General features: G+C 55.1%; 19 protein-coding genes across 19 annotated transcripts in view; 10 read left to right on the top strand and 9 right to left on the bottom strand.

The window, feature by feature from the left end:
• Nucleotides 1-4,442: 4,442 nt before the first annotated feature.
• On the bottom strand, nt 4,443-7,461 carry IE81DRAFT_366773 (hypothetical protein; the record flags this gene model as incomplete). Its single annotated transcript, XM_025517034.1, has 7 exons — nt 4,443-5,553; nt 5,616-5,683; nt 5,768-6,068; nt 6,156-6,441; nt 6,527-6,676; nt 6,752-6,976; nt 7,041-7,461. The coding sequence occupies 7 exons, from the start codon at nt 7,459-7,461 to the stop codon at nt 4,443-4,445; spliced, it is 2,562 nt and encodes an 853-aa protein (XP_025369341.1).
• Nucleotides 7,462-9,238: 1,777 nt separating this feature from the next.
• Nucleotides 9,239-10,155, top strand: IE81DRAFT_330330 (hypothetical protein; the record flags this gene model as incomplete). Its single annotated transcript, XM_025515185.1, has 3 exons — nt 9,239-9,296; nt 9,373-9,468; nt 9,542-10,155. The coding sequence occupies 3 exons, from the start codon at nt 9,239-9,241 to the stop codon at nt 10,153-10,155; spliced, it is 768 nt and encodes a 255-aa protein (XP_025369342.1).
• Nucleotides 10,156-10,777: 622 nt separating this feature from the next.
• On the bottom strand, nt 10,778-11,320 carry IE81DRAFT_139344 (hypothetical protein). The gene is made up of 2 exons (XM_025510338.1): nt 11,199-11,320; nt 10,778-11,106 (listed from the first exon to the last, which is right to left on the bottom strand). Exons 1-2 carry the CDS (start codon nt 11,206-11,208, stop codon nt 10,865-10,867), a joined length of 252 nt encoding a protein of 83 aa, XP_025369343.1. The 5' UTR covers nt 11,209-11,320; the 3' UTR covers nt 10,778-10,864.
• A 1,098-nt stretch (nt 11,321-12,418) lies between these two features.
• On the top strand, nt 12,419-14,194 carry IE81DRAFT_323672 (hypothetical protein). The gene has a single exon (XM_025514018.1). The coding sequence runs from the start codon at nt 12,761-12,763 to the stop codon at nt 14,021-14,023; it is 1,263 nt and encodes a 420-aa protein (XP_025369344.1). The 5' UTR covers nt 12,419-12,760; the 3' UTR covers nt 14,024-14,194.
• A 690-nt stretch (nt 14,195-14,884) lies between these two features.
• On the top strand, nt 14,885-17,342 carry IE81DRAFT_323674 (WD40 repeat-like protein). Its single transcript, XM_025514019.1, has 5 exons — nt 14,885-15,590; nt 15,733-16,026; nt 16,128-16,213; nt 16,301-16,781; nt 16,885-17,342. Exons 1-5 carry the CDS (start codon nt 14,982-14,984, stop codon nt 16,942-16,944), a joined length of 1,530 nt encoding a protein of 509 aa, XP_025369345.1. The 5' UTR covers nt 14,885-14,981; the 3' UTR covers nt 16,945-17,342.
• IE81DRAFT_323675 (alpha/beta-hydrolase) lies at nt 16,913-18,524 on the bottom strand. The gene is made up of 3 exons (XM_025514020.1): nt 17,716-18,524; nt 17,431-17,634; nt 16,913-17,349 (listed from the first exon to the last, which is right to left on the bottom strand). Exons 1-3 carry the CDS (start codon nt 18,301-18,303, stop codon nt 17,203-17,205), a joined length of 939 nt encoding a protein of 312 aa, XP_025369346.1. The 5' UTR covers nt 18,304-18,524; the 3' UTR covers nt 16,913-17,202.
• A 405-nt stretch (nt 18,525-18,929) lies between these two features.
• Nucleotides 18,930-19,520, top strand: IE81DRAFT_139554 (hypothetical protein). Its single transcript, XM_025510339.1, has one exon. The coding sequence runs from the start codon at nt 19,034-19,036 to the stop codon at nt 19,358-19,360; it is 327 nt and encodes a 108-aa protein (XP_025369347.1). The 5' UTR covers nt 18,930-19,033; the 3' UTR covers nt 19,361-19,520.
• IE81DRAFT_139567 (WD40 repeat-like protein) lies at nt 19,521-22,765 on the top strand. The gene is made up of 7 exons (XM_025510340.1): nt 19,521-19,939; nt 20,073-20,325; nt 20,397-20,533; nt 20,603-20,700; nt 20,785-21,095; nt 21,167-21,771; nt 21,889-22,765. The coding sequence occupies exons 1-7, from the start codon at nt 19,680-19,682 to the stop codon at nt 22,667-22,669; spliced, it is 2,445 nt and encodes an 814-aa protein (XP_025369348.1). The 5' UTR covers nt 19,521-19,679; the 3' UTR covers nt 22,670-22,765.
• A 424-nt stretch (nt 22,766-23,189) lies between these two features.
• Nucleotides 23,190-23,493, bottom strand: IE81DRAFT_290593 (transcription initiation factor; the record flags this gene model as incomplete). Its single annotated transcript, XM_025511860.1, has 2 exons — nt 23,190-23,327; nt 23,413-23,493. Coding segments are annotated over 2 exons (219 nt in total), but the record flags the coding sequence as incomplete, so codon positions are not given.
• A 7,901-nt stretch (nt 23,494-31,394) lies between these two features.
• On the top strand, nt 31,395-33,783 carry IE81DRAFT_347605 (hypothetical protein; the record flags this gene model as incomplete). The annotated part of the gene is made up of 3 exons (XM_025516169.1): nt 31,395-31,508; nt 31,593-32,452; nt 32,511-33,783. The coding sequence occupies 3 exons, from the start codon at nt 31,395-31,397 to the stop codon at nt 33,781-33,783; spliced, it is 2,247 nt and encodes a 748-aa protein (XP_025369350.1).
• A 513-nt stretch (nt 33,784-34,296) lies between these two features.
• On the bottom strand, nt 34,297-36,705 carry IE81DRAFT_341528 (hypothetical protein). The gene is made up of 3 exons (XM_025515658.1): nt 36,306-36,705; nt 35,484-36,219; nt 34,297-35,411 (listed from the first exon to the last, which is right to left on the bottom strand). Exons 1-3 carry the CDS (start codon nt 36,432-36,434, stop codon nt 34,615-34,617), a joined length of 1,662 nt encoding a protein of 553 aa, XP_025369351.1. The 5' UTR covers nt 36,435-36,705; the 3' UTR covers nt 34,297-34,614.
• A 2,723-nt stretch (nt 36,706-39,428) lies between these two features.
• On the top strand, nt 39,429-41,569 carry IE81DRAFT_357444 (hypothetical protein; the record flags this gene model as incomplete). Its single annotated transcript, XM_025516690.1, has 5 exons — nt 39,429-39,548; nt 39,625-39,807; nt 40,122-40,240; nt 40,298-40,940; nt 40,964-41,569. 5 exons carry the CDS (start codon nt 39,429-39,431, stop codon nt 41,567-41,569), a joined length of 1,671 nt encoding a protein of 556 aa, XP_025369352.1.
• A 1,645-nt stretch (nt 41,570-43,214) lies between these two features.
• Nucleotides 43,215-44,509, top strand: IE81DRAFT_290582 (Aldo/keto reductase; the record flags this gene model as incomplete). Its single annotated transcript, XM_025511857.1, has 4 exons — nt 43,215-43,426; nt 43,512-43,623; nt 43,789-43,981; nt 44,064-44,509. The coding sequence occupies 4 exons, from the start codon at nt 43,215-43,217 to the stop codon at nt 44,507-44,509; spliced, it is 963 nt and encodes a 320-aa protein (XP_025369353.1).
• Nucleotides 44,510-44,530: 21 nt separating this feature from the next.
• On the bottom strand, nt 44,531-46,292 carry IE81DRAFT_323682 (quinone oxidoreductase putative). Its single transcript, XM_025514021.1, has 5 exons — nt 45,815-46,292; nt 45,475-45,714; nt 45,326-45,395; nt 45,093-45,255; nt 44,531-45,006 (listed from the first exon to the last, which is right to left on the bottom strand). Exons 1-5 carry the CDS (start codon nt 46,002-46,004, stop codon nt 44,584-44,586), a joined length of 1,086 nt encoding a protein of 361 aa, XP_025369354.1. The 5' UTR covers nt 46,005-46,292; the 3' UTR covers nt 44,531-44,583.
• A 417-nt stretch (nt 46,293-46,709) lies between these two features.
• Nucleotides 46,710-47,588, top strand: IE81DRAFT_347611 (hypothetical protein; the record flags this gene model as incomplete). The annotated part of the gene is made up of 3 exons (XM_025516170.1): nt 46,710-46,717; nt 46,781-47,235; nt 47,329-47,588. The coding sequence occupies 3 exons, from the start codon at nt 46,710-46,712 to the stop codon at nt 47,586-47,588; spliced, it is 723 nt and encodes a 240-aa protein (XP_025369355.1).
• Nucleotides 47,589-47,712: 124 nt separating this feature from the next.
• Nucleotides 47,713-51,654, bottom strand: IE81DRAFT_323684 (hypothetical protein). Its single transcript, XM_025514022.1, has 3 exons — nt 50,280-51,654; nt 48,675-50,111; nt 47,713-48,603 (listed from the first exon to the last, which is right to left on the bottom strand). The coding sequence occupies exons 1-3, from the start codon at nt 51,189-51,191 to the stop codon at nt 47,962-47,964; spliced, it is 2,991 nt and encodes a 996-aa protein (XP_025369356.1). The 5' UTR covers nt 51,192-51,654; the 3' UTR covers nt 47,713-47,961.
• Nucleotides 51,655-52,283: 629 nt separating this feature from the next.
• IE81DRAFT_341531 (hypothetical protein) lies at nt 52,284-56,432 on the bottom strand. The gene is made up of 3 exons (XM_025515659.1): nt 55,770-56,432; nt 54,019-55,687; nt 52,284-53,945 (listed from the first exon to the last, which is right to left on the bottom strand). The coding sequence occupies exons 1-3, from the start codon at nt 56,305-56,307 to the stop codon at nt 52,706-52,708; spliced, it is 3,447 nt and encodes a 1,148-aa protein (XP_025369357.1). The 5' UTR covers nt 56,308-56,432; the 3' UTR covers nt 52,284-52,705.
• Nucleotides 56,433-56,686: 254 nt separating this feature from the next.
• On the top strand, nt 56,687-57,829 carry IE81DRAFT_323685 (hypothetical protein). The gene is made up of 3 exons (XM_025514023.1): nt 56,687-57,093; nt 57,350-57,438; nt 57,559-57,829. The coding sequence occupies exons 1-3, from the start codon at nt 57,002-57,004 to the stop codon at nt 57,594-57,596; spliced, it is 219 nt and encodes a 72-aa protein (XP_025369358.1). The 5' UTR covers nt 56,687-57,001; the 3' UTR covers nt 57,597-57,829.
• A 1,976-nt stretch (nt 57,830-59,805) lies between these two features.
• The window catches only part of IE81DRAFT_347616 (acid protease), a gene marked incomplete at both ends in the record, with an annotated part of 2,147 nt that continues 965 nt past the window's right edge, over nt 59,806-60,987 (bottom strand). Inside the window, 2 exons of the mRNA XM_025516171.1 lie at nt 59,806-60,726; nt 60,796-60,987. The exon at nt 60,796-60,987 is cut by the window's right edge and continues 522 nt beyond it. Coding sequence (XP_025369359.1) covers nt 59,806-60,726; nt 60,796-60,987 — 1,113 coding nt within the window. The remainder of the gene's footprint in view (nt 60,727-60,795) is intronic.

Here is a 60,987-nt window from a genome sequence, read left to right on the forward strand (position 1 = left end):
TCTTTTGTAGCATGTTTTCCCGATCACGCTATATTTCGACAGCACGTGCCTGCTGTCATCTCTCTCGACTAGGATCGAGCCTTTTGTGCAATTCTTTTCGCCACATGTCACTCTCGCCCACGTCAAGATTCACCCCCTGAAGAAGGAGAAATGTCTTACTTTGCGTACTCGACACCAGCCATGAAAAGCACTCGAACTTTCTTCCCCCCCGGCAAATTGTTGCCAGCTCTGCTGTATATAGTCACTCGGCAAGTCCGAGCTCGTGTATATCACAGCAATCTATGTCTCGTCCTAAAAAAAAAAAAAAACGGCGTTTTCATTCGAGCCTATTCTTATCTTTCAGCGTGTAATCTCGAACATGCTCTTTAGTAGCGTGTTTTCCCGATCACACTATATTTTGACAGCACGTGCCTGCTGTCATCTCTCTCGACTAGGATCGAGCCTTTCGTGCAATTCTTTTCGCCACATGTCACTCTCGCCCACGTCAAGATTCACCCCCTGAAGAAGGAGAAATGTCTTACTTTGCGTACTTGACACCAGCCATGAAAAGCACTCGAACTTTCTTCCCCCCTTGCAAACTGTTGCCAGCTCTGCTGTATATAGTCACTCGGCAAGTCCGAGCTTGTGTATATCACAGCAATTGATGTCTTGTCCTAAAAAGAAAACAATTGCTTTGCCTTGTTGCCTGGACTGGATCTCAGTGTTCGGCCTGCGCCATGATAGAGCAGCAGTGTTGCGGTGCGCACTTGTCCCCGAAGGCTTCGTGCGGCTCCCTGTCACTGTGCACTGGGGTTTCATTTCCTGGCCCTCTTTGGTTGCCGGAACAAAGCGAAGCTGGGAGTTTCCTTTTAAATAGATTGGCACAGCGATTCGGACACATCAAGTATTTCATGTTCCGTAGTCACGCTTGCAAACGCACGGTCGATCAGCTCACCAAGCGGTCGGACTACACACCGTTTGTGAAGCTTTGTAATTCATGAACGATTGCTATAAACAAAGAATGTTTTGGGTCGAGCGCCATAAACAAGCTGCGGACTCCCTTCGTCAGTGTCAACCGCCGGCAGCACCTTCATTTCTTATCATGAGCGGTGTTTATCATGAGCGGTGTAAGTCAAACGGAGGTGGTGGTAAGAAGCTGGCGTTTCAAGTGCTAAGTGGATGTTTGCTATAGGAACATATAGGGGCGCGTGCGTGCGTATCATGTGACCATACACTAACCCCCCCTATCCAACAGAACAATGTGGCGAAGAACGGAGAGAATAGAACGTGGCATTATGAAGGGGAGTAACGGACAGGAGCACGACGGGTACGAAGGAGACGGGGCAACGCCGGAACGTGCGTAGCAACAATGTCAGGCTTGGGCTCTTGCGGCATGGGTGCGCGCTTCAAAAGGTCCACATTGAAAACGGGATAACCAAAAACACCGTCCAAAGTATAATTTGGAGGTGAAGCGTGCAGAACGCGATACAGTCCAAGAAAGACAGGGTCCAATTTATGAGCGTTGTGGTTGCGAAGGAGTACCCAGTCCCCCTCCGCAAAAGTTGGAGCGGCGCAACGCTTCTTGTTGGTCGCTGTTGACTGAGAAATGCGAGCATGTAGAACCTGGTCCGTAGCCCAACCGCGCAAGTCTGCAATCCTGTCCGCAAAATCCTGAGGACAAGCACTAGTGCCGGAAGGGGTCGGCAACGGCGCAGGATTAAAGCCATAGAGGTACTCGAAAGGCGACATGCCCGTGGAGCGGGAGGCGGACGCGTTCATTGCAAACTCAACGTGTGGCAAGGCGTTGTACCACCCGGACCGCTCTTGGCGCCTTTTGGCCAAGGTGGAACGCACAATTTGAATCGCGGTTTTGATGGCTCTTTTGGCTTGCGCATCAGTCTCTGGGTGCCAAGCCAAGGACATTTTCAAGTCTGTTGATAGATGGGACATGGCGCGTTGCCGCATGTCAGAGACAAAGCAAGGATTGCGGTCGGAAACAATCGATTTTGGCCATCCAAACAGAGGGTACATGTGTCTGAGGAGCAAGTTGGCGGCACCGCGGCCCGTGATGGCTTGGCGGCACGCGAGCAAACAAACCATCGTAGACGCGCGATCCACTACAACCATGACGAAGTCAAAACCTCCCGCAATGGTTGGAAGAGGCCCAACAAAATCGATCGCGATGTGACGCCACACCCCGGTGGCCACGGTGAGGCTGCAAAGATACCCCTGTGTTGATTGTGTGGACGCCTTGGTAGAGGAGCACGTGGTGCATCGATCGCAAAAGGACACCGTATCACGGACCATGTGCGGCCACCAATAGACGTTGCGCATGAACGCAATGGTATAACGAGCACCTTGGTGACCAACTGCGTCATGCGTTTGCTGGAGGATCGAAGGGATCTGGTCCGCGGGCACTGCGATTTGCTCTGCCGAGTCTTTTGCGAGAACCCAAAGATGATCACCGTGCCATGCGCACAAATTTGGGTACCTATCCGGATTTTGATACACTGGTCCGAGAACTGGGTTGGCCGCGTACGCCTCTGACCAGTCGGGGAAAACCGCAGGAACTTCCGCGACGTGAACTTTGAAGGGGTCTTCCTCCTTCTCGGCGCACGGGTCGACCAGGACGTTGTCCGGGCTACTAAATGCGTCCAGGTATTCCATTAGCAATTTACTGAAGTAGTCCGCGACTTGATTGTCAGCACGATCGACATGCACCCAAGATACGACGTAGAAATTCATAAGGAACTCGTTCCAACAATATGAACGGCCCTTTAGTTCCTTAGACTTCGTAACGATGTCAGACAAAGCCTTATTGTCGGTGACAATGGTGATTGGCAACCCCAGCAACTGATCTCGGTTTGCATCAAGAAGTGTGATGACTGCAAGTAGCTCTTGATCATGAGTTGACCACCCAAAACACCCGCCAACTCCATTGATAGATGCGTCGGTGACAACCCAGATTGGCACATTGAGCTGCGAGTCGATGGGTGCCAACGCAACGCAGTGATTGAGCAAGGCTTTTGTCTGGCAAAAACTTTCCATGCAGAGGGGTGTCATATCAAAACGCCCGTCTGTGCGGTTGAGAATGGCCGTGACAGGCGCCAGCACGGTGGCAATATCAGGGAGATGGGAGGCTACGTAGTTGACCATGCCCACAAAGGATTGAAGCTGTTTGAGCGTCCCAGGTACCGGATGTGCTTGAATGTCGTACGCTTTGCGGGGATCAATGTGGACGCCATTGCGGTCAGCTTGATAGCCGAGAACTGTGAGTTTACGAGCGGCCCACACGGCTTTGCTATGCGAGATGTAGTAACGGTGTGCTTGCAACCTCTCAAATACCCACCGCAGCGTGGCTACGTGATCCTTTGCTTCCGTAATACACCAACTGTTATCAACGTACATGAATACACCCTTGGGCCTACCCTCCATTCCAGCTACGCGGTCCATGTTGCGCTGCTGGGTAGCTGCCGCATTTCTATCGCCTTGTTGCATGATGTGCCAATTGATGACACCAATGGGGGTCATGGTGGACATGTGCTGTACGTGATCTGCTCGTATGCAAGTCTGATGAAAGGCATCAGGGGAGTCAAACTCTGTGCCCACCTGACCACGACCGATTTGTTGCGCCACCTCCTTGCAGATGAGCTTAACGTTAGGTGGAGGATATAGATCCTTGACAGTGACAGAGTCTCGACCGCAGAGATTGGACACAAACCGTGCTTTATCGGGCCTGTCCGGCTTTGGTCTGGCCATGATGCTCGTGGCCATGATGCTCGTGGCCGCCGTAACGCTGCTGGACTGAGTCCATATGCCGGCCTTGAGGTAGCGAGCAGCGAGGTCGTAAAACTGCTCAAGAAAGGCGGCTGGTATATTGTATGACTTGGAGAGCTGTTTCCTGCCCACGTCACGTGACCATACAAGCGGTCGCTGCTGAGTCATGCGATGTCCATCGACATGGATGCTGCCTACAATGTTAGTCGCAAGCTTGCGCTCATCACCCGCCTCGCCAGCGACTTAGTCAATGGCGAATTCGATCCTCCACACGCTCTAAATAAAATATAAATAAAAGCAACCATAGACCCTTCCCACTCATGAGCAGGGCCACAGTGCAAGAAAAGTGGTCATCACGGCATCAAATTACATCGACCGACCGCAACAGAGACTGTCGAAAGCGAGGCTCTCTGTGGCCAGTTTCCCTCTGCGATTTGCACCCAGACAAACTTTGGGCACATTTTGGAACGAGGCGTGCTCAGGACATCAGGCCAAGCACCGCAGAGTGCACAGCATACTGCATGCTCACTCGATGGATCGGCATGATGCTGTATCCAACAGAATGCAATTGATCTCAGAACGTGGGAGGAAGTGCTCTCTCGTGTACGATCGCGACCTTCCACGGGAACGCAACGCCATTTCATTCGTTCGGCTTGTCTCGCAGGAATGCAGAAACAGCAATCATCTCAACTTCGTTGCAGGAGAGTATCCAAGGGAGACAGGGAGAGATCGTAAAGAGGTAGTGGTTGAAAGGCCTCAGGGTAGCGAGCGCACAAGATAGCATCTTCTTGAAGTAGCCTCACTTCTAGCCGCCGGACACTATCCCAACGCTTGAGAACGAGATTGAACAAAAAGTAGTCGAGGTGGATGCAGTGCATAAGCAGGTCGAATCGCTCGCGATTTTCGGGCCCGAGATGCGAGAACTCCAAGCCCGATGATGATGCCGTTTGCGAAGAGGGTGTAGTGGCTCCAGTCACGTTGCCAGAAGCATTCTGGCTACGTGAGTCTGGCACATTATGCCAAATGGCTTGCGTTGTGTTTTCCGATTGCGGTGCAGGCGGTGCAGGAGTGGTGGGCCAAGTCGTGCTCGCAAACGCCGAGTCCCACGGGCCGTGGTACCCACTGCCATTTTCCGGGATTGGATGTTGGCCGAGATCCGGCATCCAATCAGACCCATCACCGCTTCGAGGCGAGTCTGTCCAGATGTCATGCACGCTCTTCTCCTGCAATCCCATCAAATATGGTTTGCAAATGACTCTCTCTAAGTCTTCGAAAGGCACTCGCGAGGTGAAGGCGTGCCGAGCCAGCGGGTACAGCTGGGCGTATGTGCCAATGTCAATCTCCGGGTGGCTGGCCTCGCCCAAAAAGTAAACGACGTGCTGATGATCTGGACGGCTGTCGACACCAATAAAGTCGGGGTAGATGTTGCCGACTGCTCTTAGCCAGGCACATGTGAATCGGGACGCTCGCATGAAACCAGCCATGCCTACCAAACGCGCGTGGAGCGCCTCCAGATGCAGGCCGACGAACTCCACTCGCATTTGGGCAGTCGTTGCTGCGTAATTTGGCAAAATTTGTTCATACCGGGCGAGGCCTCCCTCCACGTTCCCGGTGTTCAAAGCTTGGCTTCCGACATACTCGGCGTCGCGCCTCCCGTGAAGCTGGCCTAGACGATGGGCTACCCCGGCAACACGCTCTTCGTGCCCTGGAAGGCCTTGGAAAGAGTTGAGCCGAACGAGATGAGGCGGCTCCCGGCCATCGTATCTTGAAGGTCGCAGACCTATGCGGTCGCTCAAGCTGCGATAGAGAGAAAATTTTAGAAATTGCAGATTCGGTTCTGTACGTCGTTCCCAGCTCACTGTTCGTCTCTGGTCCGGAGCTGTGCGTCGAATGCGTGTGACAGCCGACTGAGGTCGCCGATGCTTAGCTAGGTGACAACAGCGACGAAAACGACTAGCCAATGGTCAGTCACTTATTGCTGTTCTCTCCGCCGTGTCACTGAGCATCTCACACTTTTGGCGAGTTCTGCTAACGCTTCGATCGAAATTTTTGGTTGCTGCTGGTCTTGCCGCTGGCCGTGAGGTTCGGAGCGGTCTTCCCCAACCCCAGTGCCAGAGTGTTCTCGGTCATTTTGAATTTCGGCACCGCTCAAGCGCTTCCCTTTTTTGTTTCCAGCGCTTCCTGACGCTTCCCTATTCGTGACAGTTTTCGTGCTGAGCCAAGTGAACTCGTTGGTGTCACAGATGCTAGCACGGCCATCCTCGTCACGCAGAATGGAGCCGTCGCGATTGTGGAAGCTCACGCGAAGCCGCCTTTCCGTGCATTTGTAGGAGAGATTTGAGTATAGAAAAGTAAGAACTAAAAGACGAACATAGACAGAGGCAGCTCCCATGACTCACAAATTGCAAAGCCGTATGTCCTTCTCCTTTTTCAGAGCTGATCGAGCTATCAGGAACGCGAGTGGTCGTCCCGGTGATCCAGAAGCGTCTTTGATCTTGTCGCGCCACAAAAACCTCCCACGTCCGCCGTCCGACTGTGGATTTTGAAGGTGTCCGATGACTGCTTCTTTTATTGCCGATTTTGGGTCATCCGCATACTCCACCATTGAATCAAAGAGCCAGTGGTCATTCTCGTCCTTGCGCTGGACGAACAAAAGCGCATATCCGCCCTCGAGCACGTCAGGATCTGTGAAAGAAGTATGGCAAGGTCATTGTAATCAAGGTTTCATGGCTGGTCCTTTGCAACATGACATGAGGATGTCAGCACGCACGACGAACATTTGGAAACGCCTCGATGGCGAGATGAAATTGGCCCTTAGATCCTTGCTTGACAGTTGAGCCCTCGGAAGGAACCACTCTGAATTTGTCTTGTCTGTCATGCGGAGGCAAGCACACGTACGCTTTGAGGCCGGTAAAGTTCTCTTTGGAGGCATGGCGCAAGGTTTCTGGGAACAGGCATGTCAGCAGATGCGGAAGCTGACACGGACTGCACTCACTTCCAGAGTAGGTGCGTGAGCACAGTGCGCTCATGAGAAAGCCATGGCGCTCGAAATTGACGTTGGGCGTGGGCGCACCAGCAAAGCCGGCAGGAAGGGGCGGCTCGTGAGCTAGCACCTCTGAAATTACCCGAGTATCGAGACTGTACGGTGTCTGCTGTATAGCATCCAGGTGCTCTTCCGTTGGAAAGGTGGCGCTTTCGGCAGCATGAATTCCTGGCCCAGCTGTGAAGAAGACATACGCACATGAAATGCTGCGCCTTGACTGAGGTAATCCTCAGCGACTCACGCAGCAATTCTACTGCAGCATTCCGTCGCTCATGTGCGTGATTTTGACCTTGCAAGCCGCTCATTTGAGAGATTGTAGACCCTGATTGGGTCGAATGAGCTGCGGCGATGGTCTGAGATCTTGCACGACTATCGATCGGTATTGGCCCCGAGCGAAATTGTGCCAAGTCAGAGTCTTCGATTTGCCTTGGGCGCTTTGCGGTGGGTGTCGGGCCAGAGACGACTGCGCCTGTGTGAGCGGTGTGGGATCTCTGCCGACCTTGCGTGTGTGGAGCCAGCTGAGTGGGACCGTACATTTGCGTCGTCATGTAGGTCGGCAGCAGATCCTCATGCTCCCAGTCATGGTTCCACCTAGCCTCGGGCGCATGTGCGCGCCACACAGGCGGCCATTGCGGCGAAGTATTGGAACGGGATGGGTCCATGTTGATGTGAAGTCCGCTGCGACGTCTTCGGATAGTAGAGGATCGACGTGCGAATTGAGAGCCTCAGAAGGTGTCCATCACCCACACCATGGGAGCCGCAGCGCTGAGGCTCAACTGGGTGCTTGCGTTGAAAATGGGTCTCGTAGGACGTTTATTCAGGCGTGGCTTTATGGGCACTTCCAAGCGCTGTCAAGGCTCCGAAGTCTTGGACGCCATTCTGCCTACCAGTGAGTTCTGGAGGTCGACTGCATCAATGTCACGTCCGTGGCCCTGGATGTACTTCGGCCACAGCTGCCAACACAAAGCAACGCAAGGTCAGTCAGTACCTAATCCATCAGGCGCCATCGCATGAAGCCCGTACGTTCTGCCCGCGAGCCTCCACAAGGTGGTTCGCTTTGGAACAGTGCCCGATTGAGGTGCATTATCATGAACCTAGGTGGGACATGCCTTCTGTATCGAGGGGGGCACTGGACCTGCCTCTACAAGAATGTTCTGGCTGGCTTCGCCGTGCAGATTTTAGCGCGGCAGGCCGATAGGACCGGTCCCTCTTGCGTCGGAGTGAGAACGAGCCGCATGATCCTACAGCGGGCGCGCCACCAAGCGAGGTCCACCTCTGCAGGCAATCGTGAATCGTGAATGGTCAATTCTGAATGATGGATGCGTGCCTAGCAGCGCCTGCTCACGCTCGTGCTGTCAATGGACCTTCGACCTGGTTCGCCGCACTCTCATCCCAGGCTGCGCAGAGAGAGTGCCAACCGGTCTCCCTTGTAGAGGCCACTTGGTAAGGTCTCCGAGCTGTTGAGCTCGTTCACAGACTCTGAGGCCAGCGGGCGTTTGGGCCCATTTGGCTGTGCAGCACGCGCCAAGCGTTCAATTGCGCGAGCGAGATCAGACTAACAATTCAAAGTCTCAAACGCCGCTGTGCCAGGGTATCACCAGTGTATTTGTGCGCACCAACTCACTGCAAACGACCCCAAACTCCGCCACGCACCCGCGTCTTGATCCAAGGATTATTCCTTCCACAAGACCTGATAGATGGACAAGAGGATCAGCATACCGGTGCAGCGGCCAAGATGAGCTTCTGACACGAGTGTGTCTCAATCAAGGGCTCTTCATGAAAGCATGTCGACACTGCGCGCATGCGCTCGTTCGTAATTTGACCTGCGGGCCTCGCTCGACAGCGCACTCGCATGTGCAGTGAGATTACCCACGCACTTGATAGACGGACTGGTCCTTGCTCGCTCAGGCGAGGATCTGCCTTCAAGACCGCCTCTTGATGGCTCCTCGTCGCTCCTCATAGCCTCACATTCACCCGGACATCATTTCACGCCGTGCAACTCCATTGGATATCACCAATCAGTCTTCCTTTCTGCCCATCTAATGAGAAATGCCGAATCGAGCACGTCCCTACCCTGCGCCCCGCGCACCTCTCATCGAGCTTCGTGAAGAGAGGTACGACGAAGGCCTTTGTATGCTGGCTCTACGGTCCGATTGTCTTTTCATCCAGCAAAACTGCGATCGCGGCGAGACAGAGTTGGACGGCACACTTGACAAGTCGGGAGCAGCTAGCCCGATATGCGACTGGTCTTTGCGAGGTACGCCAACAGATCCCTTCGGGGATCCGCAACGACCGGCCGACTGTACCCCTCCGGGCGCGCAAGAGTACACATGCGACAATCGGTACCACGAAAACGAGGTGCAAGGAGAGCCGTATCTATGTGCATGCGGAGCGCACCTCTCGAACTCCACTTCTTGCCCCGGCAGGTGTGACTCGCCCATGTCGGCGGCATTCTCTACTTCTTGCAATCTTGTCATGCTGCCCAGTCCCGGCAAGGGTGAGTGCTCGTTGAGAGCCTGACGCGTTAGAAATGACCACACTCATCATTGACTGGTTGCACGATCTACTTCCAGGCAACTTCACTGGAGATGCTGCTCAAGGGGCGTGCTTGTCTGCGGCCGGCTCGCGGCAACTTCCTTCAGGCGGGCAGACGATCTTCGACGGCATAGGTGAGATCTGCCATGCTCACTGTCGGCATGATGAACGCTGCAATGTTCATAGCGTCTTCCTCTCGTTTTGCAGGTTTGGAGTATCGTTGCGACAATCGCGCGTTCGACTTCACCTTCAAGATTCCTACTCGAGCCCTGTGTAGCTGCGATGGCGCCCTCGACCTGGCACAACTCGGCTTGAACGACAAGTCTGGCGTCAATGCTAATGCTTGTGGATTGGCAGAGCGCCAGAATCATCCACTTGCTGCCGGGCACATCGGCGCTGGCGGAGTCGTTGGAATCGTGCTTGGGACGATGAGTTTCCTAGCGCTGTGCGGGACAATCGCTACCGTGGCGCTTAGAAGACGCAAGAGTCCCGGTGAAGGACGCCATGTCGAAAGCGCAACCACGGCCTTTGCGCGCATCTGGGCAAGGACGAGAATGCACCGACGCGGTGGAGAAAACATCGAGCTCGCAACGACCTCAGTCAACAGCTCTGCTTCTGATACGCCATCTATAGCAACAGCTAGCACCTCGAACAGCGCTGAGACTGCCCTTTCTTTAGCTTCCTCTAGCAGCGACCGACAATTGACTTTTTCCGGATCTGCAACAAGCTCAGCGAACACCTCTGTCGAAGGGCTTGACGCGCAACAGGAGAGGCAGACGTCGCGAGTGCTGGAGGAGCAAGTGGAGCCGAGTTCCAAGTAGATCGCAACGTCAAGACTATGAGCGACAGATAGATTGGACATCTCTGCCGGCTCGCACCACTACTCGACTTGGCGCAGAAGTTCAAGCAGTATGAACAATGTCTCTAGTACCTCCAAGCAGCTTCGACCAACGACGATAGCGAAGAACTGCCTATCGACGAATGATGTCGACAAAGTTGCACCCTCGGCCACAATAGGCAGCGTCTTCCCTCGCATTGTCCCAAGGCACCCTCATGATATAGTTATGGCATGAGTGCGCCCCTCTCTGTACCAGTAAGCTCCCGGATATCGCATGCACGCTTCGCTTTTGATGATCAGTGCTTGCTGGAGACTACCGGCCGAGCACGCTTGCGAAATTGAACACGAGCACCAATTCGATGTTTGACGGGGGGACAAGACTCGCTATTTTGTAGAAGCGTTGCCGAAACAGCTGCGTGCCTGGCGATAAAGACGCTGCTCTGGCACCAAGAACAATGACTTGCGGATCTGATGCCCCCCGTTGCTGAATCGAGGACTCGAAGATCCTCTACGGACATGTCCGAACCAGAACCTGCCTTCTTTGCTGTGAAGTGGTGTGATTGGAGTTGTGCCTGGTGGGCGAAGCTGCTCAGCTAATCCCCGCTATTCTTCATCAGACCTGCGTGCAGGGAGCGCGTTCCAGAGTCGACCAGGAGCAAAATCCGTTGCGCACGCGTTGCTCGCCGGTATGATTATCGAGAGTAATCACCACGCGGCAGAGCTGCACGTGCACGTGTGACGCCAACTTTAATCCGACAGCGCGCAGCAAGATGCATTTGGTCATCACAGCTGTACGGCCAGAGCCTCTTGCATAGCATGACGCAGCGGGCAGACCCAAGCGCTGTCGGAGCCGCTGATGGCTCCCAGAGCGCAACACTTAGCGAGACACATCTCATGCGTCCAGTGGGCATAGTGGTGTCTGAGCACTGCATGGCTGGAAAGGCTGAACGCTTCTAAGACAAATGCCAAGGCAAGAGTCTCTCCGTCTGCTCCAACGTAGAACCAATTTCCGAGGCGCTGACTTACTCTTGCGCATGCGCTTCGTCGCCTAGTGCACAAGGCGTTGCGCAACCTTTGCCTTAGCGTTCCGTGCCTAATTGCAGTTGCGATCACCAATGTGAATCGATTGCTGCGATGTCCAACTTGATGACTCACGGTCCCTCGCACCCGTTGCGTCGAGCGGTCCGGCTCACCCGCGATGAACGCCAAGCTCTAGTCTTTGCGGGTTGGAGAGCTTCGTCCTCCATGCTTTCGCTATTGCTATGAAAGATCTGTTGGACGCAATCGATAGTCTCGCTTGATATACGGCCAAGGCTCTTCGAAAGCAAAGTATGTGCGCGCTCTGCGCGCCAGGAGTACAGTGTGCCCCTGCAAGGCAAGCGGAAGGCTATTGCGGCAACGATCTGCCAGTTCTGACTGCCACGGGACGCTTCTGGCAAGCCCGACCCTGTGGTGACAATGTATGACCGGTGGTCCCTCCACGCGTAGCGGTCCAGTGCGGTATTGCTCGCTGGCTCCAGCAGGCACAAGGGCACTCGCCAAGACCCGCAAGCGAGAGGCGTGTCGACAGTTGCATGCAAGCAGGAACGCGCGCGCAGAGTGATCACCGGCGTGCTGCGAGAGGACTCTGAATAAGTCCTTGGCTCTACTAGAGTGAGACGCCGGGCGAATGCAAAGCATGCGGCAAATCCATGAACGAGCGGCGGTCCAACCCTGTCCTTGTTTGCTTCGCTAGTTACGTCCGGATTGGGCGTGGTGGAAGACCGACGCGCGGGGAGCAAATGATTCTCTTGCCCAAAGCAGTAGTAGAGTAGAAGTAGTAACTGTGATTGCAGTAGCTCTGTACCTGGAGAAATTGCGGCGTCTTCCCAGATACAGAAGGGGGCGAGCGAGCAAGTGTCATTTCGCTGTCGGACAGGGACATCTCCGCGAGAGAACTTGCCAAGTCAAAGAAGGGGCTCAGTAATTTTGGGAATGGCGGCCTCTCCCTATTTCGCGGCTTCGCCCTTTCGACCTGAGTAGCGGGGCTCCTAGCTCATTCTAAAAATGCCACCTGCACACACGGGCCGCAACGCCGTTACATGCGGCGGTGCATGGCCGTTGTGTTCGCAGGTCATTGGTGGACCCACGAAGTCATGGACGCATGCGTAATTGTGGGTAGCTCTGCATGAGTCTCCGCCGTCCATGAAAGGCGTAACGAAATGTTCTGAAATGACGCCGTCACGCCGTCACGCCGTACACACCGAACTTGAACCTCAGATCGATTGAGCGCCTGGGTCATGGTCTGGTGGTGTCTCGTATTTGTCTTCCAAGCAGTTTGACATGAGCTGAAGCCGACCTGAACAGCTGATCCGTCAGGAGATGCTGGCCGATCTCTGTTGTCCTGCGCTCTAGACTTTTTGGGAGTCATCAGCTGCATGTCTCGCCAAGAGCTTTGCGCTTGTGACGCAACGGCTGCGAATGCGAGGGCGATCCTATAAGATCCACATGATGCATTGGTGTCCCTTGCTTTCTTCTTGCTCTTCCCCTCCTAAAGGCCACCGCTACACCCGTCCCTGCAAACGGTCTGACCAGATCGATCGCCCAGCATGGTTCGGCGAATCTCAACTTCACTGCTGCTGCTGTCAGCAGCGACAGCTTCGATGGCCGCTCCCTTTGCGACCCAGAGCGAAGCTATCTTGGCACTGCGAGCGGGAAGGACGAGGCCCTCGACCAACGATTCTGACATTAATCCTGGGTGGGACTACAGAGCCACCCTCGACCTCGCGATGAATCGCTCCACGCACTCTTGGGAATTCGGTACGTGCATGCAAGCCATCTTAGAGGTCTACAATCCAGAGCTTAGCGTCTACAGCCCAAAGGCTTTCCCAAACGGACGCATTCCCAAGGTGGACGCCAGCAAGATTCAGGCGCTCACGTACCTTCGGCCGCACATTCAACTTGACAACGACACGCTGGTCGAGGGCGATGGCGCTGCGGGAGATCCTGCCAGCTTGGGTGTGGGAGCCATTATGATCGGGCAGACCGTGCGGGAGTACTCGGCCGCTGCGACTCGCCAAGCCAACCATCTGCTGAACGTTGTTCCGCGCTACTACAACGGTGCTATCAGTCAGCGCGAAGCCATCGCTGAACTTTGGGCCGACCAGCTGAGCATGACGCACCCCTTCTTGGCCTATCAGGCGGTTGCTACAAACAACTTGACGTTGCTGCGCTACGTCGCACTGGATATCGAGCGCCAACATCAAATTCTTGTCGGCAACATGACTGAGCGCGGCGTAGGACTTTGGACCCACATCGTCGGCCCTCAAAGCCAGACTTTGGGCATCTGGTCGACTGGCAATGGTTGGGTAGCGCTAGGAATCGCCCGTGTGCTAGCAACAATGAAGCACTGGAACAAGAGTCGCTATATCACCCTGTCTGAGCAACAGCGTCTGCGAAAGATCGTCTACAGCCTTCTGGGTGGTCTCGAAACTGCAGAAGTCGACACCAATGGTCTTTATCGGAACTACTTGATCGGCGGAGCTGACGGCTTCGACATCGTCGAACCACCCTGGTTCGGCGAGGTCTCCGGGACCGCGGCGCTCGCCTCGGCCGCATACAGACTAGCTGTGCTTGACTCCGACGTCAATCCTCGATCACGCACGCAGAAGCTCATTGGTCTTGCCGATCGAGCTCGCTCCGCTCTCAGCGATGCCATCGATTCACAAACCGCCATTGCTGCCCCAGCGATCGATCCCCTTGACTGGCACAGCCGCGTGCCTTACATCACTGGGTCTCCAGAAGGTCAATCCTTCGTCTCCAACCTTGGCGCCGCTTACCGAGACTGCGTCTTGGCCAAGCTCTGCAAATGAGCAGTCTGCTTTCAACGACGATGTCTTCTCTTCTCAACATGCAAGATGGCGGTCCATCTCCCTACGTCACCCTCTGTACTCTCTCTCTGCTCCGCTTCGATTACAAGACGCCATCTGTGTATCCATCCATCGCGCATCTTGGCAGCGATACGATTCCACTATTGCTCGCGTGCAAAGCAGATGCTTCTATCTATTGCTCAATGCAATATTGCTCCACCGCGCTACAACTCGTGAACGACTCACCTGGCTGCTTTGATGAAGGCATGAAGCTGACTCGACCCGGCTATTCTTCAAACTTGGCTAAGTGATCGTGCACGTGTCCTTTCGTGTCCGACATGAGCCCGAGAATACGGCAGTTGAGCCGGTTGCTGGTGCAGGTCTTCCGTATGGCCAAGGGGTCTGTCGCGTCGCTCAACGCGCAATCCTGGGCCTCTTCACGGGCCTTCGGTGTTTGTATGCTGAATCTGCGCTGTGTTTCAAGCCCCCAGACGAGATGCGAAGGTAGCTCGGAGTAAGCCAGAATCTGGTGTGAGGAGCGTCGCCGATGTCGTTAGAGTCTCTGGCTTGGTTGGTGGATGGATGTTGTGATGCACGAGGATGTGGCGGTGCTGTCGAGCTTGGAGTTTCAAGGCTCTGCGCGCGTGATTAAAAAGTATCACGAATTTAGGTTGAGTCCAAAAGAGAACTTGCTGACTCGCGCCAGGCCAAGACACGTGACCTGTCATCGTCCGATCGGGGTCAGCTTCTCGTACGACAAGATTTTGTAGTTTACCTCGTCCACCCACCCGATTTGAAATCTGACTGGAACTTTTTGGGAGCCAATTCGTGTACATGTTCGTAAGTTGAGGGTGCATTGCCTGCACTCACGACTCCTCTTCACCACGACCAAGAACAAAAGCCTTGGCGCTCTCGCGCTTGCGTCAATACCATACCTGATTGCAGTCTCTGAGGCAAGACGATGAAGATCAAGGCGCTGACACGGTCGCTGGATGCGCACGCTCCCGCGCGCAAAGGGGACGCTGCACCCACCTCACACAACCTGGACGCCTCTCAACATCCCTTCGATCGACCTAGAGAGTATACGCGCGCTCTAAACGCATCCAAGCTGGAACGGATGCATGCTAAGCCTTTCGTCGGCGCTTGCGAGGGACACTCTGATGGCGTGTACAGCTTGGCTCTGGACAGCAAGAGGCTGGCTTTTGCTGCTACAGGCGCTGGAGATGGGGAGATTCGATTGTGGGACTTGAGTAGCAAGACGACAATCAAGAGCTACTATGGGGCTCACAGGGGCATCATAAGCAGCCTCGTGATCAGTCCAATCTCCTTTCCATCCGGTTTGAGCTTTGCAAGCGAAGGGTCGACGAGAAATTCCAGATTGAGTGGAAGGAGGCTATTGAGCGCCGGAACCGATAGGGTTGTGAGAATGTGGGATGCGGATCCCGAAGCGAGCAGGTTTGGGGGCGGCGGCGATGAAGCGCAGGGAGGCGATGCCGACGAAGATGAAGAGCTGGAGCTGACTGGCGCAGGCAGTATTCGCCGGGCGAATTGGACACAGAAGGAGGACCAGGTGAGTCAAAGTGTGGCGGTGGGCGCTCTGGTCAAGAGTGGGCGTTCTTGCATGCTGGAGAGACATGCGCGGCGTGCCACGCACTCTTCGCTGACACAAATGATGTTTCATCTGGCTCATGCGCGGCGCGGGACCACTTCAGGCCCTTTCCTCTTGGACCTCACCCACGGCGCTCAACTCTCTCTCGCATCACGCCAGGGATCCTCGCTTCGTCAGCGCATCTTCAGCCATCCAGCTGTGGGACATTACGCGCGGCAATGACTCCGCAGAAAGAGAGAGCGGAGCGTTGAGAACGATGGAATGGGGAGCTGAGAGCATCAATTGCGTTAGATTCAACATGGCAGAAACAGAGGTGTTGGCTAGCGCAGGGAGCGACAGAGGCATTGTGCTTTACGACCTGAGAAGTGCTAGCCCTTTGACCAAGATGATCATGAGTGTGAGTGGCAGCAAATCTGCGAAGGCGTGTGCGCTCGGCCGAGCGTGGCTTGATCAAGCTCATGGCAGCTGGCATCTCCGTTTTGACCTTCATCTCGACAGATGAGAGCAAACGACATCGCTTGGTCGCCCGTGGAACCGACTACCTTTGCCGTAGCTAGCGAAGATCACAACGTCTACACTTTCGAGTGAGTCGGCACGTCATAGACTCTCATCATTCCGAGTAGACGAGCTGACGCGCGAGGATACCCATCCTCACCATTCACCCCATGAAGCATGCGCAATTTGAAGTCGGCCACTCAAATTTACAAATCTCACGTCGCCGCAGTGATGTCAGTGTCTTACTCTCCGACAGGTCAAGAGCTACTCTCTGGTTCTTATGATCGGACACTACGCCTCTGGAACGTGGGAAGCGGTTCACGTTCGCGTGACACCTACCACGCCTCTCGAATGCAGAGGATATTCTGTTCCTCCTACACTTACGACAATCGTTTTGTGCTCTCTGGGTCAGACGACGGTAATCTGCGGGTCTGGAAGACTCGAGCAAGCGAGAAGCTGGGCATCAAGAGCGGCAAAGAGTTGGCCGCTATGGAGTATAGAGACAAGTTGAGAGAAAAGTGGAACAAGGTCGGAGAGGTGGGCAAAATCGATGCGCAGAGGAGACTGCCAAAGGCCATTACGAGCGCGAGGAAGCTCAAGGGTACCATGCTCGAAGCAGAGAGAGTCAAGGAAGAGAGGAGAAGGAAGCACACCAAGGTGAGTCGCGGATCGCAGCTCCCACAGCTAGGCGCTAGCACTGTGAAAGGTGAGCTGGATCGGGATTGAGCTGCAGGTGCTGACATCGCTTTCTGCTCGACAGTCGGGTCAACACAAGCCAAAGGCGGCACGAATGGCGGCCATTCTGGCTCACAAAAAATAAGACGGTGTGTCGCACATGGTGGAGCATCCAGCCACGTCAAGCACCTGCAAAGCTCTGTACAGTATGAAACAATTCCTCGATCCCGCATCGTTACAGCAGACACTGTAGGACTGATATGTGCCCGCAATGTTACGTGTGCGCCAGCTCATTGCCGCAGACGCGCATTCGTGTTGTGATCGAGCTCAGCGGTCGCTGCGCGCTGCTCGCTGCTCGCTGCTTGCAGCCTGACGAGGGTCTGCATCTTAAGCAGCTGAAGCATCAAGCGCCCAAGCTCTTGCTCTTGAGAAAGTCGACGACAGTGGTGATCAGTTCCTTGGGATTCTCCTCAGGTACCCAGTGCCTAGAATCCGAAATGGACTTGTAAGTCACGTCGTTGGACAACTCCTCTGCCATAGATTGGATATGCTAATGCCCGTGGGGTCAAGAGGCGCTCTGTCAGTGTATCTCTCCTTGGACGACGAGCTACTTCATCTCAGCTTTGCTCACCTGTGTGAAGACGCTGTGCTCTCCGCCGGTGGCAAGGAACGGTACATCGGCTTTTCCAAGAGATGCGATGTTCTCCTTGATATCCTGGTCGTCTTTTTGGAACGCTCGATATACCTCAAACCCTGCCTGCATCCTTCCTGCGCGAGCAAATGCATGCGTGTAGTACTCCCTGTCGGAAGAAGTCAGAAAGTAGGGCTTGTGTGCCTGTCGCGCGCGGGGAGTACGTGCAGAAGTTGCATTCAGCGCAGTCTTTGAGAGCCTCTTGAGCTGTCAGGCTGACCTCACCAATCGATCGTAGAAGTGCTGAATGTACAATCCCTCCTTGCCAGCCGTGAGGAGCTCTGGCAAGTCTTTGGAGTTGTGAAAGAAGAAATGAAATGTATATTGAAAGGTGAATTCGGGATCTTTGATAGACAATTGGTAGGCATTGGTGCCTGGTTGGGGGCACTCCATCATCACGAGGGCTTTGACGTTGCTCCTGTGCTTCAAGGTGAGTGCTGTAGCCACCATGCTTCCAATATCGTGGCCCAGAACGATGTACTCTTTGCGCGCCAAACGATCGACCATAAGACTGTTCAGATCATCCCCCATGGTCATTTTATCGTACCCAGAAGCTGTCATGCTGCTGCCACCGGCGCCTCTGTAATCTGCCGCTACCGCGTAGTAGCCAGCCTGGGCGAATCCAGACAGCAAATATCGCATAGAGTAGGACGTCTGAGGATATCCGTGCACTAGCAGGATTGCTTGGCGAGCTTGAGGAGAGCCAGCGGTGCTATATGCGATGGACAAGTTGGCACCTACATTGCACTTTCTTGTCTCGGAAAGCAGCAAGTCTCCGCAAGCCTTGGCTTGAGAGGAGGTATCGTGACTCATGCTGACAAAGCGTACCTGCTGTCGGAGGTGACCGGCAGTTGTGAAGAAGGAGGTACAAATGGCCCAGATGTGCAGGTGCGAGCGTACTACGCGCGGTGCAAGTCACGCTTGAGGAGAAAGAGTTTTAACAAAACGTGTTCTCGGTGGATAGAAACATTCACACAATAGATACTCGTCATTGACTCACTGCAATGTTGTGAATCATTGTGAATCAGGGTGGGTCAAGTGGTGATTGCCATGGGTACCTACTTGTGACCCACGACTTGAATCTTGAATCGTGAATGTGGAGGTGGACCCCCCTGCTGCAGCTAAGAACCTCACTCACTATAGTCACGATCACTGCCCCACATGCAGCATCCATGCTCATCAAATTCAAAATTCCCACGCGCCTAGAGAAAACACGTGATCGAAGCACCCTGACCCATCGTGCGCCGCTTTGCGGCAAGGAGCACCGGCCGCGGTGTGCGCGCGTGAGCGACTACTGCCGCGCGATGCCATTGCTGAGCGACGGCACCTCCGATGATGACTGGTAGCCTCGCGAGTCATGCTGCTGATGAGTGAGTGGCTTGTCTGCGTGCTGATAGCGCGCTCGGGGCGCGCTATCTTGTGAGACTGACTGCCTCATCCCCTGATCCATCTTTATAGTGACCATCCAGTGCTGCAGCAGCTGTCCACACCAGACCCTGATCGTTTTCCTGGTGCCTCTCGACTCGTGACTGCAGACAATCACATGCTCGGGTCATTACACAGCCCACACAAACCAAATCTTGGGGGCCAAACGCGCGTCCGCAGCAGCGCCCAGACGATTGTTAGGCTTCTCCCGGCCCGTTCCTCCTACTCATCGACCAAATTACGGGCGCACAGGGGTGTGGTGGTGATAGGTTTCATCCTTCACCATACCTCGACTGCCACCGCAGCTCGCCAAGATCCCACCCTTCACTCCACAAGACTCCGCGCCGCCCACCAACAGCCCCATCGTCGTTCAAGCCTCTGCTCCAGCAGCAGCAACCACAACAACGCCAGCGAGCGCAATTGCTCTTACCAGCGAAAATCTTGATACCGGCAATCTGGAGCGGCGGCGAAGGACCAGAACTAGATCAGAAGTCGATTCGGACAGCGAAGCCGAGGCGAGACAAGCGTCTCGAAGTGTTCGACGCGCGGTAGTGACCACGCGCGCAACAAGTGGCGAAGCCGAGCCAAGACGCAGCACGAGCCTGGCTTCAATCGATTTCGCTGCTTCTGCTTCTGCTCAAAGGGCGAGCGAGGACACCTCTCAAGCCGAGCGTCCCGAAATCTCAAGGCCACAGAAGAAGGCAAGACTACACGAGGATCAACCGAGTGGCTGCTCTTCTGAGTATCGGTCACGCTTGGCTGACATGGCGGCCAGTCCCACCCTGCCCTCGGGCTCGAGCTCGAGCGCAACAAACGGCGCTTCAGCAGCATCTGCTAGCCAGTCTCAGCAGCGCCCGCTAAGGTCCTCGGCTTCGATGATTGATGGCGCCAGCGCCAGCGTGACCCGATCACAGCCAGCCTTGGACGACGAGGCCGATTTTGTGCCCATGTTTGATGGAAGTGGGCTGGACAGGCGAGAATTTCTGCGACTGGCGATGCAAAGCCTCAAGGAGATGGGTTATGAGTGAGTACGAACGCTGCATACAGGGTGCATACGCAGCCCGCGATCGCTTCGCGCACTGTCTGCGACGAGGATTTGCGCACTGGCTTCTCGAGCAATGCACATTCACTGACACGCGTCTGGCTGCGATTGGCAGGTCTTCTGTCCAAGCGATTGAAAGCGAGACTGGTCTGGTATTGGAGCACCCCTGCATCGTGGAATTTCGCAAAGCGGCGCTTAGAGGAGAATGGAAGAGCGCCGAAGACTTGCTTCTGAAGGGCTTGAATGCAGGTGCACAGAAGCTTTCTGGCCGTTCGGGGGCGAATGTACGCACATTTGGATCCCCATCAGTCGGACACGAGGCTTCCTTGGACCTGGCACTCCGATCACCTGAGGTCAGAGGACTGGAGGTGAGTATACCGGCTTTTCTGTCTTCCTAGGTCAAACGCCGACGCTGAGGCGCATGTGTGCTATTTCAAAGTGGATACGATTCCTGATTCACCAGCAAAGATACTTGGAACTCTTGGAAGCTCAGCAGCCTAAGAAGGCCTTGTCTATACTTCGGGACAAGCTCACTCCATTGAACCACGGCTCTGACTCGCTGCATGAGCTGTCAAGGTGAGCCGAGGTGCTTCCTTCAGGGCAGCTGCGGCGTGCTCAAGTTCTGCTCTCCTTGCTACTTCCCAGTCTGGTCATGTGCGGTTCTCCCGAGGAGCTGCGAGCAAGGGCGAAGTGGCAAGGCACTGGGCCCGCATCCAGACGCAAATTGCTGCAGGAGATTGAGAGTGAGCATCTTCCGTCTTCCAGTTCGCATTCCAGCTCGCATTCCAAGTACGCTTGCTCATTCGCCGCCGCTTCAACTATGGCAGGCGCTGTGCACCCATCCGTCATGGTGCCCACTAGACGTCTACCGACGCTGCTTCACCAAGCTCAAACGCTCCAAAAGCAGCGCGATCCATTCTTCAACTCTCCGTCACACCATCACATGTCGCTGTACGTCGATCACAGATCCGACAAATCCGTCTTCCCCAATAGGATAAGCGCCACCTTGAGAGGGCATGACGGGGCTCAGGTTTGGGACCTCGCATGGAGCAGAGACGGCTCAAAATTGGCTACAGCTGGAGGAAAAGCAAAGGCCACGTCCGAGCAGGACTGCTATGTACTTGTCTGGAAAGCTGTTGTGAGTTACCGTGGCGAAGGCGAGCGCTCAAGCCTGTCGGCTAAGGTTGACGTCTGTCCAAACTGTTATAGGATTTGCGCCGCGTCGAGGCAGGAATCGATAGCGCGTGGGAAGGAACCCATAAGCTCGGCCCTCTCAGTGACTCAGTCTCAAGCGTAGCGTGGTCTCCAGACGACAGCATGATCCTTTGCACCCACCACTGCGACGTCACCATCTTTTTCCTCTCCAGTGGGTCCAAGAAACATGTCCCATCTGCACACGGATATGCCGTTGGCACCGCCTCTTGGTTGCCGGATGGCAAGTCCTTCGTCACAGGAGGTATGGACCACAAGATTCACGTGCGCAATCTTGATGGACACGTCTTGCGCAGCTTCAACACCAATCCGTTCAGAATCTTGGCTCTTGCGGTGGCGCCTAACGGAAGTGCACTCGTGGCGGTAGGCACGAGACCTCTGGCAAAGGATGAGCCAGCTCCTACCTCGTCAGCTGCTGGCGCTGCTTCCAGTCCTTTGAGAAACGGAACATACGGAGACTCGTTTGGTGACCCCGCCAGCGAGGATGGAGAGACGCCAAACGTGCGATCTACGGACGGCGCATTGGGCGGTGGAAGCAGGATCATGGAGCGGAGAAAGCACGAGATTCTATTCCTCGATTTGCAAGAAATGGCAACGGCCGGGTGAGTCGAACTACGAGTCCTTTTTCCTGAGACACAGATCAGGTTTTCCCTGTGATCCCCGCAACATCCAATTGCTGATATGGCGGCGTTCATTCGACTCTCCATTGCTTTCGTCAGAACTGTCTACATGAAAGAAGAGATGATGAGCGTTTGCATCAGCGGAGACTCTCGCTTCGCGCTCATCAACGCTCGTCCAGACCAAGCTCAGCTATGGGACATTTCGTCCCAAACTTTGGTCGGCCGATTCAATGGCCACAAGTCATCGAACTTGGTCATCAAGTCTTGCTTTGGTGGGGTAGAACGATCATTTGTCGTTTCTGGCAGCGAAGATGGCCAGATTTACGTGTACCACCGACCGAGTGGCAAGCTTTTACAGAAATTGAAAGGTCACACTGATGCTGTCAACAGCGTCGCCTGGCACCCAACAAACCCTAGGATGTTTGCTTCTGCTTCGGACGACTCGACGGTGAGGATCTGGACTCCAGATGACTCCGACTCTTCATCCACGGCTTTCGCCGCCTCCGCTTTCCTCGAAGAGGCAGACTTGGCGGCGACTCCGTCGCCCTCGAGTCGCGAGCCTTCTGGTGTCAGTAGCAGCGTGTCGAGGAGACGAAGCGCGTGGACCGCTGACGGGACAAGTCGAGCCAGCCTCTTGGCCCCACCTCAAACCTACGGCAATGGCAATGGGCACGGCACAACTTCGCCTTCCAACATCTCGGCGAGGGAGGCTATTCGCCAGCTATCAGCCACCCTCTCGGCGAATACGGGCTCCGTCTCTTCATTTGGCGGCAGCAGAAACGAGCCCACTCCTTTCCCTTGGGATAGAAGTCCCACGGATCCCAGAGGAGACGAGCTCGAATTGCCACCTCCCAGCTCCGGCGACTTTGTCATCGACTAGCAGTGGACCTCATCATCTCCAGCACAATGGCAACACACGTCTTTACTAGCGCCAACCTGTACCACTGCTCATTCCCATGATCATTACGACGCCTTCCTGCTACGCGTTGACATGTCCCACAACAACACTCTCGTTACTTGCAGACAACTCTCTCATGACATTCACACTGAAATTCATACGGTTCGCGCACGCTAGATGGGTTCGTTGCTGTCCTTATCCGTAGAACGATGCAATTGCTGTCTCGAGAGGCGACTCCCGACTCTCACTGCCTGTTTGCCAAGGTCCCCTTGGCGACTCTGCAGGCACACAAGGGTCCGCAAAGGTTCTACAATCGGCTTCTGAAGCGCGAAAGACGTGCGTGCATTGCGCATTTCAATTCTTGTCTGTAGCTGCTGCTCTTCCAACTCGTCCGCGAGGAGGTGCGATCGGCGCGGCTCCGGGAAAGGGTACTCTGAAAGGGGACGTTGACCGTGTGAGCTCGAGCTCGAGCTTCAAATGACCTCGGACATTCCAGTCGAACTCACCTTAGGTTCCAATTGCGCTCGAGATGCAGCTGCACATCCCTCACTTCGACTCGGTCTCCTTTGCGATGTTTTGCCAGTCTGCAAGCAAATGTTGTTGCGCTCTCAATGAATTCGTCGGCAATCTCCAAGAGCAGCTTTCGTTGCGAAGACAATCGAAATGAGAAGCTTGATCAGCGAGGGGTTCCACCGCATACACAGACGCTCCAATAACCAACTCACATCTTCAACATCGCCTTCTAACACTTCAGCCCCGTCCAGCTCCTGAACCAGTTCTTGGATTTTGCGCTTGCTCAGCAACCTCTGATCTCCTATCGTACCACCTGCATTGGAAGAGGAGGCGCCAGCAGATCCAGAGGTGCCACCAGATGTCCCAGCAGCGTCGAGGCCGCCCGACAAACCACCAAGGCTTGCTGCGCCCGTCCCTCTTCCCGTGAGCGCGTCCCAGAATTCAGGGTTAATGATGTCACCATCGGGACCAGGAGTCGCCAGCGATGATGCTGCTGGTGTAGGAGCAGCAGCCGCAGGGCCAGAAGACGCTCCAGCAGCAGTGCCCGGAGTTGTAGGGGCATCCGTCTCCTTCCTGACGCCCAGGAGGCCTTCCCATCCTTTGCCAGGTTCTGGTCGCTGTTGAATGGCAGGAGTCGAAGTGAGGGCATGAGTCCCACCCAGCCCTTGGCTCAGCGTAGGTCTAGGCCCTTTGCCATCCTTTGAGGGGAATGCTTCCGGCTGAGGCTGAGGTACGTCAAGCCTTGCTGGAATAGCCGAAGCGGATGAGGCTGCTAAGAGCGCTGGCTGGGCGCTCACAACAGACAGGGGAATCGGTGGCTGGCTGAGATTCGATGGACTCTGAGCATGGCCTTGTTGTAGAGGTGGCTGAGGTGATTGTCCAGGCGGTGCGGCCAAGCCAGGACCGCCGGGCGTGGCTGCTTGCGAGGATCTTGCAGGTGCACCTGGACCAGGACCTGGAGTCTGTCTCGCACCTGCTGCTCCAGCATTGCCGACATTCGGCGAGGGTGCAGCGGCGATGGGTGTTCCGGGAGCGGAGCCGCGAGAAGGCGGTTGTGAGACAGGCTGCCCTATCCCCGGTGGTGGTTTTTGTGGCGCTTGCGATGGCGCAATTGGCTGAGGGACATTTTGCTGAGACTGCTGCTGCGACGGCCCTGGTGGGCCTTGAGGACGCGGCTCAGGTGGCCTCGGTGCTTGTGTTGGCTGTCCTTGAGGTGTGTTTTCTGCCCTGGTCTGAGCTGCATTCGATGCCATCGCTTTCAACATGTTCGCCACTTGGCTCAGTTGCATACGACTCTGCTGAAGCTCTTTCAACACTTGATCCCGCTCAGGACCAGGAGGCATCTGGGTTCCCGTGCTCTGCGCAGCGGATCCGCCCGACGCACTCTGAGGGTTCGTCCCATTCAACCGCGCTTCGAGATTTGCCACGCGGGCTCTCAATTGCGTACCAATTTCATTCAGCTGGGGTGCTGTCAAGGGAGGTCTAGCCGGTGCTCCTGGCGGTGGACGTCCTGGTCCTGCGGCGGCTGTAGGTTGAGCAGTCTTCGCTTGCCCCGACTGGCTGGCTGCTGCATTCGGCGGTGGTCTAGCGGTTGTTGAGGCAGAAGGAGATGGCTTTGCAGCTTGGGCCTGTCCAGACGGGCCTTGAGCTTGAGCCAGAGCTGGAGTGGAGGCGGGAGCAGGCTGAGGCGCAGGCCCGGGGGCTGCAGAGGTCGTAGCCGGTTTCGTTGGCGGCACAGAAGATGGTTGCGCTGAGGATGTTGGCTGAGACAGGCCCTGTCCTTCAATCGCAGTCTGCGCTGCAGCACCTTGCTGCTGCGCTTGCGCTCGAGCGCGAGCCTGTGCTTGAGCCAGCATCATTCTCTTTCTATTTTGAAGTTGAGCGTAATTCTTGAGTGCTGTCACTTCATCCTGAGTAAAGCCTTGCACTTCTGTAGCGGTGCTGCTTTGCAGTGCTGCCACTGCGCGCTGAAAAGCTGCTGGGTCTGACCTTTGCAACGACTGCAATTTGTTTACAGCTGCCTGCTGAGCAGGTTCAAGCTGGATACCAGGAGGCGCATTTCCTGCTCCACCAGCACCTTGTTGAGGTCGTGGAGCTGAGGGAGTGCTGCCAGGCCTGATTGGCTGCTGTGATGACGCAGCAGGAGGAGGGCGGCTCTGGCCTTGCGCTGGTACTGAGGGTGGTCTTGGAGCACTGGAAGTTGGCGCAGCTGGTCGCCCTGGTCCTGCCGCGGGTGTCCCCTGGGCAGGCGGGGCTGGTCTTGCAGCAGTGGGAGGTCTCTGAGCCGGAGCAGCACTGCCAGATGGACGTGCTGGACTTCCACTCGCCGCTCCGCCACCTGCTGTCTGTGCGTTTTTTGCGGCCGCTTGCTGTTGCGCCAGCAATTTTGCCCTGTATGCTGCGATTTGATCCGCGCTGGGTCGAGGACCACCTTGCTGTCCGGGACCCTGAGGCTGAGCTGGTCGAGCCGGCGCCCCTTGAGTCGTATTCACTCCATTTGCAGGTCTGACATTGGCGTGTGTTGACTGCTGTGCCTGAGCAGCTCCACTCGATGGGGGCGGTCTCGCCGTTCCGGCACCTACTGCAACAGCGGGCCCACCACTGCTAGAAGCATTATCTTGACCACCTGATGCTGCTCCTTCCGCCGAGCTTTGCGCAGCCGAGGCAGCCGCAGCACCTGCAGGAGGTGCTCCGCTTGACATAAATCGATGGGGCACGTCCTACTTCTTTCTACCTGAGTTGGTGAAGTCAGGGCCAATGCCTCTGTAAGACGTGGATGGCTGCTCCACTCTTGCTGGATGCAGCTTGGGTCGAGGCGCCTCTGATGTGCCAGTCTATGTAGAGGCGTACCCAGAGTGCAGAGGCCGCACTAGAGTTGAGTGTCTGAGCGAAGGGTGGCTGTGGTGAGATGGTGGCAGAAACATCCGCTGTGACTTTGATTCGTATTGGCGGCTCTACCTTAAGCGACATTTATATATATATAGGGAGCATACATCCGCGGCGCGCGCCTGCTGTGCCCCATGCTGATGCATGCATAGCATCAGCAGAGATCGAGCGAGCTTCTCGATCATCCCCGCGCGCGCGCGCGCCCGCGCCGTCATCCAAATCTCAACAATCACGAAATGACGCGCGGCTGGCTTACCTGCTAACTACAAGTCGGTTGTGATTCAACTGCGGCATTCACGATTTTCATAATTTGTGACCGAATTGAGGTCTTAAATATCTTGCAACTGAAACATATGACACCGTCGTCAGGAATGTCGCGGTGTTTGGACCTCTCTCATCGCATCATCGCAGTCGCTGAAGCACAACTACGCTGTCCTCAAGTCGCCGCGTTCCGGGTCATGTGTCGGTGAGAGGTGCATCCGCCCCCACCTCTATGCTGGCTATAACGTGGCTCGGCGAGGAGAGAGTAGAATACAGATTGGTTTACTGATATGATTCACAGCTGCAAAGGCTGTGCGTAGTTTAGGGAGGAAGTGGAGAGCCTCGGCGTTATTGAGCACAGTGCCGGCGCCCTGGATGGACCAGAAGCCTCGCTACTGTGGACATCGAAAGCGCAGGCGAGCGACTCGTAGAGATTAGCGTTTATCTGGTTCGATGGGGGAAGGCAAGGGACTTGCGCCGCACCAATCAGCTTATCGACAAATCGAGGGTCAAGGAAGATTGCATCTACATACGTATTCTGGAGCGCTGTTTCTTAAGAGAGAGAGGGGCCGCAACGGGCGTCGGACTTTGCACCTCTTAAGTCTGCACTGCCCGCTTTTGCGCATCGAGGCACTGCGATGGTGGTCGAGTGCGAGTGGCATTTCAGACTTCTTGGGACGTGCTCTCGGGTAGCCCGGGGCTCGTCGCCATTGAAGCGGAATGAGACGCCGCTCCTGACGCCCGCATCGACACCCACAAGCATCGGATGCATTGGTACCACATTGCGCCGATATTTGAGCTCCAGCCGTGAGGGGCAATCACGACCAGCTCCAAGAGATGTCCAAGCACCACGTATTCTTGCTCCTTCTATGCGGTAGGCATGCGTCTTCGAGCGAACTTGTCAACATACGCATTTGTTGCGGATGAACAGACATGTGTTGCAATCATAAATCAGTGGCACAAAGCAGGGCACGGGTGACAGCTAGGCTGCTTGCGGCGGGGGCACGCAACGAGTTCCTCAGCAGTCATCGGCGAATCCAAAAACATGCATTCGTGATTGCTTCCGTGCAAAGGAGGACGTTTTGCATCACTCTTCATCGGCGCCAGAAGCGATTTCAACATCCCAAGTTTTCGCGTTTGTTGAAGTTTTGGACAATCTCGGTGGCCATCTTGCGTAGACCCGACGAGAGTATGGAGAACTCTGTACGGTCCGCCACCTCGAGCACGTCAGACTCACGAAGTGGTCGGGAAGGCTCAGTCTGTACAAGCGAAAGGAAGGCACCCCGCAAGCTACTTAATGGTCTGGTGTAAGCCAGGTGTGCCTCTTTGCTTATGTCGCGGGTCGACCTCTCACTCCAGCTGTCAGGCTGAGTGACGTGAGTTTCAACGGCGTCAAGGGTGGCAAACACGGGCAGAAGCCGCGTGCTGAGCAGCACGCAGTCAGCCGCGTCATCCAGCAATTTAAGCCGTCGCAGCGCCGAGCTAGACTCGATCAGGACGAGGAGCCTTCGACCAAGTGATTCTTCGGGGGAGTCATCGATGGGGCGAGCGTGGTGACGACCCATGCTCGAGTTGCGCAGCACTACGGATCCATCAGCATTTGTCTCTTCCCTGAGCCATCCTATAGCGTCACTCTCCAATTCCTCGGTGTCGGCGCCTTGTGTGCTTTCGTTCCATTCCGCGAGAGATAAATAGTCGCTACTCCATTCCACGCTGATGCTCAGCTCCTCTACGTGCTCCATCATGTCCTTGTAGTAGGCTGAAGCCGATATCGCACCATGCATCGACCAAAGGCTCTACGCTGGTCAGCGTCTTTTTGGGAACGTAGGCCTGTGCAGTTCCGGAAGCTCACCTGGCATACAGAATTGAGGATATACGTACTTAATCTTGAGAACCCGTAAACAGCCCAAAGCAGCTATGTGCTGCACCAGGCGTTCAGGTAGAGGTGCTGCTTTATCGATCATGATCAGGTGACGAGGTCTCAACAATGAGATCAATGTCTGGACCGCATTCCAATACTCTTCGAAGCTGTCGATGCCAGGTATCAAGCCGTCGCCGAATGGGCCGTTGAGGTTCTCGTAGTCCAAGTCCTCTATGCTCGAGGTAGCTTCTTCGAGTGTGAAGGCATCCGCATCGTAGAAGTCGGCCGGCATGAGAAAGGGCCATGTAGGTTCGTCTATCCGATTGCACATGTCGCAATCACATGCGTCCCCTGCCCTCTCGTTGAACTCCTTGACCAGTATTCTGTACTCCTCTCGACTTTTATCCAACGCGAAAGGATGGTTATAGGGACCGCAGCCAGCACCCGCGGAGTAGCTCCAGAATGGTATGCGCATGATGCGCCTCAAATCCATGAAGACCCTCTCGGCCAGTGAAGGCACGCTTCGAATACCTGGATCATTGATATACCCATCCCGGTCGGAGCCCCAAAGCTTGTACGAAAAGTTGCTATCTGCATACTGATCTGAGCCCACCGTGAGAGTCTTGACCTCACGCGTGAGCCAGGGGAAAGAGCGGCACTCCGCGATCATGTCCAAGACTTCATCGCAATCTGCGTGAACGTATTGCCACCTATTGCGCATGACGATAGCGAACCAGTAGCGGGACTGAAAGCGAGCATACGCAAGTCAGCAGCTGGCGGCTGCTTCCAACTTTGATACAGACACGGCGCTAACTCACGATGCCTAGCATGATTCGGTCGTCCACATAATCGTCTTCGAGCATCGCGAGGATGTTGTAGACAACCTCCGCCGGAAGGCGTGTAAAGGGGTCGGAGGGATCGAATGCTTGCATTCTCAGCCGCAGTGTGCAGAGAACTCGAGAGGTTGTCGCTCACTGCCGCGATGTGACTGTGGTTGATGTAGAGGATTGATACTAGGGCCTGATTGATAGCAAGGGTGTCGGCGACGAGATCGAAGATCTGAAGTCGACAAGTAGCAGTGGCCGCTGCGAGTGAAGTAGCGAATCAAGCGTGATAGGCCTCTTTGTGAGTAGCCGCTTCGGTGTCCAACCTCGTCCCGGTTGACGGCCTTATCCTGATCTTTTCTTGTCGACGAGCTTGAGTCGGACTGTCAGTGAGGCGATCCACCTGTTGCTGCGTTCTCGCTCGACATTGCACTTCTTTCAGGCATGATGGTTGTCGTTTGGTCAGACGTGGCGGCCGGCAAGAGCTGACTTAGTGTCTTGAAGCAGAGGCAAAGAGTAGCTCTTGATGTGGCGTCGCAAATTGCGTCGATGGACCGCGTGTGTTCGCTGCAGCCTGGCGTACCACGAGGTAACGTAGTGCAGGCGCGCAAGCTCCGCTAGCGTTCTTTGGCTTCGCTCACGAGTGCTCCACAACAGTCACGATTGCTTAGCATAATCACGAGTATGTCGCAGGACGGTGTTAGACGTGAGCAAGATTAGACAGCACTCACGACTGAGACGTTCTTGATTCGAACGACGATACAGCATCACTTCATGTCCAGGTATTCGTGATTGATGCCGGATTCACGATTGGTGGTTGCGGATCACGCCCTCACTCACAGACTCGCGATTGCTGCTTATCGTCCTTTCTGCATGCGTGGGATAGTGCGCGGCGCACATTCGCGTAGGCGAATCACGAACGAATTATCAGAACGTGAATCGCGAACACGCGAACTTTCCCATGCTCTCCGCCACGTGCATGCAGCAGCGGTGCAGCAGCAAAGCGATCAACACGAGGTCGCTCGAGCAGATTAAAGGTTGCATCGAGACTGCTCAAGAGCGTGAACGATTCAACAACACCACAACCCACATGGTCATACAGTCATGGCTAGTCTAGCTTTGAGTGGCAGCTCTGGTGCACTGCCTGCCGACACATGAATTTTTCGCGTCCCCTCGGAGCATCAGACAAGACACCTCGGACCTCAAAATGTGAACGTAAAGCCAGCCGAGCAAAGCCAGTCGTACCGCGTGGTCGCCACGAGCGCTGCGCCTTCGTCTGAGCTTCAGCGAGAAGATAGCTCCATGAACGTGCGTCGGCGCCTCCAAAGCGTGCTAGAGCTGAGTGGATGAGCCTTGCACGCGGTCGTAGCGTGCCGACCGCTTGCCAACAGGCGAAGTCAAGCTTCAGGATGGCTAGATACAGAGAGCGCCCTCGGGCGCGACGGACTCGTCACATCTGAAGTGGCCTATCGTCATTTGCCAAGTACATGGCTATCCAGGGCATAGCAGGGTACCCTGTAAAGAGTGCTTACAATAGGAGTCAGTGAGCACAGCCCCTGGTCCGCTTTGACAACGCGATGAAGAGCAAGATCTTCACATAGCTTTTGCAGCGTAGGCATAGCGTGCTTGGCACTCACTTGTGGACATCGGCTCTCGCAAGCATGCGAAGGCATTCAGCCCGATGACGGAGCTTGCATGGATTGCGCCCACTCTGCCTTGCAACCTCGTGAACGGACGCCACATTTTGCAGCTAGTACGGGGTTCGCTTTGTGTATCAAGCTCAGAAAAACAGTTCAGAGGTCCGCTACGGCAGGTAGGCCTTCACTGCTACCATGACCGTGGGGCACTCGGTCACACTTACGATCAGTTTGGCAAGATTTAGCACTGCGCATGAGCATCATGGTCAATGGCACCATTGCAGCTTCGGCGCTCCGATCGTTGGTCGTCCAGATAGGCGGGATGTTGGCTCGCCGCCTTTTGTCGGAAAGGAGCCTCTTTGAGCACGAGACCTGCTCGGCAGGGCGCAAGAGCTCAGTCAGACGACCTCGTGGTCCCTGCAGAAAATCTGGACCAAAATCTTACATTCCTTGAGGGACGCTGTCGAGCCTACTTGTCCCACGCACGGTAGCACTTGGACATGGCACAGGGGATGCATTGCTTGGTGGATTGCGAAGGTATAAAGACGATGAGCATCTCTTACCTCGCAAGACATCGTGCTCCGTCTGTATCTCGTCCTCCTCCCTTCCTACGGTGCTCTGGCAGTGCCAATCCTCTCTGCAACACTTTCCTTGATTGCACGCACTTCAACGACCTCTCGTCTCCGGCCCATTGCCTTCTGCTTCTGCTTTGAGCTGGTCTCAAAATGCTGTTGCGCGTTGCTCTCGTTTGTTTCCTCGCGCTCACTGCACTGCTCAACGTTCCTTGTGAGGCGGCAACCTCGCAGCATCTCAACAAGGTTGCGAACATTGATGTAGCTGTGAGTAGACACATCCGTGCCAAATGCACCGTATGTATGAACTGCTGAAAAATTGACATTGACTCCCGATCGGTATAATTGCAGCGTGACGCATTCTACTCGGGCCAATATCCAAGCCCTGTCCATCAACGCGCGGCGACCGGCGCAGCGGACGATTCGACAACATCCTCGTCGCCCAGTCAGGCGCCCGGCCAGACAGCTTCGCCGAAGAGTTCCTGGCGCATGAACAATGCCAAGTTTTGTCCCAATTCCCTTTCTCCGGCTGCTTCCACGTCCACGTCTGCAGCTGCGGCTGCGTCTACACCCGCTGTACACGCTCAGAAGCGGCAAGTAAATCAGAGGAAGAAGCGACCCAACAAGAATCCACCCAACAAGAATCCACCCAACAAGAATCCACCCAACAAGAATCCACCCAACAAGAATCGGGACACACTTGGGGACGACATGAAGAAGGAACGATACGGCGATAAATGCAAAGCCAAACCAGGCCTACAATACCGTAACAGTCGCGCCATTGACCCTGATCCGACATTAGAGAACACGCCTGGTGTTTGGGTGACAGGGCGTGAGGGACGGGGTCAGCCAAGCAACAGAAAGAACTGGGGAAACTGTGAGCATTTTCTCGAAAAGCGGATCATCACAACTTTATTCATGCCAGACTTGGTAGAATTCATGGTCCAAGACAGGCCTGAAGCGTTTCCAAACACCGCCACTGCAGAAGCCAAGATTTGCGTGGCACTCTTCCAGCACAGAACTGACTGGGATGGAGGAGTCGTCAGCACTTTGAACAGCGACGGAAACCTCGTTGGCGTGCCCTCTACAATCAATCAGCTCAAAACCAAGATGATCGAAAAATTTGTGCAAGAGAAGACGTATACCTGGAACCCAGAGGAACAAGGTAACACCGACTTGAACAACAACAAAGCAGCACCTGGCCTGAAACAGTGAGTACCCCGCCCAACTCGGATGTATGCCCCTCTTGACATTCGAAATGGCCCTTAGATATATCACCGATGCAACCCGGCGAAGGACTGCGGAAGACAACGCAAGAACGATGCAGCAAACCGTTCTCAAGATCCTGACTACCTCCGGGACGTGGATTCCCCGTCGGACGTACGACCCTAAGCGGTGGTCCAGTCTCGGCAACGGCATTTACGATCAGATCAGGGACACGATCACTTTGATGGAGCCAAGAATTGCCGCAGCGCCACTTGAACATTGTGGTATGAATCCGACGGGATATCAGAAAAGCACAACGACTGACGCCAACGCCGCTGCAGGGAGTGGTGCGAACGGTGCGCCAGCGACACCGCCCCCCGAAGAGGAAGGCGCGATCCCTAAAAGGAGTGCCGAGACTGGCTGCTGTCCAGAGAACACCCTGATTGGGGAAAGATGGCGCCCTTCCAACGAGGACTTCCAGAATAGTGAAAAACCAAAGGATCCAAACGATCGGTCACAATGTCCGCGCGTCAGCTGCAATCCTAAATTACAATGCTGTCGCAGGCCCGATGGCCGCAGTAAAGATCTACCGGACTCAACAGCTGGTCCAGGCAACAGCGTAAAGGGTCGTCGCGAGATGCTGAGCGCCCCAGTCTTTGGCGGAAAGATGGTCCATCGGGCCCAGCCCGACCAATGCAAGAAGAACAACGGCAACGAGAATGACGCAAACGCTCCAGGACCAGCTGATGTAGCCGCGCTTGGAAAAGCGTTGAGCGGAGGAGACAAGACGGCTGCACAGAGCCTCGCAGCGGCAGCGGCAGCAGGCGCTGTACCGGCAGCGGAAGCACTGGTCGCGGCAGCAGCAAGCGAAGCCGCGGTAGCGGCGATCGCGGCAGTCGCGGCAGCAGTAGCACCAGAGGCGGCAGCAGCTGCTGCTGCCGCCGCGGCTGCCGCAGCACTTGCCTCAGCAGCAACATCGGGAAGTCAGCCAGCGGCGGCGGCTCTCATCAAAGCAGCAGCGGGTGCAGATGGACCGGCTAAGAAAGAGCTGACAGGCATCATCAAGGTCCCTTTTCTGCCGGCTAGCTCGTCCGACTCTGCTTCACCAACGTCGGCATCGGGCATCACCGGCGTCATTCCCCCGTCTTCGAGCTCCTCTCTTGTAGCCACCCCCACTGCAAGACCTCCTGGCGCTCCCACTTCCTCATCTTCCAGCTCAGTCTCTACTCCTAACGCCAAGCCCACGCAGCCACCCACAGGTGATGGGGAGGACACAACAGGCAGCACTGACATACCTTCGGGAAACGCCGGACGCCCCAATCGGAGGTATAATTGATTGTTGAAAGTCGCTGTGCGACCCGCCTCTGTGTCTTGCTCAGGTCGCGGGACGACCTTTGAGAAATGGCACATCACATTCCTTTTTTCCCTTTGCTTGCGTTTCCTCCTGAGTCGACACGCATGGGCGACTTAGGCAAGTTCAGCGTTCCCTCGATACCTGATACTCTAACGTGAAGTTGAGCTTCCCCATCTGATGGAGATGAAGACAACGAAGGCGAAGTACCTTGCTAAAAACCCGTCACGTTACGTCTAGCTCGATTTGCTCATATCGACCCTCGTCCTTGTTCTTCAAATCTCGGATGACACGGTCTAAGCTAGACGCCTGCGGTTGCTCTTTTACCACGATGAATAGAGAATGGACAGGATCCTGCAGGAGATGACCGATGATCAGGTGAGGCCAAAGCAAAAGACAGGCATCGGCGACGACGAGAAGGGCATTACGCGATCTGACAGATACGACATCGCCATCAGTACTGTAGACATGTATGTACGCTATTTCGAGTCCTACATTCGGCGCATTGCTGTGCAAGAGCGAGCACATATACTTTTATACAGCCCTGAGCGTATCCCTGAGAGTCTCTTGATCCATCGCTTTCGTTTTTGGTGATTGGATAAACAGGAGCACGCGAATTGTACGAGAGATCTGTGGTGTATATTGAGTCCCGCTATGTCGCGGGGAGTCAAAGACGCAGCCTTGGGTAGCGATTTCGCCATATCGAAGTGGATGAGGTCCGCGGTGCTGTGGTCGCACAGCGGAAAGCGAAAGTCGAAGGCGCTGACCATATGGATTCTTAATGCAACCTCGTCATTCATGACAGGGACGTGATGACTACCCTTTGGTGGCGGTGTCAGGATGCCCTGCGCCCCGAAGGTTCTCGCGCTCGTTGAACTTTTGGACTATTGCACTTGCCATCTTATGCAAGTTTTCTGACAAGATCCAAAAGTCGGGTTGGTCGGCTACCTTGTGAACGTCTGACTCTCGAAGTGCACGTGGTGGATCGCTGTCATGAGCTAGCGCTAGGAATGCAACTCGTAGACTGCTCAAAGGTATCGTGTACGCTAGATGAGCTCCTGGATCTTGTACACCTAGGGTGGGCAACTCTCGCGCACTGCCCGGCTTGGTGATGAATGTGTCGACAGCGTCGAGCGTGGCGAAAATGGGGAGAAGGCGTGCGCTAAACAAAGCTACGCATGTTTCAGGGTCAAGCAGTGTCAGCCGCCGAAGACGTGCGCCGGACTCGACTAGCTCAAGCAGACGACCTGACAAGGAGTTTGGAGGGGCATCGTCGATCAAGCGTTGCGACTCGTCCCTGGTCTCCAGCTTCAACGTGTGCCGGCCTTGTGCGTCTAGAGTGGAATTGACGTAGCCTAGCGAATCAGGCACCCATTCGGCTCGCTCGTCGCGAGACTCGTCTTCATCTTCTGCATCTTCGTCATTTGCAGAAGGAACTTCGTGGCAATCGTTTCCATCCTCGTCCCTAGTCTCGCGCTGATCATCCGAAATCGCTACGTCATTTTCCTCGTCCCGCCAACCATCCCAGTGATCCAGATAGGCCACTTCCTCACCCACCCAACCTAGACTGATGTTGAGTTCTTCTATGTTGGCGATGATCCTCGTGTAGTGTGCTGGAGGATGCCAGAAAAGTTAGCGATCAGCTTCTATCCCTCACACCTCGCCTGGCATATGATGTGCTTCACCTGGAACGTAATAGTACGGTATCGTGTTCGGTATGTCAAGACGCTTCACACAGCCCATAGAAGCAATGGCACTCGCAAGAAATTTGGGCACTGGTGACGCTCTGTCGACCAGGCGTAGGTGCTCAGGTCTGACCAGACTAAGCAAGACATCCACCGCCTTCCAATAGTCACTGAAGCAGCTTATTCCTGGGATCGGACCCGTCCCATACGGTCCGTTGAAATCCCAAAAAACCTCTGGATCACTGCAAAACTGGTCCCGGACCGTGAAGGCGTCGTCGTCGTAAAAGTCCGGCGACTCTGGAAAAGGCCAATTAGGCTCGTCGATCCGTTGACACATCTCGCACCTGCACGGCGGACTCCCCGCCGATTGTCGTGCAGCCATCTGCAGCTTGTACTGATCTTTATCCACCTTGAGACCATCCGGATGTGAGGGGTCGCCGCTGTGGTAGCCGTAGAAGGGCACGCGCAAGATGCGTCGTAGATCCATGAAAATCCTCTCTTGTAAGGGGGGCACAAATCGGACGCTCGGGTCCAACATTGTGTAATCGAAGTAATAGCCCCAAGTGTGTTTGGCAAAATTGCACATGGGATAATCCCCGCCCACCTCAAGTGATTGAATCTCCTTTCGAAGCCATGGAAAGGTCTTGTAAGTCTCAATGTGAGCCAAGACTCTATTGACAGGTGCCTCGAGATGACGCCACTTGGCAGCCATCACGATGCGAAACCAGTATTGGGACTGCGGCGGAGGGCTGAGCATGGTAAGCAGAAGGGCGCAGGCTGCCCGCTCGCGGAAGCGCAAGGGCCAGGGCCAGAGATCCTCACGATAGCGAGCAGCACATGTTCCTCGTGGCGATAAGATTCTTGTTTGCGTGGCGAGTGAAATTCGCGTATAGTGTGCATGATCTCCGCGGGCAAGCGAGGGAAAGGGTCGGAGCAAGCATGCGAAACCATTGTAGACCACTTCTTCACAGCTGACGACAGCAAGTTGAGAGTGTTCTTGCACTATAAAGGAGCTGTACCGTAACGTTGTCCGCGACTCAAGTCTGTCGCAGAAAGGTTTCTGAACTCAGGGTCTAGCGCAACGCTAGAAATGAGGCCAAGTGGAAATCGAAGAAGACAAGCTGCAGCGCGGTGGGAAGTGATGGGGAAGAATGGAGATTGGGAATTACGAGCTGAAAGAACAAAGTTCTGGTTGATAGATCTACATCAGCAGTCGTGAGTGTGAGTCGTGAGCACGAGTGCGTGCGCTCTCGTACCCCCCATGAGATGAGGAGTTTTGCTTCAAGCGAATCAAGAATCATCATGTACCTACGTACCCTATCTACATGCGCGCCTTCACCACGTCAAGACGCACGACAAGACGTGAATCAAAATCGTGAATCACGCATGAAGCACAGATGCGCCGGCGGCAAGACACGCGGAGGTATGTAGGGCCGGCCGTGACTCATGCATGCGCGAGGCTTGTCTTATGCGGCTGGGCGTTCTGACCATGTGATGCATGGTATCGCTTTTTGTTCCGCCGCTGTTGCGTGTGGACTCCTGCTGTGCATCGCGAATCGTGAATTTGAATGTGGATCTTTACGTGAATAGATGCGTAAAGCTGATGAAACTTTTCTTGCCCTCCGCAATTAATAGACCTACCATGACCGACCTTCACCACTGATAACCCGTGACTTCAATGCATGGGCAGTGACTCGGGCATGCAGTTCGAGTCACGGTTCAAGAGTCAATTAAGGGATCGAGTGTGACAGTCACGATCATGAGTCACGAGTGTGCATACGGCCCTCCTGCATGACCTGCGCGCGTGGCTCGCACGATACACTCAAAACTCACGAGGGCTGTGAAAGATGTGCTGCGCGAAAATAGCTGTGGTAGGTACGCGGCAGATTCTATTCGGAGATGAGACCATTTCATATTTGGAGACAACGGCAAATATGGACGTACCGCCTTTTGGTAGCACGGCATTAGTACGTCATCTGTGGCCGTACTGCTCTTTCACTGCGCGCGCGCCCACCAATCAAAGGAAAATTAACATTTGTAATCAGGCCAAATACAAAGCCAGTTGCTTGGAGGCGCATGCATGCTAGTCTTTTTGTATTTGGCTTGACGCAACGCACGCGCGCGCAGTGAGAAATGTAATCTGCAATTTAAATGCTCAAGCGCGCGCAATGCAACAAATATTGCTGTATAAGTGCCATTTTTGAAATACGTCATATATTGACGTACCCCAATTTTGCCGTACGTCCATATTTGCCGTTGTCTCCGAATATGAAATGGTCTCATCTCCGAATAGATTCTGCCTAGGTACGCATTCACTATTATTCAAGATCACACACGTGATTCCAATCAAAACTGTCACAATCTTGAATCTTGAATTATCCAGTCTTGGGCTACAATCACGCAGTCAATCATGGCTGGCGCTTGAAAGCCGTCCTGCCTGGGAATGCACTACATGAGTGTTGTGAGATTTGAGTCGTGAGTGTACCGTAGGCGCATGCTGTTCTTGCCTTGCTGTTCTGTCGCGCGCAGCCCCATGATCTCCACGCGGTCGGACAATCCAATCAGATTTACATGCAGTGGTGAGGTGCGAGTGAACAATCGTGAATCGCATCAACATGCAGGCGGGCAAACATTGCAAACTCTGTGCTACACTGTAGGATATGCCACCAAGCGCTACTTGTCCCGTATATCAATCCTCAAGGTCCAAAGGTGAAGAGCGAGCGACACGCCGCGCGACATCTGCTGAAGACGCGGAATTAGCGTCAGTCGCACCGCGTGGTCGCCATCCGATGCACGCCCAACCGGACCCTTCAGCATTCTTTTGCGCCCGCCTCGACGGCACTCGCGACTAACAGAGAGGCGCCTCAGTGCGGACAAGAGCTACCCATTGCATGCACAGGCTTGTCCGATCACTTTGGTTGCAGCCCCGGCTTTTGCAGGTGAAAGGATGGGAACTGGAGTAGGAGACATACGCCGCTACCATGCCAAACAACTCAAGCAAAAGAAGCACGCAGCGTAATTCAGGTCACTCAAATTAGTGCGCTCTCTCGCGCTCGCATGAGGAGCTGCGTACTTCAATCGATAAGAGCTCCAGTATTCCTAGCTTTCACAGGGGAATGAAGACTCGAGGATAGCCCAAATCGCGTGGCATTCGACGATGGAATCAGGCAATCAAACTCGCAAGGCGTGGCGAGCCGGTCGTGACGTGCTTTGGAAGTCCTCAGGCTGCTGACACGCGCTCAAGAGCATGTGAGCTTTCATGCCAATGGCGGTGCTAGCATCTGCTACGCCTCCTCGCTGATACTTCCACGTGAATAGACGCCACATTTTCCAGCTAGTACGATCGTCCACTTCATGTGGCGTCATCAAGGCGCCAGATGGAGCTGCAGAGCCCTACAGGACTTATCCAGCCGTATGAGGCAGACCATCGGCCTTGGTCGAAGGAGGTTGGTAGTATACGCCGTTGCAGTGGAGCACTGCATCGGACACTATGTCCCTGGCTGCTGCGTCTTGGGCACGACAGGACGGTGTTCAGAGTGTACACCTTCTCGCGAGCTGGTATTGAATGGATGACAACCTCATTTTGAAGCACAAGGTCTTGGTTTCGACCTCGTGATCCGTGGCAATGTCTGCTCCGTAGACTTCCGCGAGGTCCGCCCCACGCAATCTTTCCAGGAGCAGTGAACGGCAGGACTGCCCTTTTGATAGGCGACGAGCAAGACTATAAAGCGCCAGTGAATCGGATGTCGCTCGATATGTCTTTTCTTTGTCCTCATCTCTTGCGGCGCTCTGGTAGTGCCGCCCGTTCTCCCGTATTTTCTCACCACAGGTTGCTGAGCATCCTCTCTCGGCTCCCCTTCCGCTCTCCCGTGCTTTGTCCCTTCTCCATCCCCTCTCGCACCTACCTCTCTATCGCGTTGCATTCTGCCTTGAGCTGGTCTCAACATGTTTTACCGCGTGTCCCTAATGTCCAGTATCGCGTTGATGTTACTGATCAACATTCCTTACAAGGCGGCAGGTTCTCGGGTGCAAGACTTTCCAATTCATTCCCACGACGGACGCGATGTAAGTGCCTGCGCCTGTCACTGCTGCGCTGAGTCGCTTTCACTGACCTTGTTGCATCACTCTGTGGTGTTTCCAGCTGCAGCGCGGCTCGGTGGACGCTATTCAACGTGTGCGCGAGTTTCATTCCCGGGCCGACGGTGACAGAAGCTCTTGGCGAAGTAACAATGCGATTCTCTGTGACAAGAAAGTCAACGATGCCATGAAGACCGGGAATTATGCCATCCATTGCCAGAAGAAGCAGGGTTTCGAGTATCGGACTGTTCGTGCCACAGATCCCGATGGGATGGAGCGCTGAAGAGCGTGCCGAGTTGGGAAACGAATCACCTGAGTGGCAAGGATTTGAAAGGCGAATGCGAACACTTCGTCGAGAAGCGTATCATCACCTCACTTTTCATGCCGGACTTGGCGGAATACATGCGCAAAGACGATCCGACTACCTTTCCGAATACTGCGGCCGCAGAAGCGAAAATCTGTTTGGCCATCGACGCAAATCGTTCCGCATGGAAGACGGGCATGGTCAACCCTTAGAATGATATACCAAACCTGATTGGCGTACCTTCCACTGTGAATCAGCTCAAGACCGTGATGCTTGAGAGTTTTTTAGATACAGGTGACACTCGCTACAAGTGGCCGGTCGGTGAAAAGGGCACTTCCCGCCTCAACAACAACAAAGCCGCACCTGGCTTGAAATCGTAAGTGTCAACAGACTGTCTGATCCTGCTCCTCTTCTGACGGTGCCTTATGCCCAGATACATCACGGACGCTGGTCGCCGAGCAACCGCCGACACTACGACAGCAAATATGCAGACGGCTGTGGTCGATATTCTGCACGCCGCCGGATGGGTTCCAAAGACCAAATACGATGAGGGGAAATGGAAACAGCTCGGCAATCAGATGTACGACCAGATGAGAGACTCCATCATTGATATGGAGCAAGAGATCGCCGCAGCGCCACTTGTTCATTGCGGCATGAATCCAAATGGATACTACGACCCGCCATTGAAGCGAAAGAAGGGGGGCCCACCCCCACCCCCACCCGTAAAAGTTCCTACCAATGACCCCATCACGGGTTGCTGCAAGAAGGAAGATTACCCCGACTCCAACATCTCTGAGAGATGGCGCCCATCAGACACCGACTTTCAGTCAGGAAATGGGTCCGGTAGCCCAAACCAGTGCTCTCGCAAGAGTTGTGACCCAAAGGTACAATGCTGTCTCAAAGCTGACGGGAAGACCCGCAAAGACGCGTCATCGAGACGTCCTCCAGGTCGACGAGAGATGCTGAGCGGTCCCATATTGGCCGGCCAGATGCAATACCGTGCCAATCCCAACGACTGCAAGAAGGGCGACGACGAGGACAGAACGACAGTCAATGAGGCAGAGGCCGCAAACGCAGTAGTGGACCACTTACACGCCAGCAACCCAGCGACGGTGGCAACCCCGCAAAAGGTGGAGATCCATACGCAATCAGCCAGCTTAGGAAAGCCTTGACGGCAGGCTCCGTGCCAGCAGCAGCAGCACTTGCGGCGGCAGCAGTGGCGGCGCCAGCCGCAGCTGCAGCACTTTCAGCAGCGGCAGCTGCTGCACCAGCGGCAGCAACAGCTGTGGCTGCGGTCGTAGCTGCGCCTGAGGCAGCAGCAGCAGCAGCCGCAATAGCAGCACTCTCCACCGCAGCTAGCACCAGTTTGCCAGCCTATCAAGCGCTTGACAATGCAGCGAAGACGAGCAAAGAAGCAGCAACCGCATTTTCAAAACTCGGCTCTCCACCCCCTCAGGACAGCGGGCCGACTGGCGGAGATGACGGAGGAGCAGGAGCGGCTACTAGCAGAACTTCTTCCTCCGTCCTGCCAACGTCGACTACAGCGCCCTCTGACTCCTTGATTCCAATAGCCGACATGACATCCTCTAACACTTCGCCAAAGCCCACTGCGACGCCTACCGAGACGGGACGCGACCCGACAGACACCACGACCAAGCCCCCGGGGAATGCCGGCATTCCCAACCGAAGATTTGTCCACCCTTGACCACAACACCTGCGCGACCCGCTCTGTCTTTGACCCGTCGCTGGGCGACATTACTGATGAAATTACATCCCACATTCCTTTTGTTCTTTGATCAGTGATGCTTCCTGAGTCGATGCGCTTGGCGCCGCGAAGCATATTATTCGTAGAATGACATTCCGCTGTTCTATTTTGTACTTGATCATCTGGCCCAAAGGCGCTTCTCGTGGTCTCGATTGTCATCGTGTAGGCATCACTTATTTTTGAAGTGAACAGCAATTCACACATTTGTGACTATTTGGCGAACATCGAAGAGACATCATGAAGCTGGCGCGGCGAACCGATCACACACACGGCGACGCGACGTGCTGCGTCGCGTAAGAATGTTCTAGAGTGCGTCAAGACAGCGCACGCACGCATTAAGTGACACAAATGACGTGATTAAAGATCGGATAATTTCCCCGGAGGGCCGCATGGGCCACCCACGTCGTTTGGCGTGTGCAGGGTTCATGTTACATCGATTGCATGGCGCCAGCAGGAGTCAAGAGTTGTCAATCGAGCCAGCATAGCATATCCTCTACCTGCCGAGCTTTAGCTGACGTCGGTCGTCAGAGGCGCAAAGGGATGCACACACACTGGCGAAACGTCAGGCCGGCCCTATATACTCGACAAGGTTGAGCTCGACGCTCGTACTACGTGAGCATACAGCAGCAGCACGTCTTGCGTGGTACGCAAGGGTCCCGAGACAGTAACGGGCCAAACACCTCTCAAACGGTGTATCGGTCGTGAGTGCGTGCGGGCAGTGAATCATCATATGGCCCGCGGCACTTAGGTGCGAGAGGTTGGCCACCTGCTTCTCGAATTGGCGGAATTGCGTTCTTCTCAACTTCCAGCACGCATGCACTCTTTCGAAGGAATGGGGTCTCACAGGCGAGCACCTCAACACTACCCGGGCTACTACACACCGCCTTCGTGCCGTGTGGATTAGCCACGACTCGCGGACTGTACCATTTTCGTGGGCGAGGCGTGTTGCTGTGCCTATCGCCCTTCGAGACATTCTTGACGTATCGGTTCCGGCAACTTGGCATCCAAGTGTGCCCTTGCGCACGACCACCTGCAAATCTTGCTCTGCTCGTTGTTGCAAAAGCAGCTCGTCCGCAGCATCTTGGCAGATCGAGATATTCTGGGAATGAGACCAGTGCTGGAGCGCCAAGTCCGCAGCTTGCGCCATATTTCCCCGTCCATCATCGTCGGCGCCAGGAACAATCGCAACGATCCTCTTATTTTGAATTTTGCGTTTACCACATTGACGTTGTTCGGGTCACACTTGTCATCATTTGGTACTCACACATCAATTCGCCTCCCCTCGCGAATCACCCTTTCGCACCGTGGATCGAGTGAGGAAGGACCTTTCGGTGCTCCATCGCTCGTCGATCCTCGCGTGATCGGGCGGTCGTATTGCGCCTTCGCACCTCGACATTCAAGTCCGACTCCTCATCGAGCTCAGAATCATAGCTTGAGACTCCGCACAATTCAACAAAGCACCAAGTTTGGTTCCTTGAACTTGTTCAGAATGACTTCGACCACGTCTTCTTCCCCACAAGCGGTGTCCGCGGCCGCACCAGCACCACAGTCGACAGCATCGTCAGAGGCGTCCACGAGCGCCTCAATGCTTCCTTCCATACCCGACATTCTCTACGGCACGGCTTGGAAGGATACGCGAACAACTACACTCGTCTTCACTGCCATCACTGCCGGATTTCGAGGCATCGACACCGCTGGTCAGAGGAAACATTACCGGGAAGAACTGGTCGGTCAAGCTCTTCATCAGCTAGAAGAGGCCGGCGTGGCTCGACGAGAAGAGGTCTGGTTGCAGACAAAGTGAGCTTGATGTCGTAGGCTCTGTGACCACCCCTCTTATACCTGTCTGAATGGATTGATCTGATGTCGGCGCTATTCTTCTCAGATTCACCTCCAAAGACGGGCAAGATCTTTCGGGTCCTGTCCCATACGATCCGCGCTGGCCAGTCCGGAAACAGATCCGCCACAGCGCATTTGCTTCCCTGCGCAATCTTCACGTCAGCGACAGGTGGGACAAAGCCGAGCTTCTAGAAGCAGCAAAGCAAGCAGCAGGCCTCGCTCAAACGAGTGGGGCTTCCGGTTCGAACAAAGGCAAAGGTCGAAGTGTAGATTATACACAAAGCGCTCTCGGAAGACCAAGCGCTAGCGATGAAGGAGAGCAGCATCCTTCTGGTCTGCCGGACTTTGCCAAGTTCAAGCCCATAGGTGCTATCTCACCGGACGGCAAGACCAGACCTTGGCTCGATAGTTATCTCTTACACTCACCCTTGCGAAGCCTCGAAGAGACGCTGCAAGCGTGGCAAGAAATGGAACTGCTTGTACAGGAGGGCTGGGTGAGACATATTGGCTTCAGCAGTGAGTTATTGAGAGTTGATCCCGCGCGCGCGTCAGCTTCTAGCTGAATTTTTCGCACAACGACGCAACTTGCTGCTCAAAGATGTGTACGATTCGAGGATATGGAATGCCCTATTGCAATCGATCAACATCCGACCCCTTGCATTGCAGAATCGCTGGCACAGCAGCTCGGGACACGACGTTTCCTTGCTCTCCACGCTTTCCCCCGTCCTATCGCCCAACGACTCTGAAGGACGAGCGATCCACTATCAGCCTTTCTGGACACTGACTGGCAATCCCGCACTCTTGCGGAGCGAACCTGTGGTTCGCGCAGCCATCGCTCACGACTGGACACCTGCTCAGGTCGTCTACAAATTCGTCAACCAAGGCATGGGCATACAAGGCTTGCGGTGCTGCGTTTTGACAGGAACAACAGACGAAAAACATATGCGGCAAGCTGTCCAGGTGGTCAACAACAGGCACGGCGAGGGTCATCTGCTCACGGTCAGTGAGGTCAACGAAATCAGAAAGCAAGTGTACGGGGAATAGATAGGCGGCACAATGCATCGACCCGATGTCACAATTCAATTTGCATTGCTCATCTCCTCATCTCTGCGAGATGCCTAGGAAATTTTGAGTAAGATCTTGCCCGTGTTTTTGTTTGCCTCCATCTCCTCGTGCGCTTCCTTTGCTTGCGCCCAATCGAACACTTTGTGAATGGCGATGCGGTGATGCTCGTCCGATGCACTTTTGCCCGGCTTATCGCACCCCTTTACAATCTTCTCAAGCACTCCGGACTTAAGCAGATCTTGCATCAAGCTGCTCTGATACTCCAGACTGCGGCTTCGCAGGGTGGAGCCCTCGATATGAAGCCTCTTGACTAGCACTTGCGTCAAATCCACTTCACACACTGGTGAGCCGCCCATCAGACCTTGAAGAACAAGCCGGCCATCGAGCGCTAGTGATCTTATGTTGGGCCCAAAGTATGGCCCGCCCAGGAAGTCCATGATCACATTGACGCCGCGCGAAGACGTAAGCTTCTTCAGCTGGCAAAGGGTGGGGTCAGCGAACTGTCAGTAGTGCAGCAGAGACACTTGCAATGTGCGCAAAGAGCCTTTTTCAACCGCCTCACCTCTTCTTCCCAAACACTTGTCTTGTAGTTGATACCCTCTGTGGCTCCGAGACTCTTACAGGACTCGATCTTCTCCTGACTTCCAGCAGTGACGTAAATGTGCCGAGCTCCAAAGGATTTGGCGAGCTGGATCGCTGCGAGGCCCACAGAGGAAGCTCCAGCACTGCACGATATGCAGCTCGTCAACGCCATTCATCGGCGTTCCCTTGCGCAGTGTTCGCAAATCCACTCACTGGATCAGAATATCTTCACCTGGCTGGAGATTGGCTATCCACCGCTGTGCTTGGAAAGCGGTAAGCCAGACTGATGAATTAAGAATGGCAAGTGGGGAGCGATCGGTCAAGGTTAGATCACTCGGGACTCCCCTAGTCTCGATACTCACCCTCTGGTATAGCCGCAGCTTCCTCCCACGAGATTTCTTTGGGTTTCTTGAGGACCATCCTAGCAGGAAGCTTGACAAGCTCTGCATAACATCCACCCGTGTTCAAGCCAAACACTTCGTCACCTACTTTGAGGCCGTTGGAAGTCGTTGGGTCGTTAGATGATGCGGAGGGTACGAGATCCTCCACTACGCCTGAGAACTCGACGCCTAGGATGGGCGACGCTCCTGGGGGAATCGGATCTGCCGGCAGGCAAGAGCAGCAAGAGTGGATGTATGCGCCACGGTCAGCGCCACCGCTTCGTTGCGCCCTGTCCTCAATGACGATGTACGCCAAACTCACATTTGCCTTCCCTCTGCAAAGTGTCCATTCGGTTGATGCCAGCGTACTTGATCCTCACAATCACCTTGTCCTCATCTTCCTTCGCTCCCTGACCTTTTTGGAGGGCTGGAGCGGGCGCTTCTCCGATATAGAGGGCGCTCGCTGGGCCCTTGTCCCCCTTGATGTGGATCGCACGCATGTTGGTGGCCATACTGGGATGCTCAACCTTGCTTTGGGATGGAGCACTCTGTTACTCCTGGGAAACGACGTGGTGTTTGGCTGTTTTGATTGTGGTTCTGGTGCGAGCGTACAGCTCTCTAGTAAGGACAACCGGCGGTCGGTGTTCTGCTCCCCAAGCTGCAGCATTCGTGATCATGTGGAGGGCGCCTCCGTTGTTGTGACTTTTCGGCCGATAAAATGCCAAAGCACGCCATCGAGCCAGCCCGCGCGTGCCCTCGCGATTTCCATACATCATGCTAATAATGCTGCCGCCGCCGCGTCTGCGTCCGCGGCGAAGTCTGGAAGCGCGGGCAGCATGCAGCTATATATATTTACGCGCAAAATATATACACGCGCAAAGGCATGAATCACAATCGTGAATGATGTGAATGAACGCGATTCCGTTTCAAAACGGCGGCCGTGCAGCGCAGCATTCCGTCAGTCAGCTATAGCTAGCTGTACACGTATGGCAAGCTCCTTTTGATTGCAAATCGCCTTCGTTGCATTCATCTTAACTTCCTTCATCACATGCGTAGCAGGCAGTCAAAAGGGCCGCAGCTGTTGAGATCCAAGAGCAAAGGCCATCTGTGAAGTCAAGAATTCTGCTGGCCTACTGGCAGGGCCGCGCATTGAGTAGAAAATAGGAAAGACTTAGTTGGAGCACGTTCTAGATTGCCTCTAATAGTATTGGCTAGAAATGGTGCAGTGAGTAAAGCCTCTCATCAAAATCAAGCGAGTCCTTCCTCACGCTCTCTATATTCTCTACAGCGCCGATGCTGCCCTGCTGCCAGACTCTATCCAGAGCAGTGCACAATTCTACGCTCATTTGGAAGAACAGCTTGAAGGTCTATTATCAGATCAAAGAGCTTGGGTGTCCAATCTTTCAAACGCCTCATCGCTCATCTATTTCAGTTTAAATGCCTGGAAGTCCTCTCCCAAATCTCAATCGGTGCACGTCAATGGCAGCAGTAATGGCAACAGCGCCAGCAGCAACGGCCACGGAAACTTTGCGCCCAAGAAAATCAATTGGGCCGGCTTTTATCTCCTTTCGCCCTTGATACCTGGCGCGGCCAAGCAAAAGAGACCTACGCTGCTACTTGGTCCTTTCGTCGGTCTGCCAGCTTGTCAAGCCATCCCAAGCATCGCTGGCAAAGGGGTGTGTGCAGATGCTAGCGCCATCTTGCCTCCTCGGACAGTCAGGGTACAAGACACTGACGCTTATCGTGAGTGCTCTCGGACGGATGCCGCATACACCCTCGATGTCTAGCTCAGCTCATATGAATGTCTTGATTCTGGACGCGATCCATTCATCTCAGCGGGTCATATCGCCTGTGACAGCGCATCCAAATCAGAAATAGTTCTGCCCCTCGTGATTCCCCGTTCAGCCCTCTCTGGCCACTCTTTGGAGGACAGGGCAGATCAGTGGGGAGCGTCTAGAGTGAACACAAAAAGTGATGACGATATCATCATCGGCGTGCTGGACATCGACTGCGAAGAATTGGACGGATTCGACGAGGAGGACCAGAAGGGCTTGGAAAGAATTGCGGCGCTCATCGCTGGTTCCAGCGACTGGTGAAAGCCCAGCCCGCGGCTCTGCGGCTATACCATGAGAGCGGATCGTCCAGCCACTTACCGCCTCACAATTTACCAAGACTTTAGACACTGGAACTCCGCGCCGCCCTTTTCACACGTCTCGTGTCTCGGTTTGCATCAATCTGTTTCTTGGTCAGGCAAGCTCCTAGCAGATACATATTCACATAAAGCGTTTTGAGGGCTGCAATTGGCAATGCATCTCTGCAGCATCTGGAGGCTGTCTAGGGCCGCCCTGCATCGACTATAGATTTGAGTCTGCGACCGGATGTCAGAGGTCATACGCGTGATCGCAAAAGCTAGCATCCCAAGCGGTCATGCGGAGGAGCGCAAATGACGTCTTGACATCCCTGGCCCGCTCAAGGTCGAGATGCATCCTGCCAGCTTCCTCCACTTCCACCGCTACCCTCTTCGCCCCGCTCTTCATCGTCATCTTCCGCATCGAAAAGCAACTGCTCGCTCCTGCCCTTGTCCATCTCTTGACTTCGAAGTACAGGTGCTGGAGAAGTGGCTTGGCCTCGACCTCGAGCTGGCGTTTCGGCTGTGAGCGGAGTCTGGGTTTCGTCGGAGATTGCGAATCTCGAATCTTCTTCTCCCTCCTTATGTTCCCGAACCGTTGGAGTGTCGGGCTCGTCCTTATACTGGCCGGGCCTGGCTCCTCGTTTGACCAAAGCATCCTCTTCGCCTTCGTCCTCATCATCCGTAGCCTCTCCAAACGCATCGTACAGTTCCTTCGCGCGTGCACGTCGACCCCCTCTTCCACCAGTCGCACCTGCAGACCCTCCCATCGCACTCATCGCCATCTCTTCGTCCTCTTCTCCAGGCACAAATTCGTACGCTGCGGCTGCATCAGGTCCGAACCGGCGCTGACGACGGCGTCGAATGATGAAGAAGGCAGCAAGAGAGCCTGCAAAGATCAGGACCACGCCGCCAGCAATGAATAGCCAGCTGCTGCGATTCTTGAGACCTGCCAAGTAGCCGGTGTCGGCCTCAGGAGAGCTCTGTGTAAGGAGGAATGGTGGGTGGTCAGCGATTAAGCTTCTTGTGTGCATTTGCTCGCGGCGCCACTCACTTGGCCTGGTCCACTGTTGGTAAAGTCATGGTCGCTCTCGCCTGGTCGGGAGCCATGGTCAGGTGGCAAGTGGTCTGTAGGCTTTGGACGCTGACTGGCAGCTCCTCCCGGCTGGTACACAGTGGTCGTGGTGGGGGCAGCTTCCAGGGTCTCGTGGAATTCGATACTGTCTTCTGGGAAATTCCAAGCCTTGGCCTTTGCGGGATCGATGACTTGACCCCACAAGGTGATGGTCCAGGCCCAGAAGTTTCCAGTCTGCTTAGGGTGTGCCCTGTCGTAAACAGTCATTTTCCAGTCTCCGATCGGATCTTCGTCCCAGTGCTTCAAGGTCATGAAACCCCAGCCAGGGAATCCTGTCGTGGCGTCGTCGTATCTGCGAGGACGTGCGAGTACTGACTTGGTGCCGTGCGGAGAAACCAATTCCACGTCGACGTCTCCGCGGCGCTCGTGAGATATCCAAACTCGGATAGTCACATGCTCCAGAGTGTCTACATTGTTCTTCTCCAGGAATTCCTTGGTCACAGTGAACGTGCTGTGAGTACCATCTCCAGTTATGAGGGTGTTGTCACGTGCCAGCGTAACGTTTGGGGACTCAGCCCAAGCCTGAGGCTTGACCAATGTATGAGTCTTGGCTTCCTCGACAAATTTGAACGCATCGATGATACCATAGCCATACTTGTGGTTGTAGTGGCGACCGGCTTGAGTGACTTGCCAATCCTTGTCATCGGGGTTGACCATTTGGGCAGAGTGAACGGCAATGTGCTGCATGTCACGCCAGGTTAGCTCTGGACGGACTTGGAGCGCAAGCGCGATGACACCGGCGACTAGAGGCGCTGCAGCAGAGGTTCCTCCGTGATGAGTCGTGCAACGATTCACCCCGTTCCAAGCAACATCTGTAGTGTGAATATGGTCGCCGCTGCCACTGCTCCAACCAGTTGCGATGTTTGACGCGCACATCTCGCTGTAGTAAGGATGCTGATTCTCGCGGTCCACTGCGGCAATCGTCATGGTGTAGATTGAATTCGTGTATCCATCAAAGTTGCATTGATCATCGGAGGCACCTCCGTTTCCTCCGGCAAAGACGAAAATGCTGCCCTTGCCACCTCTGCCGTTTTGAATACCATTCAGGACAGCTTTGGCGATCAGTCCCCTTGGGGCGTCCATGGCTCGGCCATCATCGGGCGGACCCCAACTGCAGCTGTAGATCTGATTTTCTTGGTAGCGATAATTCAGTGCTGCAGCTTCATCCACATCAGAGATAGGTCCAGATAGAATGCGAACGCCGGCAACCTTTGCATCCCACGCAACACCGACGCCGCAGACGTCATTCTTAATTGCAGCGATTTCTCCTGCGCAGCGCGTCCCATGTTGGTCGTCGGAGTGCAAAGGCTTCGGCAAGGGAGTATGTGTGTTAAAGTCATACGATCCGGCTTCGAACTGCGAGGGTAGGATAGCATCTCGGGGTAAGCCACTTGTCGTCTTGATCAGCACTTCGCAGCAGCGCCTCAGACCCAGTTTCTAGCGCGCGTGGCAGGCGCCTGAGAGTCTGATGCACTATTATCTGTGTGCGTGGCAGCTCTCAGCCAGCTCCAAGCCCTGACTTACGAAATTATCCTTGAGGTCTGGACTGTTGAAGTCGAGCCCATCATCGATCAAGCACACGTTCGAGCCCTTGCCGTGAATGCCTTGTGCCCAGATCCCAGTGACATTTAGATCATTAGAGTCTCGCTTGTCGTTCGTCAGATGCCATTGGTCCGTAAAGATGGGGTCAGCGATGTTGAATTGTTGGCGCATGCGAGTAGACTTGAGGTTGCTGCCGTCTGGTATTGGCAGGGGCATAGGATCCGGATAGGGCTGGGGTTCAGGACCAGGAATCGGTGCGCGCACTTCGGGGTAGTGTTCCGGTGTGTCCCAAGGACTGATAATCTTATCCCGCTTATGACGCTTCTTGAGCACCTGCCGCTCCACGTCGACGATAGATTCAAAGAGATGGACTTGTCGTTTGGAGAGGATAGCACTGTTTTGGCGAGGCGAGCGCTTGTATGATCGCCATCGTGAAATGATAGGATCTTCGTCTTCGCTCCAGTCCCGGCGTTTGATCTTGACTTCTCCAGAAGAGCGAGGATCTGTATCACGAGCAGCCAGTGTGAGGGATGAGGGGTCTAGAGGCTTTTCTGCGCGTACAAGCCAATGATCTTTCAACTCTCCGACCCTTTCGACGAACTCCACGCCAAGCGCTTCGGACACATCCCTGATGTCCACGTGATTCGAGTGCGTCCTCTTGATCTGCACTGCATAATAGTGATGCGTATCGTACGACCTAGGCATCGGCAAGTCGTAAGCTGGTGCTCCACCAATCGTCGCCCGTCTGTGGATGGCTGCAAAGCTAACTGCTGAAGCATTGTCGGACGCCTGGGAAGGGGAGCTTGAGAAGGCAAGAATGGCTGCAAGTACGCAGAGGAAGAGCAAAGCCCCTTGCTGGCTCCTTAACCCCTTGCTGGCGCTTGGTTTCGACATTGTCGAAGCGCTGAGTGTATGCGCGGATCGACTGTTGGTACTGTCCAGCTTGGGTGAAGCTCTGCTAGGCAACACTGGAGCGCTGATCTGGTGACCGCAAGCTCACCGGCGCTTGACTCGCGGGTCTAGCAGCAAAACCTTGGTGTGCGCAAAGCCGAGCCGATCGAAATGTGTGACGTGCCGTGCTGCGCTGTGCTGCTGCTGCCGCTACGTGTGAAGGTGGTGCAGAGCGGTGCGAGGGATGACTTACAAGAGCGGCGTGGAGGAACCTTCTTCGAAACCGTTGACGAGCTCGGCGTGGATCGACACTTCTGCAACAGGCAAGAGAGCGTGATGGCGTGAGAGATGGAAAGAAGGTCTCTCACTGACTGAGCTGGCGAAGATGGTGCATTCACGATTCGCGACTGGAGCGTGACTCGTGACCCGTGACTCAGTCAGAGTAGTGATTGTGACTTGAGAGACCCGTGAAATCATTCGTGATTCACGAGATCAGAATTCGGGCGCCCGCCAGCAGAACGGTGCACGATCGCACATGCATCGTCAGTCGGCACGCGGGCCAAGCTTGATCGTTGGCGGTCATGCAGCTTTGGAGCACGGGACAGCTCACAGCATGATGCAGATTCACGATTGGCTCGCGCGTGCCGGCGCGTGCCATGTCTAGCGCGGATTAGCCCAAATCACAAGCATCATTTGAATCATCTTGCCGTGCAAGTATTTGATGTGTTTCAAACTTGATGTATTCAATCACGCAGCAAATTCAACACCTGCGCGACATCAATCGTTGATGTCCATCGATTTCAAGCCCTAGATTCAAAGTGAAGCATCTGAGCGTAATCGAAATGAGCAGCCCCGCGGCCATCTCTAAATTGATCCGTAGGGCATCCTCGCTGAGGCTGCGCGTATGCATTGAGGCGCATTCAGCCGAATTTCGACGCCAGAGTGCATGATTCGTGATTGAACGTTGTTCACCAATTCCGACGGTGCGCCCTCGTGACCTGTCCGCGATTCACGATTGACTTGGCCGCCAATCATGAATCAGCAGGTCAGTCTTGAGTGTGAATCATTGAATTTCAAAGTCGACGTCGTCAATCTTAATCGTGAATTGGGTAAGATAGCGGCGTGCGGATCCGCGTGCAGGGTCAAGGGATCTGTGTGAGAGGTTACAAAGGTCATCCCTCGTCCGGAAATAAGCAGGCAAGTCGTTCAACGGTTCGCTATCTCCGCGGCAAGATACGCTTCAAATTGCATGTCCATTCTCGCAAGGTGCAAGAGAAAGGTGCACAAGAGGGCACGGCAAGACAGCATGGGGTATATGCCAGAGCTGAGATGGTCGATTACGAGTTGGTGGAGATGCACGAATAGTGGCGGAGGTGAGAAACGCGAGGTGGACGTGATTGCAATGTGCCTGAAAGTAAGAAGAAGAGCAGTCTAAAGGAGTGAGGTGCAGGAGGGCCAAGGTGCTTGAGCGACGCCACTTTGTGCATATAGAATGATATTGAGTGCTGAGGGCTGGGTCAGAGCCACACGCGTCTTTTCAGGCCCTCGATGAGCGGTGCGAACAGTCCAGCATTGGCCTTAGCCTGAGCTAGACTTTGAATCGTTTCCTCCTTGACGAAAGCATCTGCTTCGCTCGTGCGGTCCTCTTCATTTTCATCAGTCGGATGAACTGCGTTCGCAGCGCCCGGATCGCAAGCGCCAGCATCGGCGCACTGCTCTACGACCAGCGCGACGATGCGGTCAACGATGTCGTGCGAGGTGAGGGGCGTATCGGCTACTGATTCGTCTGGACTCTTGATGCTATCCGCTTTATCAATCGAGCCCGTCTTGCCCGACAGGCGCCAAAAGCGTCGAGAAGGAGCCGACGACGTGGCAGCTTCTGAAGGCTCGGGTGCATCGAGTGTACCCACGAAGTCATCCGCCACAGCTCGGAAGGCTACGAAGTGCTGATCTCCGAGTGAGCCACTCTTTCCGGCCGCTTCAGCAGGAGGGGCGACGTTGCGCATGCTAGTGGCAGAGTTGACGCGAGTCTCTCCTTCAATATAGCGAACAATAAGACCCCAATGCTTCTCTGGATGGTAGCCTTCATGTGGCGCCAAGATATAGGTTCCTTTTTGGATACTTGTGACATCTCCCAGGCGGATGCGAGAATACTCGGACAGTTTCTCGGCGGTAAAGTCCCAGCCACATGAGTAGAGCGCTTTGGAGGTGAGCAGTACGACTTTCTCTTCGAGCTTTGCTGATTGAATGCGGTTGGGTTCGATTGGCGACATGAGCGTCCAGCCCGCAAGCTTGATTTCATCTTCACCCAGCACCTGACTGGCGCAGCTGTCTATAGCGCCGGCACGGACGCGTGCAAGTCTGTGCTGCTCCGACGGATCTTGCGCCGCTAGATTGTCGTTGTATCTCTCCAGCGCTGCGGTGTTGATGTACCCGTACTGAAAGTCCATGACCGTCTGCTTGAAAAAGTCGGTGACGGCACCTTGCACCATGCGATACACGCTGGCAGTGGCATCGTTCATCATTCCAAATAGGTTTCTTTTGCCAGTACGTGTAAAGTCTCCCTTCAGAGCTCGAGTGCCCGCATAGATCTGCGACACCATGTCGCCGTTGTTGGCCCAGCTATCGTTGAAGGCATAATCAAACGCTTCGTCCCGTTCTCCGCGAGCAGCTGGCACGTCCAGGCCGAGACGTTGCAGCTGGACGCCAAGCATATAGCGAGCAAATGCCGACTGCACGACATTTGTGCGATCAAGACTGTGCGAAGTGAAGGCGTGCTGCAGTAAGCGCGCCGTGCTCTGCGCTTGCGTGTGACAACGCGCGGTCTCACCAGTCCAAACATGAGACGCGGAAAGCACCCTTTTGCATCGAGAAGACCTTGGGTTGTTCAATGGCTGTGCCTGAAGATCTCCAATAGAAGTCCATGGCTGTAAGCACATCTTCCTCCTTCATGCGGCCAAGCAGTCGGGAGACATTCTCAAACTTCATGCCCGCGCACTCCTTGTGAAAGTCAAACGGTACATATCTGACGGGCTTCTTGCCTGTGCTCTCATTCGTTGTACCGCCGTAGTTCTCGACGGCTTTCCTGTAAGCTTCCGTAATGACGCCCTCCTTGCCTCCTTGCTCCGCGAGGTTGACGCACGTCACAGAGCCGTACCGCGCAACCTGCAGATCGAAATGCCGAGCGCAGGCGTTCGCGTTTTCATTTGCGCTTCGCTCGAGTTGAGGCGGAGGCTTGAGATGGAATGGGCTTTGAGTCCAGAAAAGAGGTATGCTTCCTCTGAATTGCACAAAGGCGAGCGTATGAGCCGTGGCGTCCTCGAGCTTCTCTGTAGATTTCGGTTCTGATGAGCTGCTGCCATACCGGCGAACCAGCAGCACCTGTTCGGTCTCCACATAATTGGCGACGCTACCATCTTCTGCAATACCACGGCGCTGATACCTGAGGCCAGCACGTTCCTTCGATCGGCGTGAAATAATGAGCAGATACGCATCAGACCGCAAGGAAGCAGTGGCCGCGCTGACTTCGTCCATCGCATCCCCAGCTACGTCGGGAGATCCCGGTGGACTCGGGTTGTCGACTGGCAGCTGGGCCACTTGGAAGAAGCCTTGTACCAAAGGCAGAACGAATCCATGCAGACCCGCATCAACAAAATCTTTGCTCAGGCTCTGATTGTGCCAGAAGCGCGAATCAGCTCTCTTCCATAAAGGCAGCCGCGCGTTTGGCTCTTCCCAAGGCAAGGCAGTGGGACCTCTTTGAGAGCTCGGCGAAGTGGTGGATGCGCTTGGTGTCGCCGCACTTTGGTTTTTGCGCTGTAGCGGTGTTGTGAGGTCGAAATCGTACGAGAACAACATCTCACCCCTAGCATATTGCTTTGCGGTCTCTGTGACAACCTTCTCTTCGAGCTCCGCCTTGAGAGCTTCGTGATACCGCTCGTCGGCGGACAAAGCTGGGATCTTGCCCTCTGATGCCGCAGCGCCGAGAGTAGCATCGGCAACTGCGCCAGCAGGCTCGAATGCTGCGCTGATGGCGGCAGACACCGGTGAAGGTGCATCAACCGCATCGTTCGGAGATGTCGCGGCAGCCGCCTTCGCTCCCGGTCCGCTTTCTGACACGCTCTTGCCGTGCGCGTTTCGTAGCAGCCAAGGTCCACTGCGTGCAGGCCTCATCGTGGCAGCTCCGCCCACGGCGAGCGCCGCGGCGCCTCCCGCGTGCGTATCAGCATCTATAGTCGCTTCATCTTCAGTCCGAGGCAGAGCAGCCGGAGTCTGAACATCGTCAGGTTCCTCCTCGTCTTCTTCCTCTGATGATGAAGACGAGCTCGACTGCGTTTTTGCGGGGACTTTCGCTTGCCTCAACGACTCGCTTCGAAGCGCCTCTCGAGCTCTCTGAGGTTCGAGTGGAATGCTGAGCACTCCTGTGGAGCGATATACAGGACAAGAGGTGTGTAGAAAGTCGCCTGCATGCGTTCGACTGGTGACAACCAAGAGATACGCGGCTGCATTTGCAGTTCGACACGAAAGAATCTCGTTTAGCCGGAGTCATGCGCATGAGCTGGCCTGTATGCGGCGATTGCTCACCTTTGAAGACCCTGATCAATCCCACCACGCCATAAGCAAGTGTTTCAGCGCCCTCATTGAGCTCGCCAACGTTGCTCAGCTTCTCCTTGGCCTGTTTAACGGTCAAGCTCGAGACCTTTGCGCTCCTGCCCCAACTTATCTTGACTGCTGTGCTACCACTCCCACCCGCAGCGGAAGTGCTAGCTCGACTGGAAGCCCCTAGCGGTGCAGAATGTTGCAAGGATAATGACCCATCCTCTCGGCGCTTCTCGTGCGCGACATCTTGCGATCTAGCCTCGTCCGTAGTCCGTAGTGGTGAGGGTGCAGGTCTCGAGCTTTGCGTGCGAGTCGTTGCCTCCATCGAGTGATGATGTGGCTGCTGCGGAATAATAAACAGCCCCGCTTCCGTGACGTGAATGGAGAGGAGCTTCTCTGGCAATGGCTGAGGGTAGTCAGGGAGGGACAAGGACGCCAAAGCTCCAGCTGCTGCGTTGGCCGCCCCTCCCGGTGTCGCTCCAGCGGCGCGCCCTGCTCCTGGCCTCGCAAAGAATCCCTTCATGATCAAATGACCTGTCGCGGCCTTTGATGAGCTCTTGGAGCCAAGCAAGAGGGTGAGAATGGAATGCGGAGCGAGATTCGACGGTCCTTGCGTGCATCCAGCAGCGGTGGATCTGGCGAGGAAACTCTAGAAGCTGCCTCCTGCGTCAGGGGTCCGTCGATCTGAAGTCTTGGTGGGTTCCGCATGCACACAACGCGCTACGAGCTGATCGCCCGGGCATGTTTACGGTGCCCGCATGCAATGCGCGGTGTAGGCAAGCGTGAATTTGTGATTTGGCCGAGCTAGGGGCTGTGTGGGGGATTTCTCGTACGATAGAGCCACAAGGTAGCACACGCTCTCTCGCTCGTTCATTTAGAGCACCACAAGTCACAAGCCAGCGCCGATTCAATAGCGCACCTCAATCAGCGGTCCGGAGCGTACTCGACCTCTCCCTTTTGCACCTCCTCGGCCCGCAAGTCCGACGAACACACCGCTCCCGAAGACACTCACGTTACGTGTCATCTGGTAAGCAGCAACTGCGAACTCCCATCTTCACATCCAGGTCCTCGGCGGATCCGAGAAGTGCTCTCCCGAGTACGTCTACCTTAATCCTCCCTCACATCCGACAGCGGCCGCTTTCCAGATCGCACTTCGACCGGGCTTCACTCAGCTGTGCAGATCCTTGCTTCGAGTCCGCTACGGCTGCTTCGCGATCATGTCTGGCTTCACGGTCATCTGGGTCTTGGTCGCTGCTGCGATCGCAGGAGCCGGATCATGGCTGGTCACCCCTAAAGGCCCGAATCAGGTGTGAGTGACCGAGGAGACTTTGCGGCAATATGTCGCTTGGAAGGCGTCGATTGAGTGGCGATGCGCCATTCCCTGTCGAGAACTGGAAGCCCGGCAGCCGCAGGACCGCCAAACAGTCGACAAAGCTGCTAGTGTTGCCGATCCAAAGCCGGTCAGACCTGCCCCGCTTCCACGCCTCACGCAACCTGCGCAGCTGTGCCAGAGAGGCGCGACGAAGACATCCATGCTGACTCCTGCTCGCCTTCGCCCCTCCCAGTCTGATCAGGACTTCTGCCATCCTCACCCTCACATGCTGCTACCTCATGTGGACCATCGTGTACCTGGCGCAGCTTCATCCTCTCATCAGTGAGTCATAGCTCTGCTGGGAAAGCATGCCAGTAGCGCACACACCTAGCCCTCAAGAGCAGTATGCTGAGCTTCAGACTGACGCCTCCGCGTCCCTCTCATGCCTTGTCCCCACTCTAGGCCCCAAACGAGCAGACGTTCGATTTTTGGAAGAATGAAGGGCAGGCTCCTAACAGGTATCCCTGGGCGCAGGGCCACTTCGCTGGCTGATGAGGGAGTGTAAGGAATGACAGTGTGGTCTAGTGGGCGAGGGAGCGCCTCCTGGCGATGCCACACTGGGTGAACCGCTCCTCACCAAAACTCAATCCCACATTGCTGCCGGACGTTTCGCGCAGCCTCCGTTGTACTATACATTCATCATCCTCTGATGCTAAGACTTCGTTACAACAGGTAAAGGTGTGACTGCTGGGTCAGACTACGCATCCGTGGTCTGTGTAGTAGGAGTCATCGGGTGCGCATACATGCCGAGAGTCTTGGGATCTGCCCTGGCCCATCTACTTTCAAAGAATGGCAGCCTCTGGCACACCTCCTCGTGGCTAGGCTTGAATGAGGACGACGGTGTAGTGAGCTGTCTCTGTGCCTATGATGCGCTCGGTATGACGGTCTGCGCAAGCGAGTGGTTGCACATTCGAAAGGCCGGCTTACATATGACTGGTGACTGTCTGATTGGTGGGCAAACGTGGTGCGAGGCTGAGCGTGCATGCCACGCGTCCCCAGCTCCTTTGGCTCCCACCACCACCACTACCACCATAAGAAAAGGCTTGCGTTGATCGATGGCAACAAGCTACAGAGTGTGTGAATGCCGGATCTACGAAAGGAAAGCGTGTAAAGAATGAGCGACGGCTCCTCAAGTGCCTTTGAAGGATGGCCTGACCTCCCACTCCGCTACACCCCCATTGAAGAGGTGGTGCGAAAGCTTGAGAGGACACTGCGCCATAGCGTCGGACAGCGACGAGACGGTGGGCAACAAGAGCAAGGAGTCAGACCCTGTCGGATGCTCAATGGTGGGCTGACCAATCGGGCATGCCTTCTTACCCTCTCGAGCGCAAGACTGGTCGTGCGGCTGTTGGATCGTACATCTGCCGAGTTGCTCAGCATCAGTCGGCATGATGAGGTGTCCGCAAGTCGACACGCTGCTACACTCGGAATCTCGCCCGAGCTCCTTCTTTTCATCGCGCCCAGCCCGGCGAGCTTAGGAAACTCGGATGACGCCGACCAAGTCCTTGCTGAAATCCAGCTGGGACATCCAGAATCAGCACCAAAAGGCTTGCGAACTGGTGGAGCGATGGTCCTTCGATACGTAGACGGCTCAACACTGGCAAATCAAGATGTGCAAGATCTGTGCAGTGGGCAGCGCACACCGGATCTGATGGCCTTTGTAGAGCCAATTGCTCGTTTGCATCTCAGTCGAGCAGGAGCTTTGGGATCTCCCAGCTTTTGCAACGAATTCGTGCCTCGTGATGCTCGAGCCAGGTATCTTCGCACGCTGCACAAGGTGGGAGGAGAGACACCTCCGGGGTACCTGGTGAGTGTGTCATTCCAAAATGCTTCCGGCTTTCGTTCGTCACTTGCCTCGAGGGAGAGGAAGCAGACATCGATCTGAAGCTTTGCGTGCGATTCAACAGGAGTTGCTGCCGAAATTGAAACTAATCGAAGACGCGTTGGAGTTTGCAGAAGACAAGTGTCCTTGTCACAACGATCTCCTAGCGGCCAATTTCATTCGAGCGCAGTCGGAGACTGCTTCAAGGACAGGCGGTGCTTCCTCAGGAGGCACTCGCTGTGCTGGTAGCCGTGCAACGTACTCCATCATTGATTGGGAGCTATCAGGTCTGGGTTGGCCTTCCTTCGAGCTCGGTAACCTCGCATCCGAATGCGAGCTCAATCTGGAGCAGACTCGGCATCTCGTCGACGCCTACTGGCAAGCGGTAGAAGCTGAGCGCGCTGACTCGTCCAGCCCGACAACGCCGAAGCAGGAAAGCTCACGACAGCAATCCCGACTTGCTCGTGCTCGATTGTGGGGCATATCTGCCAAGCTCACTTGGGTCGCGTGGGGGTGTCTCATGCGTCTTCGACCCGCTCTTGAGCACGAGGACGGTCGAGTGAAGGAGCACGAGAAGGACGAGAATTTGGAAGAGTGGATCGAGATCCGATTTCAGGCAGCTCGTGAATTCCTCAAGGATCACCAAGACGAGGTGCAGAGACTGTGTCAACAGGTCAAAGAGCAATCGCAAGCAGGGCCTCCGAACGCGACGAATCTCAAATTGGGCTCAAGCTAATGTCATGCAATCAACAGCAGCTTGTTTCATGCATTATCGCCGCGGCCACGCTGAGTGCCATGGCAGTAGTACACAAGCAAAGATTGCCGTCTCAGGTGAGGGTAGCAAGCCCAACGCTGTTACTTTTGGTGTTGGTAGCAAGGTAGACATTCTTCAGGAAAGCCGCTCCTACAAGCCACTCGTTTGCCTGGCCAACATCACCAGACGAGATGGCCGAGATGCAGTCTCCTTTGAGATTGTTCGAGTCCACAGGCAAGAACTTCATGTCGTCAGCTCTCATCTCCCAGTCCTGCCCGCCAAAGCTGAAGGAGAGCTTGCCGGATGTGGTACAGGGAATGGTGTAGCCGCCCTGTCCGTCCGGCTTGGATCCCTTGATGGCATTATGGACAGCGTCGGCATCAGCTTGAGGGGCGACGATGAGCGTTGTGCCAGTGTCGAGGATCGCTGTGCGCTGAGATTTGCCGGTGCCGCTGATCGAAGAGATCTTTTTGCCGTCGTAGGTCACTCCATCCAGGTTGATCTCCCAAAAGCCTTGCTTCGACACATTGCCAACTTCTTTCAAAGCACCACGATACTTGCTCGCATCGACGCCGCCAAAAGTCACTTCGCCGTCATTGTCAGCGTCGGAGGCTCTACCCAGGTGGTATCCCATGACCGGGGCAGGCACCAACTTCGCGCTGTAGAGAGCGTCGATTGGGGTCGGACTCTTGCTATTAGCCAGCTCTTGTTTTGCAAGACCCATGAGCCCATCGAAGGGGACGCCAGGATCGCTGAAATCGGTCGTCTCTTTGCGTGCCAGGCCGAGCGTCTGGTTTGCCAGCTTCATCCCAGCGATATACACGTCGTCTCGCCCCAGTATGCCAGAGACCGAGCCGGTACCATACGTGATGCTGAAAGGGTTCGTGGTTCCTTGAAAGGTCTTCGAGACGCTTTTGCCGAGCTTTTGATGGACTCCGCTACAATTGTCGCATTTGGTGCTTCCCACCCATGTGTCAGCGGAGCCAGAATCGACCTGAGTGTGCGAACGCGTCAGCATGGGCATGCGGTGACGTTGGATGGCGCACTTTCACACTGCACTCACTAGCATACGGAAAGGCGTGTTCTCGCTACCGATTTGGATTGTCGCGACGTAGCCCACGTCATTGGCCTCAATATCGAGGCCCAGACTTTGCTGAGCACTGGGACTCGACGCGTTCTTTAGACCGCCAGCGGCTGCTGCATCCAGAGCAGCCTTGGGATATCCCGCACTGCCGTCAGCGTCAGCCGCTGACTT

This window comes from Ceraceosorus guamensis, assembly GCF_003144195.1.
Source record: "Ceraceosorus guamensis strain MCA 4658 unplaced genomic scaffold IE81scaffold_32, whole genome shotgun sequence".
In the NCBI taxonomy this organism is placed as follows: Eukaryota; Fungi; Basidiomycota; class Exobasidiomycetes; order Ceraceosorales; family Ceraceosoraceae; genus Ceraceosorus; species Ceraceosorus guamensis.

Excerpts from the sequence above, each read along its gene's own strand:
- IE81DRAFT_323672 (XM_025514018.1), top strand. The coding sequence starts at position 12,761 with ATGGTTCGGCGAATCTCAACTTCACTGCTGCTGCTGTCAGCAGCGACA.
- IE81DRAFT_323674 (XM_025514019.1), top strand. The coding sequence starts at position 14,982 with ATGAAGATCAAGGCGCTGACACGGTCGCTGGATGCGCACGCTCCCGCG. Across the intron at positions 15,591-15,732 it reads GGACACAGAAGGAGGACCAG|GCCCTTTCCTCTTGGACCTC; the intron begins GTGAGTCAAAGT and ends GGACCACTTCAG. Across the intron at positions 16,782-16,884 it reads GGAGAAGGAAGCACACCAAG|TCGGGTCAACACAAGCCAAA; the intron begins GTGAGTCGCGGA and ends TCTGCTCGACAG.
- IE81DRAFT_323675 (XM_025514020.1), bottom strand. The coding sequence starts at position 18,303 with ATGAGTCACGATACCTCCTCTCAAGCCAAGGCTTGCGGAGACTTGCTG. Across the intron at positions 17,635-17,715 it reads AGCACTTCTACGATCGATTG|GCACACAAGCCCTACTTTCT; the intron begins GTGAGGTCAGCC and ends CGCGCGCGACAG. Across the intron at positions 17,350-17,430 it reads AGCACAGCGTCTTCACACAG|CATATCCAATCTATGGCAGA; the intron begins GTGAGCAAAGCT and ends CACGGGCATTAG.
- IE81DRAFT_139554 (XM_025510339.1), top strand. The coding sequence starts at position 19,034 with ATGCTCGGGTCATTACACAGCCCACACAAACCAAATCTTGGGGGCCAA.
- IE81DRAFT_139567 (XM_025510340.1), top strand. The coding sequence starts at position 19,680 with ATGGCGGCCAGTCCCACCCTGCCCTCGGGCTCGAGCTCGAGCGCAACA. Across the intron at positions 20,326-20,396 it reads CTGAGGTCAGAGGACTGGAG|TGGATACGATTCCTGATTCA; the intron begins GTGAGTATACCG and ends GCTATTTCAAAG. Across the intron at positions 21,096-21,166 it reads TACTTGTCTGGAAAGCTGTT|GATTTGCGCCGCGTCGAGGC; the intron begins GTGAGTTACCGT and ends AAACTGTTATAG.
- IE81DRAFT_341528 (XM_025515658.1), bottom strand. The coding sequence starts at position 36,434 with ATGGTTTCGCATGCTTGCTCCGACCCTTTCCCTCGCTTGCCCGCGGAG. Across the intron at positions 36,220-36,305 it reads AACATGTGCTGCTCGCTATC|TCCCAATACTGGTTTCGCAT; the intron begins GTGAGGATCTCT and ends CCTCCGCCGCAG. Across the intron at positions 35,412-35,483 it reads ACCGTACTATTACGTTCCAG|CACACTACACGAGGATCATC; the intron begins GTGAAGCACATC and ends GGCATCCTCCAG.
- IE81DRAFT_323682 (XM_025514021.1), bottom strand. The coding sequence starts at position 46,004 with ATGGCCACCAACATGCGTGCGATCCACATCAAGGGGGACAAGGGCCCA. Across the intron at positions 45,715-45,814 it reads TTTGCAGAGGGAAGGCAAAT|ATCCGATTCCCCCAGGAGCG; the intron begins GTGAGTTTGGCG and ends GCCTGCCGGCAG. Across the intron at positions 45,256-45,325 it reads GGTGAAGATATTCTGATCCA|TGCTGGAGCTTCCTCTGTGG; the intron begins GTGAGTGGATTT and ends CATATCGTGCAG.
- IE81DRAFT_323684 (XM_025514022.1), bottom strand. The coding sequence starts at position 51,191 with ATGTCGAAACCAAGCGCCAGCAAGGGGTTAAGGAGCCAGCAAGGGGCT. Across the intron at positions 50,112-50,279 it reads CAGACCTCAAGGATAATTTC|TTCGAAGCCGGATCGTATGA; the intron begins GTAAGTCAGGGC and ends CTACCCTCGCAG. Across the intron at positions 48,604-48,674 it reads CCAACAGTGGACCAGGCCAA|AGCTCTCCTGAGGCCGACAC; the intron begins GTGAGTGGCGCC and ends CTCCTTACACAG.
- IE81DRAFT_341531 (XM_025515659.1), bottom strand. The coding sequence starts at position 56,307 with ATGAAGGGATTCTTTGCGAGGCCAGGAGCAGGGCGCGCCGCTGGAGCG. Across the intron at positions 55,688-55,769 it reads ATTGATCAGGGTCTTCAAAG|CCGCGTATCTCTTGGTTGTC; the intron begins GTGAGCAATCGC and ends CTGCAAATGCAG. Across the intron at positions 53,946-54,018 it reads CGCGTCTCATGTTTGGACTG|TCTTGATCGCACAAATGTCG; the intron begins GTGAGACCGCGC and ends CACTTCGCACAG.
- IE81DRAFT_323685 (XM_025514023.1), top strand. The coding sequence starts at position 57,002 with ATGTCTGGCTTCACGGTCATCTGGGTCTTGGTCGCTGCTGCGATCGCA. Across the intron at positions 57,094-57,349 it reads CCTAAAGGCCCGAATCAGGT|TCTGATCAGGACTTCTGCCA; the intron begins GTGAGTGACCGA and ends CGCCCCTCCCAG. Across the intron at positions 57,439-57,558 it reads GCAGCTTCATCCTCTCATCA|GCCCCAAACGAGCAGACGTT; the intron begins GTGAGTCATAGC and ends TCCCCACTCTAG.